We start from the raw sequence: 72089 nt of genomic DNA on the forward strand, positions 1-72089 counted from the left end.
ACAGGCTGCCCAGAGAGGTTGTGGAGTCTCCTTCTCTGGAGATCTTCAAAACCCGCTTGGACGCAGTCCTGTGCCACGTGCTCTAAGTGACCCTGCGTGTGCAGAGGGGTTGGACTAGATGACCTCTAGAGGTCCCTTCCAACCTTAGGCATTCTATGATTCTATGTTCTATACTCCTAGATTATAACCAACGGACTCAAGAGAACAGTGAACCAAGTCTCATGCTTACCTGTAAGTGAAAAGTGAGGCATACTCGATTTTTGAAGATCAAAGATGTTTCAGAGCCCTTAAAACTGCTCATCCACACTGGCAGCTAGAACACGACTAAAGACAGTACAGTCCCACACACTCCAGAAAAATAAACAATCAAGTAGCACAAAGCAGGAATCTATACAAACAGTCTGAGTTTTCTGTCACATCTGAAGTAATCCACACAGGAAAGTGCTCACTAAGAAATCTAAATTCTACAGCATATCCACAAGAAAAAGGCTTCTAGTCTCACACAGTTAACCAATTTATGAAATTAAAACTTTTTTTTCAATCTATGTGTCACTCAAGAACCCCGCTGTAGAATCATAAACATTACCTGTGAACAGCCTATCCATTTCCAGTCAGTTTATAGCATCAGTGTAGCTCAAGGCAGCTTTCTCTTCTACAGCAGTCTTTCAGGTTTTCCAAGACACTTTTCTTCTGAGCAGCACACCACCATCAAGTCCTATAGAAAGACAAATTATGAGGCCCTCTTTGATTTTATAGTGAAAAACTTTCTATTTTGGGCATAGAGTTAAAAGGAATATTTGCCACCATTTCTATAGAAAAAAAAATGATATCTTAAGCTTTCTGCCTAAAAAGATTCTATTCAAATAAGTTTTATGTTGCAATACTTAGTAGCAGTATTTTTTTTAAGTGACAAAAACAACTTTATTGGATAACAAGTTGTTAAACTAATTACTTACCCAACAATACATAATGGATTCAGAAACTTTTATTTATTTTTCTTCTAACTGTTCAGGCAAGGTATTATTAAATAAGGAACTGTATTAAATGCAAACAGGGAGTAACCTGCTTGTTGTTATTCTTTCTTCAGACAGAAAAGACTTCAGTAGAACACATACAACAATCCTAATAATGCTAAACATATAACCTTAAAACAGCTGTAAATATTGTGTCAGAAAATCCTTCAAAACATAGCTGTAACTTTGCAGCATATTCACTTCTGTTTTTTACTTTGTCTCCTCTCTCTGAAAAGTAACAAGCTTATTAAGTTACACTTAGTCTCCTTGTTTGTGTGTGTGCTTTTGATTTGCTAACCTAAAGGCTATCGAAAGCAGGCATTTTAAAACCTAAAATTAAAGTTAGAAATTCTACTCCTATCATACTGGAGAGTCACTTACATTTGCTTCTTTTTAAAGTAATTTCCTTATTCTTTGAACTAGTGCTATTTTTACTATGAAAACAACATGCCTTGATTTTTAAAAAAATCTTAACAACAGCAAAAGCCAAACTTTAAGCAACAAAAACTCTCATCAAACTTATTTTAAAGAAATACCTTTCATAACTATATTAATTTAAAAACAGAAGATATATTTTGATATTCACAGAACAAAAATACTCCACCTTCAAACCTACATTACAAAAATGAAAGGAAAAAAAAAATTCCCTGTTGACTCTTTATAAATGCATTCTAATTTAAGGTTGATGGGTACAAGCTGATGCTGTAGTGTTTCACACAGCTGTAAGGAATTATGAAAGAGTGGCTTCCAACCAGCCGTAAAGCATATAAGCTGCTGGGCTACCTCAGAATGTCATAGTTGTTCTAGGTACTTTAGGGTGAGGTGAATTTTTGGTTTTTATTTTTTTTCTATAAATTTTTATATTTATATGAAATTTTTTTGGAGGGATAATATTTTCTCTCTTACATTTGAGACTATAAGGAAAGAACTAAAAATGGTGTTTTACAGTTAAATGTTTTTAGTAAGCACTGAATTATTTTAGGGTGAGAAAAAAAGGTTCAATGTAAATCTCTTTTTTTTTTTTTTTTTTTTACTGTATTAGTCAATTTTTTTCATTTTCCTTTCTGTAACATTTAAATATATGGATTTGTTAAATGCGTATGCTAAGTATCGACTTTTTTACTGTTGTAAAATGTTGTAATCGATGTAGGTAATAATGCTTAGATTTTATTTGCAACTGTATGCTGTTATTTAAGTGAAGAGGTTGAGTTAACTTCAGAATTAGTTACAACTTAGATGAGGGTTTTGCGTTAGTGGTGCTAAGGTTGTATCTAAGCTTTGTACTTATGACTTTTTTGGAGGTGAGTAGAAGTGAAATACTATTTTTAGCATGTGAGAGTTTTGAGTTTAGTCAGAGCAGCTTGCTTCTGTGGTGTTACTTACTTCCAAACATGGTGGGAAACTGCAGTAGGACAGAATGCTCACAAATAATAGTACAATTCTTAAAATCATATTTGTTTTAGAAATGAGCTTATAACTGTTTTGCTACTTATAGTCATGGTAGACTTATTTCTGAAGTTATCAAGCATTTTTTTTAAAAGAAGTTTTAACAATTTTTTTCTTTGTCAATAACTCCCAAAGATTAAAAAAGAATCGAAAATTAAATCAGTTTTTGTAGTATCTTGTGAATGTCACTTGAGAATTGTCTGAATGATGGGCTATAAAAATACCTTGTTATACATCATAGAACTTTTAACTGTTCTATTATCCATTTTCTGGTATGGCTTTTATCTTATAGCTGAGCTAGCTGTACATTATTCTAGAAGAAACCTCCTTCAGGAAATAGTATGTAGAAAATGAAATATTTGGGGTGGCTTGTAGAATAAATGTAGTAAATAAAATATCTGCTCATTTATTTATTTATTTATTTGTTAGGAACTACTCTCTATAAAAATATCATTGCAAAACTTGTTTTTTCCACTGCACTGTATATATGTGGAAGTATTTGAGGCCAACGGAGAAGGTTGTACACCTGGAGTTCTACAGGAGTGCAGTCTCACAAATTGTCTGTGAAGTACTGATCTTTTTCTTTGAATGTTTAGAAGTCTTTTTTCTGGTATTACCTTGTTTTCCCCTGTGTTCTTGATTTCAAAGAGTTAAAGTATTTTTTGAGCATACTTATCAATTTTGGTGAAAACTTCAAGATAGCCCAGAAAAAAGTGGATATATGATAAGCAAAAAATCATAAATGCCTGTTCTTGTCATGGATGGGACAGGGGAAACCTTCAAATTGAAGAGATTAAGCTTTTTGTTGAGTATTAAGTAGGAATAATTTAATTCCATCTTTAGTATTTCTGCTACTGTAAACTGCAATATGTCAAAAAAAATCCCTTGTGTTTGGAAAGTACATCCCTTGGATCTATTTTCTAATAAATTACAACAAGGTGGTTGTACTCAGAAGTCAGTTCATTATCAATAATGAATGTTTCATTAGACAGTGAATGAGATAAGGTACTTTAATACAGTATAACTGTTTTTTAAGTAAAATAGGCTCCCTTGAAGGCAGAACCCTGAGTGAATGATGTACATAAAATAACCATTTTATGCAAAGACAATATATTGTTGAACGCCTAGTTGATTAAAATTGTTGGTGGGTAAACAAAAAGGAATTTGACAAAATGACAGACAAATATTAAAGCTGATGAAGGAACCCTTCAGTTGCATGTTCAGTGTGAAACTACAAGGACCAGCAACTCCTTACCCAGAGTAACAAATGCAAGTTGTTTCTGGCAAGTCATGTTCTTGTATTTTATCTACAGCATGTTTTCACTCTTCCATTGGAGTGTAATAAATAGGTAAGGAAATGATTTCCTTGGTCTTGCAGGATTTTAAACAGCACATGCACTAATGGACTAAGGCTGCAGGGCCATCTGTTCTAATACCTTGTCTCCTGCTGGTCCTGGCTCCTCATGCCTAAATTGCACTGCCAAAATAGAGAATGTCTGACAGCTTTCCTTTTCCCAGGGAAAGTTCTCTCATGTGTCAGTTTGAGACATGAGTATCAATGGCTGAGGGGCATGGGGGCTGACAGAAACTGGCTTGGCTTCTTGGAGTGTTCCTGTTTTGCAGGGTGGATTTCTTGGGTGATAGGGCTGAGAACCAAATTACATCCTGAAAAGCATCAGTCCTCATTCAAATGAGCTGGGAATGTAAGTACTGAGGATATTCTGTTATTAAGTCATTTAGGACCAAAGACTTAGAAGTAAAAGATGCACCTCACTTGGGCTTCAAAATTCTTCCTAAGCAATAGGTGGATTGTACTTGCCATAGAGTGCACACACACTTCCAGCTGTTTAAAGCCTCTGTTCTGAGCAGGTGATGAGTATGTAGAGCCACAGGTGAATGAGGTAGCTGAGCTGCCTTTCCATTATCTTCCTCTTTGGATCTTCTCTAACCAAAAACAAAATGCTCTCAATTGATGATGCCTCCAACTTTGTTTTCCTGCATGAAGCACGGAGGTGGGTGCTCCCCTGCAGCAGCCCCCACCACGGGGTGGGCAGGGGGGAGCGTGGCTGGACCTCCCTCTGCTCCTCCTTCTCTCCCCACCCCTCGCCCTGCCTCTCCTCGCACTCGCTGCCTGCCGGGCTGCCATCGGGGTGGTGCCGGGAGAATCGGCTCGCTCTGCCGCGCCTCAGGGATGTGCTGAGAAAGGGGCAGCTCCCCTCGGGCGTCTCCTCCGCGCTCCGCCCTGCTGTAGAGCCTCCTCGAGAAGGGTCCGAGCCGGCGGTAAGTGGCGGTAGGGGGCGAGGGGCGCCCGCCTCGGCGTGGATCCCCTGCGGGGCGGCGGCGGCTCCCCGGGATAGGGGAGAGGCAGCCGCTAGCGGTTCCTTGGGCTCTTGTAATGCCTCGGGTTGGGTTTTGATATTATGCATGACGGATGCTCATAGCGGTGGAGAGGCTCTTCCACCTTGTCCCGCCAGTGTTAGCAGGCGCTTGCTGGTCACGTCGCCCTTCCCTCCGCCTTGCTGGGTGCCCGCGTGTGTGCAACACGCCCAGGGTCATGTCGTCCTGCCCGCTCCCTCTTCCCCGCTGCAGATGCCTCCATGCATGGTCACGCCGCCTATCCTTCCTTCCCTCTCTGTGGGTGCCTATATATAGAGTAATATATATGGCGGTGCCGCCTACCTCCGTAGGTGCACGCGTACCTACTGCTCCCGACTGTGGGCGGGTGCGACCGTTGGGCGCGTGCCCGTTGGGCGACGGTTGGGTTCGAAACAGGCGGCGAGCGGGAGGGTCGCGCGGGCTGGGGCGCCGCACGGAGTGCGGGCAGGTGCAGTTTGAGCTGGGATGGACGAGAAGGGCGCTGGGCTGCTTTCCCCCCGGGGGGGACGGGGAGCGTGGGCTGTTTTGGTGAAGCCCAAATAGCTCCCTGCTTCACAAGGCTCGTGGCAAGTTAGTAGAAGGCTGCGGTAGCAGCCCAGATGCTTTCTTAGACATCCATTCCTCCCACTCAGCCTTCACCATGGAGGAGGAAATAACAGGCACGGATTCTTCTTTTTGCGGGGGTAGAGAAAGAGGAGAAAAAAGGCTATTGATAACTGACTTGTTGAAGAGAATGTGACTTCTTAGTTTTAGCTGTTATTTAAAATGGAGTGCTGAGTTGCACATCTGTTGCAGGACTCATTTGCTAGCTTTACTGCTTTAAAAATTGCATGTTGCTTTTTAAGTGAAATCACACTCCTGATGCATGCAAATAACACGCTAGGAAAGTGCAATTGCCAGAAGAGTGACACTGCCTGTGCACAAAATGTTGGATTATGGAGAGAAATGCAGTATTTCCTATCTTCTTTAGTCCTTTTGGGTTAAAACCGCAGTTTCTCTTAACAATAGCAAGTGAATATTTGTCACTTGGAAGGTTTTTTGTTTGTTTTAGGTTGGCAGTGTTTCTGAGGATGGCTTTCTTCCTCTGCATGAAGATATGTGGAGTGTCATCCAATCACAGGACTGAATCTGGCAGTCAGTGTATGACTAGAACTTCACTTTGAAGGCAATGGTGCCTTGGAAGAGGCAGTAAAAGCACTTCTCATATCAATGAATTTGTCTCCTACTAGTGCCTGTTTCATCACTAGCCTCTTCATAGGTTTCAGCAAGCCTTTCTTGGCCTGTGAGAGCATTGCTCTTGTGCAGTTTCATTATATGTATGGCAGCATGCAAGAGAAGATGAAGGTGCCTGAGCTGCGGCACTCCTTGGATTTAGTTGTTGAACAGTTGCACCTGAAATGGGCACATTAATACAGAAATGTAGATGAAAGCTACAAAATACCTGGGTATAAATGCTGCATATTGAACTTTTAAAATCAACTGGGTTCCAATCAGTTTGAACAAAAGCTTCTTTTTCTCAAAGCAAAGAACATTTCTTGAAGCATTTTACTTTTTTCTTTCCAGAGCTCTGTGAAGACCTTCAGCCATGGATGTGTTCATGAAAGGGCTTTCCAAGGCCAAGGAGGGAGTTGTAGCAGCTGCAGAGAAAACCAAGCAGGGTGTGGCAGAAGCAGCAGGGAAGACGAAAGAGGGTGTCCTCTATGTGGGTAGGTGGGCAGCGGAGATCACGCAGCTAGTGTGGTGTTCCTGCATGTTCATACTTGTTGGAAAAAAAGGAAAGCTGTGTTTGCAAAGCTACTCTTGAACTACCAAAAAAAAAAAAAAAAAGGCACTCAGAAGAATCTTGGAGAACAAACAAGAGGAGCTAAGCTCTCCTGGGTGTACTTTCTTTCAAGCTGAACGTTGGTTTTAAGCTGTTGTGTTGTGCTGGCTCTGTATTACTACACTGTGGAGCCATATATGTAATATTATGCAGAACAACACAGGAGAATAGCTGGCACTATTCAACTCTGCTATGCTAAGGTTGCAGAGTAAATGATAGAAAAGCTAAAATGGAAAGAAGCTTCATAGAATCCTATATAACCTCTGGGTTTTAAGTAGCTTTAGGAGAAGAAGCTTGAGGGGTTATTTCAGGATTGGATCGTAAACCACACTGACAGCTTTGTTTTGGAATAAAATGAAATGGAAGGATTTTCTGTTTTTCCTCACTTTAAGGTCCTCAGCAGCAATATTGTGTGGCAATATCATCTTGTCTTTAGAGATTACAATCATAATAAACAAAACTTTACATCCTTAGCAGCTTCTTCCATGCTTCATTAAGGAAGAGCTACAACAGCTGAGATAAGGTAACAAGGTAACTGTGGGGAAAATGGGGGAAGACTTGAATGACTTAAGTAGGCCACACAATCACTTTGCACAGAGACAGGGATGGTGGTCTGTATAAATTCAGATCAGTATTTTAAATGCAAGATCATATTCTTTATTTAGTATCACAATTAGAGGGTTATCTTGCAAATGCTGCTATGAAAAATTCAGACAAGGATGTCAAGATTATGAATAAATGATTGCCTTAAAACCACGTAAGGATCTGCCTCTCTTGTTCATCAAATAAAGTTGGTCTATAAAAGAATAAGGAAAAGAATCTTTTTGGTAGTCTATTCTTTTTGATGACTACAGCAGGTGACTTCTATAATCAATGTTTTGTATTGAGGGAGATGTAGGCAGATTTTGATGAATTTAGGGTTGAAAATGGAAACTTATTTCAAAAGGGTCACCGAGATCTCAAATTTCCAAGTCTTTTGGGGTTTCCTTTTGCCATGTAGGCTAACACCAAGCTGTACCAAACAATTTCTGCTCCAGATCAATTGCTCTATTGGTTTCAAATATGCCTTTCTCCTGTTGAGCCACAGCAAAACTTAGTGCTCCTGCCAACAAAAATGGAAGTTTTTTGACAACTAATTACAAGAGGAGTATTTTCAATGAATTTAGATATTAGTTTCTAGTATCAAAGTAGCTGTTGCTATTCACAGGTATAACATATTTAATAATCCACTTAGCTATGGGGATAGGGTTTTCCAATTTTATTTCATTTTTATTTCATTTTCTTGTGGTTCCTAACCATGCTTCTAGGGTCATGGATTCTACATTCAGGGTTTCTAGGATTATTGTTAGAAACCTATACTGCCTGGTGAATTAATTTTTGTACCTGAGGGAAGAAACACTGCATTGCATTTTCTTTTTCCTCGCTCTCTATAGTTGGATTTTTCAGACAGAAGTTTGTTTCAGATTCAGGTTCTGCCATGAAAGTTACCTACCTCTTGCAAAAGATGGTACCAAAAGTGGGGCTGTGATGAACCTGTTCATAATTTTCAGTCTCAGCAGTCAATCACCTCCATGATACTCAGCCTCCGTTGTTAGGAAGGATTAATGAGATGTTGTATCTCTGGCCTAGCTGCCCTGGTTCTTAGTTTCTCAATCTAATTAGTGGAATTAAAGTACTGAGTTCAACCTTTCTATCCAGCTTGTGGTTAGATATTTTAAATTATATGGAATTATAACTTATGATGTAGAAGTTGTAATTAACAAGCTATTGCTTGGAGTGTAATGTTATTGTAATGATTTCTCTCTTTTTTTTTTTTTTCCTTGGCATGAGAGGATGCACATGACTCAAAGAGAATGGGAGGATTAATGGAGTGTTTTTTCTCCATGATAAAATCTGTTATTTTCTCCTACAGTCTCTTTGCTGCTTTTTAGTATGTAAGACACTGTTCAATATCCTCTATAGTGTATTTAGTGTATTATAGTGTATTTAGGTTTCCAGCTTTTTCTTCAGTCCTTCTACTGAGACAACTCAGTGCAGGTCAGCTTAAGCCAATGGCTCTGACTTCAGAAAGACAAGCTTAGCATCAGGACATTTTTCTAATATATGAAGAAATGGTGTGGTTGTGGATTAGGAGAGAGGCCTGAGCTTTAGCAGTCTAGAATCATACATGCTATAACATTTAGAAATGGGTTGGTTTCTATGTGTCCTTCAAGAGCTGTGGGTGTGAAGCAGTAATCAAATGAGTTGCAGTCCTTACTCCCACTCACTTTGAAACTAGGAGCTAACAGCAACAGTGTGGTTCTCCTCAGTATAGTGCTGATAGCATGCAAGAGTGTCTTTGAGCCCTTTGCGGTTACCAGAGAGCTAAAGGTTTTGCCCTGTTGATGCTTGAGTTGATTTTCAATGGGCCAAAAGAAAACTTCTGAGTAAATAACTTCCATTCTATTATACTAAAGCAGAAAGGGACAGTTTATCAAGAGAGAACTGGATAGCAGAAGAACTGTTCACTGCTTCTTGTGCTTTGCTGGCACCTCATCAGAATAGCACAACCTTGAACTATTTGGCAAAGTAAATTGCCAAATATTGCCTCTGTTACAATCTCATTTCATAAGGCTTCCTTTTCTTTGGTAAGAGAAAGGCCAGTGGAACAGTCAAGGCATTGAAGGTCCATCTGGTGGGATAATGGGCTTTAGAAGTTCTTTTTGAACATCTACTTGCTACCAAGTGCAAGTATCTTCCCCAGGTGCCAATTTCTCCTTTCTCCAATTTGGGCTTATGTTTCTGGTTTTCAACTAACTCTTAGTAAGTGACTTGTTTTTTTAGGCAGAACTTGCTTGGTATATTCTATACATCCCTGAAAAGGCCCTGAAATTAGTCTGCTGCCAACTTGGTGATATGCAAAACAGTTTTATTGAATGATAATGCTGGTGAGAATGAAATGAAGAATGTTTATTTTTTTGGTGATTGCACAAAGGAAGTTTCATATTTTGGTCTTCCCTTTTCTGTATTATACATTGGAAAAAGTAGCATTACGTGTATGCATGTGCTACACTTGTTCCTCCATCACTTAAGCAGTGTCAGGTCTTTGATCATTCTTGCTCCGATTTCTTTATTTCCTACTGTTAAGCATGCTACAATGAGCAAGACTGTTGTGATGTTTGAGGTGTTAGAAGCATGAATGATAACATGCCAAATACTGACTGGCATCTAGACAAAAAATGGTGTGTGAAGAATTACATTTTACGGTTAAAAAAAAGTCACCCTATCTCTGGCAGACCAGGGCAAGATGATGAACTAAGAGGCTTAAACTGTGCTTCTGTAAGGCTTAATTGCACATTGTTAGCTTCATAGTTGACAGATGAGTACAAATCCCTGAAACAGAGCCAAATTATAGAACTCTGACAGTAGCTCTGGTGGTGGGGGGGAAAGGACATAAGATGGCTTTCAAAAGCAGTATGTGTTGATTGTCATATTGCTGAAGATGCTAGAGATGGATCCCCTTTCATGCAAGGTGCTAAAAAAAAGTCATTTTTACATAGGTGTTCCAGAAATTCACTTGTTCCTTAAGGTGAAAAGATTGCCTTGCTCAAATTTAGCTCAGATCCAGCATTATGGCTCAGCTGAATACAAATTCTAGGTTTGTCTGTACAGAGGCCTTGCACAGTCTGTACATGCTTGTGACAAGAAGGATAGTAAGGAGGCCTTGGGTTTGACCCCAGTGGCATTTTCATGTTGAAGTATGATCTAATGCTTAATGCTTCTTTCTGACTATTTTAAATCTAACCCTGGCTAACATTTCTACAAGCTCTCAATAATTGTAACCAATGCCTTCTCTCTATTTTCTGTAGTTTCAATGATATTTGTTGATCCTTGCAAGCTGAGATCTGAGTAGTTAGATTTGTAAGGATCTTTTGGAGACTTGCTCCCATCTTGGAAAAATGCATGCTTGAGTCTTTTCAGATGCTAGCGATACCATGGCTGCCATGCAGAATCATCCCCTTATGTGGGGTGCTTATCAATGGCAAGAAAGAAGTACATGGAAAACAAATATAACAGAAGCTTTTCCTGTATCATAATAGTTGTGTTTCTGTAGTTGATACACTTGGGCATTTCTTTTTATTGATGGTTTTGTCCTTTTCGTTAGTTTTTCTTCAGTGACATATTTCTTTAGACTATTAATATTATTCCCAAAGTGATTGTATCTGACTGCTCTTCATTAGTCATTTAGTCTTCACCATCATTTCATCTTCACCAGGAATATATTGGCAATCTACCATTATCTCCTTTCTAACACTTTTTTTTTATTTGCTTAGGTTCCAGGACCAAGGAAGGGGTTGTTCATGGTGTCACAACAGGTAAGAAAATTCATGTTACTTGAACTGCTTTCTAAGGTCTGTGGTTAATTTGTTACAACATATATGTTTTTGAGAGTATGTCATTTTGTGAAGGATGGAAACCCTCTGGTTGAAATGAATTGAGACAAAACAACACTTGCTCTGTCAAGCCAAATAGTTTGTTCTTAAGATGAAATATTTAAATTTCATGTAGTTACTGATGTGAGGTGTTTTTTAGCCATGTTTCAGATGCAATCAAGTTACTGATGTGAGTTGAGACTAATGAAACCAGATAGCTAAAAAGAAAGGAATAGCCTGTATTAAGTCTAGTACTAAGTCAAGGGTTTTCATGTTTTGTTCTTTTTTGTCAAAGGTAAAATATTACATGCTGGCATTTTATAAATCACTCAGCATAAAATTTAATTCTGTCTTGATTTTTTTCTGCTACAAAGAACTTGAAGCCTATAGAAATGAAAAGACTGGTTCTTGTGGTCGTTTGTCCTTGTGAGCTGAGGAAGGAAAATGGGGTATAGAGAAGGGAGTGTGGCAAAGAAATTCTTCTGAAGGAAGAAAGGGGAAGGCCAAGTGTTAAGAGACTTGGATATATGTCAGGCAAATTCCCATCTGATGAGTTGGGGTCTCAGCAAAGCTAGTTAGATAAGGGTGGTGCTAGTGGAAGAGGCAGAGGTTATTGCCAGAAAAGGAGGGGGGGGGAAAAAAAAAGTGGGCAAATAATGCAGGAGTCTCTTGATATAGCAGTGATAGAGATGATAGAAAGGATTTTTCTTCTATAATACTTGCATTTAAGGTGAAAGACAATGTCAGCAACTCCTTCACACTCAATTCTTTTAGGTAACCCACAGTGAAACTGTGATGCAAGATGGAGTTTGACCTATTCAGTCCCTCTAGGCTCACAGTGCAGCTACTGCTGTACCTATGGCCTCTGAGGCTATACCTGAACTCCCATTACAACTTACCATCTCTAGTATGATTAAGCATAGCTGTGGCAGTGGAGAAATTCATATGAACTGAACACTCAACTGATATATTGTTGGTGGCTTCTTCATCCTTGCCTGAGGTATGCTTGTAACAATTCTTAAGTTTCGTAATTTCACATAATGTGTTTACTGCAGCCACAGACATGCTGTGACTGCAGTATGGATATACCCTTCAATTTCTCTATTACTAGAAGAGTGTTGTGACTCCAGTCTCACAAGATCAGGTTGGGTGGCAAGATAAAAGGCAAGTAACTTCTTGGAAGAAATAAATTAGTGCCTTTTTTGTATTTTTTGTAGGAATTTCAATTCCACTTAGGAGGATTTTAAATTGGTATATTAGAAGTGCATAATCTCTCAGTGGCAATAGCACTTTCCAAACTTGAAATTAATGCCATGCATATGGTTTCCCATTAGTACTTCTATACTGAAATGAACCTGTACGTAAACTTTTTTTTGCAAGGATCATTTTGGGAATGAACTGAAATCAGTAATCAACAATGCAGAGTGACTGGTAAATAGAAAAACGGATTTACTTGATCTCTATGTAGTGCAGGAAAACCTCAGCTGACCTCCGTGCACTGAATAGAATATGTAATTTTCTCCTGTAGAATATAGGGATGCTAGAGATGTGAGAAAATGCTTGATCAAGAAATGTAGGGTATTTTTCCCTGAGAAGTCAGAAAATAAATTGGGGGCAGGGAGAGATGGCAAGGGTGGGAGCTTTTTTTATGTTCCTGCTTTGTATATGATCTCCTTCATCTGTGCTCAGATGAGCCAACTTGGTAAAGACAAACAAATGCAGGTAGACTTGCTTGGCAGTACTGAATATCATACCCCAAATATGCCAAAGGTATTTTTAGCAGTAAAACTGAGCAGGACATGTGATGTTTCTCCATAATTTAGTTTTAGGCTTTACAAATGCATGTTCTTGTTATAAGGCTTGTAATCACAGCTTGCTGGACCTGAATTATGAAATAATACAAATATCTGTGCTGTAGGCAGTGGAAATAAGATCTGAGACACGCATATATATATGTATACATATATACAGTATACATACAAATGTGAAACAGCACTGGATAGCACTAGCAGCTTTTTTGTAACACATTAATTAGACTACAATGCAAAATGAGATCTCACTTATCTTTTGTAAGTAAAATTGTCAGAAAGGAGTTGATGGTTTTAGGCAGAACAGAGGTAGCTCATCACCCCTTCCTTGAAATGGGTGACAAAATGAAATGAATGAAGCTAATGGGAGTTGTGCCACAATTTGTTTCTGGGCTATTAAAGTCAAATGGTGGCAGCTGAAAGAAAAAGTGGATAGAAGATGATATGCAAGTTGCCATGTGGCAGTGAGAAGAGGGGAATGAAGTACAGAGAGCATAGTTTCAAAATGGATCAGGATGGGCTTAAATTATGTAAGAATAGAGAAACTGCTCTAATATACTTCGAAAAAAAGATGCAAGTCGATGAAGAGTTCTGTTTGAAGCAGAGGCAGTTAAAAAAAAGGGGGGGGTTCACTGTAGTGATGTCATGAGATAATGTGAGGATCCTCTAAAATGCTAGTTAAGCTTGTCTTAAAAATCAAATCCTTTTTAATAAATGCCTTTGCATTTGTGACAGGCCTACCTATCTCCTTTCATAGGAACAAGAGTGAGTTTATTTTTTTTATGCCCTGGGATATTGATTTCATGTGAAACCTCTGAGATAATCAGATGCCTCATGAAGAAAGATCATTTTAGAGATTGGGGATGGTCACATATGAACCAAAATCACAGACAAAACGTGTTTCTGACTGTGCATGTCCATGGCATGCATGCTTTACAGCCTTGGCCTATGTAAGCATCTCCTTTTGTTACTGTTCAGATGATGCTTGGTGGAGGCAAACCAAACCACATTTGGAGTGCAGTGAGGTGAAGGAATGATGACTACTCATCTTGAGGAAAAAGAAGAATTGTGAGCTCTATTTTGAGGAGGAGAGATAAAGCTATTCTTCCTGAATATTCTGGATGTTCTGTTTTCAGACAGGGACCTGGACAGGACATCTGGGATGTTCTAATGAAGTGACATGAGAGACTTCAATGTAACTAAGCCTGAAGGTTGCATGTTTTGGGTGGAAGCTCATTACTGTGCTTTGCAGTTTAGTCTGCATTAGTGTCAAAACGTACTAAGATGATTGTCTACCAAACAGCTTTCAAAAGCCTCAGCCTTTGTTCAAAAGACAAAAAGTTCAAAGCTTTTCCTGGGAAGGTTGAATGGGTGTATATCCACTCTTTTTTCTTTCTTTTACTCTCTCCCCCCTATGTTCAACTTACAAGGTCTTGCTAGCTTTGCTATTTTTGAGTGACTTGTGTTTTAAAATCTTTCGGTGAATGGCTTCAGCAACTGACATGCGTCCAAGTGCTGAACAATTAGGTATGCTTTGCTTTCAGTGGCTTTCCCAACCCACAGAGACTAGACTGAGGAGTTTCTTTATAACATGACACGATTGTACTAGGTTTATTGTAATTCATAAGAAAGTGGTATACATAAGTGTCAGGTCATGACAGGTCCTTCTCATGAGCAGCAAGTCTTGTTTGCTGGTCTTAAATGCTATTGCTTTGCCCATTTGACTTGTTTGCCAGCCTAATTAACCAGTCTGGTGTTGGAGTTACAAGCATGTATTTAATTTTTCTTGCTCATTTCCCAAAGATAAGCATCCAGAAATGTACAGCTGATGACTTAGTATTTACTATTTCCTATTAACTAAAGTAAAACATGAATTTGCATAAAGTATCAGGACACAGAAGCCTTCCATCCATATTCAGCCACGTTTTTCTGAAGTTGAATGAAAATAGTCTCAACAATCAGAAACCATAGTGAGCTTTTCCTTTAATTCTTTAATTTCATCCTTCTTGCTTTTCTATAAGTTCTTGGTCTCCTTGCATTGTTATTCCTGCTATTGTCTTTACTCAATCATGTAGCTTCCAATTAACAGCTGAACACAAGAGCCCATAGTTCATTAGATCTTTTTAAATCAGTGCAGACGATCTTTTTGTCAAAAATAAATATATAAGGTATATACTTTTTGAGTTATCATTTCATTCTGGATATTTTCATTATCCATAGATAACATGTTTTTACCCAGAGTTTGTTTGAATATTGAAAGTAACAAGCTGTCATTTGGAATTGTTCCAGAAGTTTTAATGGTAATGCCTTACATGATACAGTACAGTTAAACTGGGAGAAGAAAGCTTCAAGAGCAGTAACTTGCAGAACGCTGTAGTACTAGAACTCACATTTAAGTTAGTGTTAGTGTGATCACTGTATGCTGTATCAAGACAGCTTGCTGAGGTTTGGCACCAGCCACCTAGCCATAGCACTGCAGAGTCTGTAGAAGCTGGTTTTACTGTCTCAGCCTGGTGATGCAAGGCAGGCATCAGTTTAAAGACATAATGATTTAAGACCAGTTAAACAACCTGGTGCTCTGATTTGATTAGTTGTTATCAATCAACTACATTCTAAATTGATTTCTCTTCATGCACTTACTGCTTTTTCCTTTTTACTACTCACTGTAAACAATCCAGAACCTATCATCAGAAAACAATCACTAGGGTTCATAACATAGTGGAAGAATTACAGTTTATTTACAGAACCAATCTGGTAATAACTTAGTATTTACATGGACTTACAGATAGGAAAGAGGACTTTACCTTACCACCAAAAGAATGCACGTCTGAATTTACACTGTATAGTTTGATTTGCTCTCCAGGTATGTCACTGGAAAGCTGATTTGATATCAAGAGATAAGTTGCTATGAAATAGCTATGAAATAGCATTCTAGGCTCATTATTTTCAGCATCTTCAGATATCTAGAAAATGTTCTGATGAAGTGTGTATATATGGATATGCTTGTAAACTCGGCCCTAAGTTTGATTTAAGGCTAACTTCGAAATGTGTGATGTTTTCACTCAGAATAATATGTAAATCTGTTTGGCAGAGCCAATGTGGTGTAGAAGAGCTGTAATTTTTTTAAGACGGGAGTTGTTGCTTGGATGCCATGCTTCTCTTCTGCAGAGAAGGGCTAGCTTGCCTTCTTTCAAGGTTGAAGCCCTTTGAGACTTATCCCTTGAACACAGTTTTCCTTAAGAAGATAGCTTTCTAGGGACTGAGTGGTCTAGGATCGTGGCTGTCAGGGTCAGAAATTACTGCCAGTTTGCCTGGAGAAAAACTTGGCATTGCCTTCTGTAGTCACTGTACAGTGCCAGATAGAACACTTAACCATCTTGTACACACAGAAGCAAGCTCATGCTTGAGGAAATGCTCAACATATTCAGTTTTTGTGAACTAGTTAAACGTATTTCCTAAAGGACAACAGTTGTTAAAAACTATTTTTAGTTCAGCTTAAAATAACTTTCTGAGTGACAACTGACTGTGAAATTAACTGAAATGAACTATATTACAGTAATGAGATTTTCAGAAGTGTCCTGGCTACGTTGTTGTTCGTACTGAAGTACCTCTAAATATGCTGCTTAGGTTGCCAGTTTTGAAAGGTATTTTGCTATTGTGTCAGTAACAGCACTAACAGCCTGTTTCTTAGCTGTTTGTTTACATGTATTAAGACTTCTCTTTCTCAGATTACTCTAGAGAAAGCAGACTTCAGAAAATTTCCACAGGGGGACCTGCAGTCACTGGATAGGTGGTCATTAGGTGGTCATACTTGCCATGATGACAATGCTAGTGTAGTTATAATGTGGCTGTAATAGTAACACTAGTCATCAGGTGTTTTATTACAGTGCTCAATGTGGGAGGCTTTTGAAGAGCAGTGTCTTATTTAGATGACTAAATGACAGTTCAAGTTTTCTGCACATCTTGCTCTTTAAGGCATGAAGTCATCTGATCTTTCTTAGTGATTTCACTACTGTGCAAGCTGCTTGCAGAGAAGAGCCTATGAGAATGAATGAGCAGAAAGAGTCGTGTAATACTCCGAAAGGCAGAACAGCAACCACTGATACTTATGTAGGCTAAATGAGTTGTAGTCTCCCTGGGGCTTTGAAGTCAGTTCTTAATCTAGTTTGCCTTGGCATCTTATGTTCATTCAGTCTTTCTGTGGATTAGTGTGTTATAGATGGAAACAGCAGCAGGGAAGGTGGTGGGGAAGAATGCACAGAATCAGATTAAAAAGTTGTATTAGGCTCTGGTTGAGAAGCAGTAGCTCAGTTTATGAATCAAATATGTTCCAAGTAGTAGAATAATTAATTGTTTTTGGTTCAGATGTAAGAAATGGTGTCTTCCATTCCCCATAATATATGGCAAATGTGTTCAATGGACTATACGTTTCTGAACAGAGCTATATTGAATGCAAGTGCTATACATTATACATTGGTTGGTGCACAATGAGGGCCCTTAAGCAATGGCTTTTTCCCCCACAGAGCAACTAGATATGAATGAAAACAGAAAATGTCATCTTCAAGCAAAAATTGAGCCACCAATAAGCTGCTCTTGAAAATACGTATGTTACTGTGCCAGTATTAACAGGTTGACAGTATAATCTCTTATGATCCACTTGGGGTATACAAGGCATAAAGGCTCCACAGTGTTTCATGATACCACGCTGTCAATTAAATTCTGAAGTTTCCAAACACCTTAGTAGCTTACAGCTCCCAAAGTGGTAATGTATCTATGTTTTCTTCTCAGTGGCGGTAATGTATCTATGTTTTCTTCTCAGTGGCAGAGAAAACTAAAGAGCAAGTATCTAATGTTGGAGGAGCTGTGGTGACGGGGGTGACAGCAGTGGCCCAGAAGACGGTGGAAGGAGCTGGGAACATTGCAGCAGCTACTGGCTTGGTGAAGAAGGATCAGCTGGCTAAGCAGGTGTGTTGATGATATTTTCTAGCTGCAATAAACCATTTTTGTGGCCTCTCTGGACTGAGTGGGAGATAAGAGTGTATTTTTTGGACCTATCAGTGGTATTTATGTGGGATGGTCTCTTATGCCAAGCAAATGAATAATAAACCCCTGTTTATTGTCTGGTTTCTGAGTGGCCTGCAGTATTTGGAAATGTAAGTAGGATTATGCATGTAACTTCTGGCTCTGAGAGGTCTAATATCATTTTAGTGTGCTCTAGGGATGCCTTGGAACTTCGCTGCCTCTAGTGAGAAGCAGCATCTATAAGACACCTTAGCAGTTGAATGTGAATAACAGTGTTTTGCGAATACTCAGTTCTGAAATAGAACACACTGGAACTGGAAGACTAAACAGCTGAATGTGAGGTTTCATGAGAATTTGTATCCTCCACAGACGAGGAGCAGAAGGGTTCATGTATCAATCCAGTCCCTACTTGGACACTTGCATGGCTAGACTTTGAAAAAGGGTGAATCTAAAATTAAGACATAAGAGCAAATTTCCTGTGTTTGATGGATATAATTACCTTAATTAAAATCTGCCTCTGAACTATGTTGAACTCTACTTAGGAAATTCTGCTGTAGCATATATAAAAATAAATGTACGTATCGTGATTTTAGTACAGAGGTGAAGTTCTAGTGTGCCATACAAGGAGTTACTACATCTTCATCGTTGGCATGCAGCGGTCATATTTCCATTATGTTAGGGAGAAGTAGCTGGTAGAAATAATATTTTCTCACAGGTGTATGCTAGTGTTCAGAGATGAGGCAAACAGTTTTGTGCTGTTTGACGTAAGAATGCTTTCATGTTAGAAAAATAATGGTATCAAGAATAGCGATACAGACCCAAAAATGGCTGTCGTACTGATTCTTGCTTTCTGAGCTGTTCAGTAGTGTATTTTTTCCATGTAGTATCTAGCGTAATGTTAAAATTTAATCGTTTGAAAAGATCTCTTTATCCTGATCTGTAACTGAAGTGTATTTCTTTCTGACCCCCAAAATCCTGCTGGCACTTTGGAGAAGTGGTATTACATTGTGAATAAGCTTTTGTTCCACTGCAGCTGGTTGGTCTTGAAACCATTTTACAAATGGTTTTGTTCTTTCAAAGCTGTATTCAGCAGGAGAGAAGAGTTAGTACTTCATTCTTTAAATTCAGATAGAAAGAAAACGTTGCTTTTCCCGTGTCTATAACCTTGTTGTATAAGCTGTAGCACAGTCTTAAGAATTCGATTAACTAGGGAATTGCTAGAGGTTATGAGTATGGACGTAATGTCTGAAGAGATGCCTATTTCCACCCTTGGTAGGAGAATTAAGGAGTTTTTACCTGTTATGCTATTTGTTAGTTGACATCACAAGGGCCTCACACACCCTAGCAGAAAACAAGACAGTAAGTGTGAGAGAATTGCCATGAGGCTTGAAATCTTATTTCTTGGTGAAATAAGACAGTTGACCCAAGGACCCGGTTGGAAGAGCTTTTGTGAGAAAGGCAAGCCTTGAAATTTTAAGACTTCAGTGTGATAACTAAAAAAAACCTACCTTTCTACTGTCTGGTCTTGAGACTTTTCTGTAATGCAGGTCAGCTGAGGAAAGGCACAATAATGTTACGATTGTCCTTTCATTTACTTGGTTGCTCTTTACTGTTTATGGCCTGAAATAAGATTACAGTAGAGAACAGATAAGCCTATTTAATGTATGTAAACAATGTTCCTAGCAAACCTGTGAATCAACCAGGCATCTGTGTTTGAAAAAATAAGTAATGCTAGTTCTTTGCTATGGTGCAAGGCAGAAAGTAGTTTTTTTGGAATATTTAACATGGGCTTGATAAGTTCTGGCAGTGATGCTCATGCTCAGTGTGGGGGCACTTAAAGCAGTGTTGGGTGCTTTTGGACAACTTGTGTTCTGTGCTGTCCTGTGAGATAGCTGGCAGAGAAAAAAGTCTTTGGGGAAGCCTTGCTTAGGAGGTGTTAGAAGAAACCTAACAGTAGGGCTGCTTTCATAGGAGCTTCTGAGCATCCTTTAGATTGTACTTGCTCTAAACTTCTCTTTAAAGCAAAGGACATAAAGTGCACAACTTGATGGGGTTACTTTTTCCCTTTTCCTGCTTTATATCTTGCTGCATGTATCATGTGAACGACTGCTGCAAAAGAAAGCATGACTACCAGGGAATATTGATGCTTGCATGTTTTCTAAATGCTTATTTAGATTCTAAACACTTACTTAGAGAGCATATGAATGAAAGGCAAGATCCCATGTTAGAGAATCTCCATCGATGACCAGTTGAGGGTGGAAGACCTTTGTAGCACAGAGCAGAGTGGCGCAGCGGAAGCGTGCTGGGCCCATAACCCAGAGGTCGATGGATCGAAACCATCCTCTGCTAGTTTTTAGGGTCCAGTGCTGTTCAATTTATTCATCAACGACCTGGATGAAGGCACAGAGTGCTCTCTCAGCAAGTTTGCTGATGATACAAAGCTGGGAGGAGTAGCTGATACCCCTGAGGGCTGCGCTGCCATCCAGAGGGACCTGGACAGACTGGACAACTGGGCGGTGAAAAATCTCATGCAATTCAACAAGGCCAAGTGCAAGGTCCTGCACCTGGGGAGGAATAACCCCAGACACCAGTACAGGCTGGGGACCGACCCTGTGGAGAGCAGCTCTGCGGAGAAAGACCTGGGTGTCATGGTGGACGACAAGTTGACCATGAGGCAGCAGTGTGCCCTCGTGGCCAAGAAGGCCAATGGGATCCTAGGGTGCATTAAGAAGAGTGTCTCCAGCAGGTCGAGGGAGGTGATCCTGCCCCTCTACTCAGCCCTGGTGAGGCCACATCTGGAGTATTGTGTCCAGTTCTGGGCTCCACAGTACAAGAGGGATGTGGAGCTGCTGGAGAGAGCCCAGCGCAGGGCTACAAGGATGATCAGGGGCCTGGAACATCTGCCCTATGAGGAGAGGCTGAGGGAGCTGGGCCTGTTCAGCCTGGAGAAGAGAAGGCTGAGAGGGGATCTAATCAGTGTCTATAAGTACCTCAAGGGAGGGAGTGAGGAGGATGGTGCTGACCTCTCTTCCCTGGTGGCCACTGACAGAACTAGAGGTAATGGCCAGAAACTAAAGCATCAGAAGTTCCACAGGAACTTAAGGATAACTTTTTTTTAACAGTGAGGGTGACAGAGCACTGGAACAGGCTGCCCAGAGAGGTTGTGGAGTCTCCTTCTCTGGAGATCTTCAAAACCCACTTGGACGCAGTCCTGTGCCACGTGCTCTAGGTGACCCTGCGTGTGCAGAGGGGTTGGACTAGATGATCTCTAGAGGTTCCTTCCAACCTTAAGCATTCTATGATTCTATGAATCATGGATTATGTTAAAATAAAGCATTTATGAGCTGTTTCTTGACACAGCAGTTAGACTGTAATCAGAAGAAACAAGTCAGTTATCTGGATTGATTCACTTTGGAGCTGATCTTAGTGGGGATGGATCTCTTTGAGTCTTAAAATATCATTATCTTACTTTAAACTAGCTTTTCATAATGGTTTGAATATCCTAAAGATATCCATCTCCCTAAGTAGGACAGAGATGCTCAAGATCCGAGTCTGCTTTCCTTGTTTAGTCAATACACTTGTTGAGGGCAGTGAATCTTTTAGTATGGGTGCGTGGAGAAACTTGCCTGGCTTGTATAGAGATGTAAATTTTGCCTAGATTTGTGAGAAAGCATTATGTTCCCCTATGGGCATATGGTTGTGGAATCCAAGTGTGTGTTTTTTTTTTTTTCAAACTTAATATTAGATTTTGAAGCTCCTTAATTTGGTTTTCCCTGAGGCATTTTGTTTTTCTTCTCCATGTAGAGAAGCCCTACATATTGGATGCAGGTGCAGAAGCATATAGTGATATTGGATTATAGCACTGTAAAAAAGCATGTAAGATTTACTGAAGTAGTTTTATCTGCATGCAATTTTATTTGGTGGAATATATTGTTTAGGCCAGAGGAAAGAGGCTGATATATAGGATGAGTGTGGAGGTGACCAATCATTGGACAGAAAATAAAAACCCTAGCAGGAAATTGCATGTCTTCCTCCTACCTTTCCTTTGTACTGTTGCAAGATCTTTTACTTAGCTCTAGGATAAACTGCTCTTTCAGGTATGCTACTTTATATCATACCCCTCAAACATCATTACCTTAAAATATCTAAAGCTAGCCTGAGCAATGCAGAGGTGAGTATGTATAGCAAGCAATACTGTTGACTAAGGGACAGGTAGCATAAAATGCCTGATTCAATATGGTGTTAGAATTCCAGCTGTTATTGGTCAGAGCCCTGGAGATGGTTGAACTGCAGTCTGTCTTTAGCCCTTGGATATGCCTTTTCTGTTAAGGTGCATAATGCCAATATCTTTTCTTAAAGGGCACAAGAGCAGTATTTAAAGGAAGCCATGTTCTGAAAGCAGTGTCTAAACATGCATTTCAATGCAGTGACATCTGTGACTCAACCACAATTTACTTGACAACTTGTATTTTACCTAAATGCCTTGGAATTTACTGTTCTTCATTAATGCAAGAACAAATTAGTTTAATCTAAAGGTCTCATGAGCTTTCTGGGTTTCCTGCTGATTTTCCTGCTGTTAGATAACACTTGATTAGTGATATTTGAAGTTGATATTCAGTATTGCTCACCATAAAATATTATTTAAGAGCAAAAGAATTAGTTCAGGTAGCTCTTCAGTTGCTTCATGTCGCTCTTCCCAGGTATTACAATTTTGGTTTTGACTCTGGACAAATAATGGAGCTCACAACCTTAAGCTGTATGTGTTCTTCGATGTTTAAAAAAAAAAAAAAAAAAAACTTGTTTTTTATTAGTCTTTTTAATTAGCTACACAATGAACGTGTTCTGGGCTATGAAGTGTTCTTGTATTCATGACAAACTGCTTGAGGTTGGCAATGGAGATAGTCGAATGCTCTCACGACAAGATATATGTATATCTCCTATAAATAGGAGAACAGCTTTTAATTTCTTTAACATGGGAGAGGCAAGAGACCTCCCCCTGCTGTCCAGCCTTTTACAGGGAGACTGACTTGTGCTTATATGTTGCAGGGTTTTTTTCTTTGGACACCTTGTCTTTTTCCTGTTAGGGTCTTTGCTTTAATTTCTTTTCCACCCCCTACGTCTTGTACTCGATTTCTGCTCTACCTTGATATGCCCTGTAGGCATATGCCCCGGCTGCTATGGTTGTGTCTCTTCTACTCCCTGAAAGTATAGGGATTGTTATATAGGTCTGTCAAGCTCAGGTGGCACCAGTCCTGTTAGAATGTTCCCTCTTTCCTATCTGTCTGTGGGATTTCATGCAGTGTTCCCAGAGATGTATCTTTTTCCCTGCTGTAAATAGAGTTGCCAAAAGCAAGTTAATATTCAGGAATAGGCTGCCTGCTGAGAGGAATATGTTTTAGTTCATTTGGGGATGATTCATATTCATGCCAACTATTTCTGTCCTTGCCTGCTGTTGCATGAAAGAAGGGAAATGGCTTCATGTAACCTGTAATAGTTGTGTAGACTTGAGTTGTGTGAAAACACAGGGATAGATTTTATAAGCTCACAGACAACACTGTTATAATAATGGTCTCCTGAGTGTCTTCTGCTATAATGTTTCAGTGGTCTTTCTCTGCCAATCAAGATTAAGTGGTTAAGCTTAGTTCAGCTAACTCAGGAAGGCAAGCATCTTAATTGTGATTTATTGTCCATTTGCAAATCATCTTCAGAGGACTTGTGAAGATATCCGGTACCTTTGTCTGATACTGTAGCAAGCTGATGGATTCTTTAGGTAGCTATGACAGGTTGCAGCAGTTCAGCGAAAGCACTGCAGCATGAGTATGCCTGGCAGTTGCAATTGAGCAGATACTGCAGTGGAATGTGGCTCACTCAACAGGCCTGAGCAGAAAATTCAAGTCCTGGATTGCTGTGATGATGAGAGTAACCAGCTTGGAAATGGTTCAGAACTAGAATGTGGAGGTAGTATTTCTCAGTGGATAAATATATAATACTGCTTTTAGACTTTTGGTCCAATGGTATCTCTTAAAAATAAATGAGCTGTAGGTTAAAGGAGGGAATGGAGGACTGAAGACAGAAGGCGGAATACTTATATTGGAATTTCCAAATTGGGAGCTATGTTGTAGTTATTGCTATGAATATGAAAGCAGTTGGTATGAGGACTAGTGATAATCACTAAATACCATATAATATATACCCCATGGTTATTTTAATTGCAAGTGAAACTTTTCAAAATATCTTTTTTTATTAATAGATAAATCTATGCTTAGCCTATTGGTAACTGAGGCATCTCTGAAGCTACTGGTGCTTGACTAAGAGAATATGACCTGTTTTCAGTAACTAAATACTCTTAAACTCTCAATTGCCTGCAGCTGTACTAACTTCCTCTAAGGGATAGACTTAAGTGGTGTATGTAAGGTTTATGGATAGTCACTTTTCAATTTTTAAATGCCTACTTCAAATTTTTTCTTTTAATAGGTTCTGTGATAGATCTAAACATTGCTGTTAGTTACTGGAGAAAGCAACACTGAGTATCTCATGCATCTGTAAATGTAGAACTGTTCTTTGTTTTGGCAAATACAAAATGTTCTCCAAAGAAACACAGGAGGTATGGAATCCTCCAAAATTCAAAATGGCTTTATGTTCTTTAAGAGTGGAACAAAGGCATAATACTAGATTCTGAACTGTATATATTCACTGCCCTCCAAGCTTCTGGTGTTAAGATTTCACAGGATGGTGTGCTTATCCTTAGCACATACTCAGGAGATTGGCCAGCTTTGAATCAGATCTGTCAAACTGTCAGCATAAGCCAAGGATACAGCTAATGAAGAAATTTTCTTGCCCCCCTTAGTAGACTAGCAACTAAGAAGAGAAACTGTCTGGGTTTTTCAGGCATGCATAAAAAAGTTTGTGCCCTCCAAGAGGGCTACTTGATATCTTTGCCACATCCTGCTCCATCCTGTGTGAAAGGGACATCACCTGGAGCAGCTGAGGCTCTGCTAATAACTCATCAACTGTGGGAGTTTCCTCTCTGGGGCTTTGGAACAGAGTGAAGGCTTGAGGTTTTCTTAGCTGCCTCTCTATCTCTGAAATGTAATCGTGCATTTGAGGTACTAGACCTATATAGAATCCCAGTTTGGAAGAGGCGGACTTAAGCGCTTACTTGAACCCAAATCTTAAATATTTCAGGAGAGTCATAGTATTTTCCAATTTGTATCCCTGTATAGTTTATAGATTATATTGGGCACATGAAACAGGCGAATACTGATGAATATAGTTATGGCACTTAAAATAGATTATACTCTGGCATCGAACACTGCAATTAACACTCAGATATGTAAAACACTCAACAGTCATGTAAAAATTGCCTTCTAAGATGCTTCTTTAAACCCTGTCTGGCTTAGATTATGCATTGTGTCGCTCACCCTGAACAAATGCTGTTTTTGAAATTCCTAGTAGTGTTTTTTTATGTTTGGATTGCTGTTAATTTGTGCAGGCAGTGTTTGATATTACAGGTCCCTCAAGATATAATTGACAGAGTTCAGATAGGAGTACTGTATGTAAATGATTTGGTAGAGAAAGATCAGAGATCAAATGGAGCTAGAGGCTACCTTTTTTTTGAGAAAAAAATTAACAGGTCAAGAGAAGTCACTGGGAAGGTGCTAAGTGTTTTGCACTGATATCCACACTGAAAGGATTTCTCCCTTCCCCTTTTTTTCTTAAACATATCTGAAGTGCCTTTACTGTGTTTGAAAGTGTTTGGTGGCTAGATGACCTTGTCCACAGCATAGTGAGACACTACTGCCCCATTGTAAGTGTCTTAGCACCAGAGGGTACTTTAACTTTTAGATGAAAGGAGATGGGGGAGATCAGTGATTTTTGCCATGTGGCAAAAAGGTTGTTAGCCCAACCACAGACAGGCTTAGTCTGGTAGTTTCACTTCTGTCAGTTGCTGTTTCCTCTTGTCAACTTAGAACCCGAACTAGTTCTTGAAAATGAGGATAAGGTTTCTTTAAACATGGTATTTCAAATAAATTTGTGCTTACTTTAAAAAAAAAAAAAAAAAAAAAAAAACACCTTAATAGCTCTTCTAGAAGCTTTAAGGGAGGGAATATATTCAAATAGAGCTTGTGGTCATCAGCTAAATGCTTCCTTCGTAGCTTATTTTGGGAAAGGGTGGTGTACTGATCCTTCACAGGAAAGTGGACATATTTAGCAACACTTCTTTATACCTCCTACATGCCTTATGTGCATCTGAGATGAGGCTTTTAAGTTCCTTGGTTTTCTTTGCAGTTTTTTTCTTAGGACTTTCTTGCAGGTGTGCACTCTGTATTATGGTTGTGAGAAATTCTGTAAATGCCTGCTGTTGTCCAAAGTGAGAAATAAAGGAAATATACTGTGAAATAGATTCAAAAGCAACATGCAAGTGTACTTTGCTTTTAAGTGGTAAACCTCTTGGCAACAGTGAAGAGGAGCATAGTGTAGTAGTTTGCTTCATCTTTTTATGGGTTCTTTGATCTTGAACTCAGTTTAATTTTCTCTAGCCTTTGTGGGCTGCATAATAGGGGGTGATGCAACTAATCTGATCCTTTCACTGGACTTGTGAAGGAGAATCAAGAGCAATTCAGGTGGTTATGCAGACTGAGACGGAGACAGGGAGGACTAGAGGTCATACTGGAAATAAAGATGAGATAATGTAGCTGGTTAAGATGCCGACAGTGACGCCATCTCCACAAATTATTGTGCAGTAACCCAGACGGAGAAGGGCACTGCTACTTAAAGCTTCATGCTAAAGAACACCTTCACTTGTACAATCAGCCAGAAAACCTGTTTTGATTGGGGTAAACACTTAATTCACCCTGTGTTTATTAGCCCTGAAAATAGCCTTGAAAGCTGCTGATGCACCTTGTTTCAGCTAGAAAGTCTCGTTATGGTGGCAGTATACTTCGTGATAATGGCAACACAAAGCCATGTATATAACTAGCGATGCTTTAGGTTACAGTAGTATCAGTGAAAGGAAAACAATGCTATTTGGCAGCTGGTTTTGGTAACACTCGTGCTGCTTCTCCCTAAAGCTCTGAAATCTGAATATCTTGAGCAGTTCCACTGCTGTCTTTGGCAATAGCTTACATCAAGTGGCAGGGTAAGGTGTCAAAAGCTGTGTGTTGTGTAGCTGGAGATCTGAGGTCATTGACATTGAAGTCATGCCTGTTTCTGAGGTAACCTCAGGGTCAACCCTTAATGGAAAGCTCCAAATGAATGACAGCAACTGACAGTTTGCAAAGGCAGCCTGAAGGTGAACCCTCTAACTCTTATTAAAATAGCAGAGTATTTAACACCAAGATAGAATGGAAGGCAGCAGCTTAGCCTCTTGGCTTTGAAACTTTGCAAATACATGTATTCAAGCTGTTTAGTTTATTCTTTCCAGGGAGAAGTTAGAAGGAAAGTCTCACAGTTATGTGTCAGGTACACATCACATGTTAAAACTCCCGTGTGAATCTATCAAAATAATAATTACAGTAGTGGGTGCTGTTGAATGTTTCTTGCTTCTCTAGAAGAAGAGAGGAGAGGAACATGTACAGAAGATATAGGACCTTCTTAGAGTTGTCTGTGGAATAAAAATGCTTCAAATATTGTTTTAATTCTGAATTGCATCTAACACCTTTAGGAGACAAGAGAACTTTGTTCCTTTTGTTTTGCAAGTACTTTGCTGGCACAGAAATGTCCCTCCAGAAATCTGTTCTTGTTCCCAGGCTCAGGAGAAAGGAGGAGGAAGGACTCAGTCTCTATTACTGTCTGCAACACACTCACCTTTCTCATATACCTGTCTGCTTATCTCTTACCATCAAAACAGTACCTCTGAATAAGTGCCAGAAGTCTTGCTGCCTTCAATTGAGTATTTCAGCCTGATTCTTGCTGCTGTTGCACACATTCATCATTCTGTTTGATCTTACATGGGAAGGGGTTGCATTTCAAATTCTAGTTGTATAACCAGTTTGCATCAATCCTAATACTGATCCCATTGGGAGCTGTGGGAGACTTATTTGGAGCAGAATTTGCCAGTGTTGACTACTTCTGAATATCACCACCTTAATACTTAAAACTGATGTTCTGCATGTTCTGGCTTTGTTCAGCAGGCACGGCTTAGTGGTGGCTTTTTATGGATTCAAATTCAGTTAAGAATTTACCTGAGAAGACTTGGACAGTATCTATTATGTTATATCCTCTCTTTCCTGCCCAAAGCAGATTGTGAGCTATTTGAACCCAATCTGAATCACAGCCCAAGTGTTGCTGGATTCTGTGTGGCTTACATTTCTGTAGCTCAACTAACTAGCAGGCAGAAGAAGTGGGAGAAGACAAGTTGTTTTGGGGTCACCCTGAGTCTGCTTCCAAGCTGCTATCATCTGCTCTGCTGTAATTTCTTTAGCTGTCCAAAGATTATAGATATGTCCATCATTAGTAAATACAAATCTTAATAGGATGGGAGCGACTGTCCATCACTGGACAGGATGCTGCCACTCGAAATCAGCGAAGTATAGAGAATCAAAGTGCTGCTGCCTCATCCCTGTTTACTGTTTCAGGAGTGTTTCTATTGACCAATTTGTAACCACTACCTACCCTGGAACTTTCACTTCTTCCTTTTAATGCCTTCAACATGTATTATATACTATGCTTGATAGGTCTGCAGAAAGTTGTTTTCCTCTTAATTCTGTTTCTTTCTGCCTAAATAATAAATCATAATAGAATCTGAAGTTAATTGTGTACAGACTGCACAATTACAAGCAGAATTGATCAGTTGAAGAATAATCTGTTTAACTGTGAGCCAAGGCAACTGGGTATATGAATGAACCTGGTCTGATGCCTTCCTGCTTTTCTAAAAAAAATTTTCTTCCGATTCAATTTTAAAAGGTACATTACGCTATTTTACACTAATATTCAGTTATTTAAATCCATCAAAATCAAATTGGCTTGCCTAGGTGCAAACAAGTGTGTTACTTGAAGCCAGTGTCGATGTAAGATGTAATCTGGCTAGAAATATATTTATTAGTAGTCATGATCCATGAGAAGTAACGTTCAGGCTGACTTAGATGCTCTTGTTTACCTGTAGCTAAGTATCTTACACCTAAGGAGGAAAAACACCTAGGTTAGCCTCTTAAGAAGAATTTGTAAAAGGAGGGAAACTTTTAATTGATTTCTGCTCTAGAAGGAAGGAAACTTGAAATTTCTTTTTTGGCATGCACTGTGTTCTGCTTGCAAGACTCAATCATTTCCATGTGGCTTTTAAATTGAAGAATTTAATGCTACTGTATGTAATGTTTAAGTAGTATACTGAAGGGCAACACTATCATCTAATTCCAGACTATAGGGGTTGAGGAAGTTGATTGGTTGCTGATTCTCTTGTTCTCCAGATCTCTTTTGGAAGGGGTGGGAAGGAATTTGGCTCATCCTCAGACATTGTGACATGTCTTAAATACTAAACTACTTGTTGATCACTGGCTCCTCTGTTGGAAGAATAAACTGAACTCTGATAAAATGTCATCCTGCATGTGCCATGGTTTACAGAGACTGACTTGAGAAATGGAGGCAACAGTGTGAAATTATGCTTTGTCTTTGTGTAGGAGCTTGCTTCCTTGCAATGAGGCTTAACACAGATTTCCCTGTTCATCTCAGGGTGGGTAATTACCAAAAAATGTTTGGAGGGACTGCTAGTAGGATCCAAGTTGGAAATGCCTAGGAGTGTGACTGATGGTAGGAGAGTTCAGCTGTGGAACTCAGACGGAGACTGCTTCAGGACAACATGAAAGCACTGGAAGCACACCAACAACTCATGGATTAATGTGCTCTCTGGAGTAGCATGGGGACACCCTGAGACATGCATCTGTCAGTGGGTTATGCATGAGAAAACAGTGCTCACTTAAACTGTGCTTGTTGCTTGACTGCATGCTTCTTCGCTTTGTTCAGGAATGCTAAATAAGGTTAACTGCTTTAGTAACTTGCTATTAACCTAGGATTGTTAGGATAAGATTCTTTTGTTCTTCAGTGCCTTGCTAGTGCTGCTGTCAGCAAGGCAGCTGAACTGCAGGCAGCAGGGTTGCTTATGCAGTAGATATTTCAGCATTTAATTGGTATTTGCAGGAAAATCAAGGAAAAGTGAATAGACAGGATGATAGTATAAAACGTAGATGATATACACAGACATGCCTATATGTTCAGTGGACCAAATGCATCCGATAGAATTACCAGTGCTGGAGTGTTCTTTTTATATTACTGATCTTCAATAGCAAGTTCTTAATCAGGTCTCAAGTTTGAGTGGCTGCGCTTCAGTGTATCGTTTTGTTACATGAAGTCTGTTCTTGGACCAATGCTTCCCTGTGGAATTGTTGCCGGTCTGGGTTATCTTCAGAACAATTCAGAAGTTTCTGCCCAGCTTTTATTACTAGAACAATTTTTGCTCCAGATGCATAGTATTCAAACTTCTGTTCATTATCTCAACCATTATATGCATGAGAAATGAGTCACTGTCCTTGACAAATGCAAAAAGTGTCTTTTACACTATGGAGTAATTAGAAATAGGTCCCTAAAGGCTGAGAATAAACAGGATATGTACTTTCTGGGATTCAAGTGTGACATAATTTTTTGGTTGATACTCCTAGGTGTTTTAAGTGTCTTCTACTTCTCTGCAAGAGGTCAGCATTAGCCATCTGGGCAAGAGCTACCTTTCACAGCTGAAGCCATCACCTGAGCAGCTGAAAGCGCGCGTGCAGCTGAAAACAGCAACTAATGTATTTCCAATACAAGAGCAATGATAGTCTGTTTAAAGTGATTACTCAATCCTGTTGTGAGATTCCTTCTGTTGAAGGAGGGATTTTTGAGCCTATAGACTGTCATTCCAGAAGATAAAATTATCTTTCTTCAACCCTATGTCTTGAAGATCAGTAGAGGTTGACAATACAGGTTACATAAATCCATTATGAGGACCAAGAAGCTAGCAAAGACTGTGGTATGGTGGCAACAGCATCAAGGAGACAATCTTCACCTACTTCTGGTTTTATTTCAGGGTTTTCTAAGGTTCTTTGATGTGAAGTGACATTCAGGGTGAGTCCAAATGGTAGGACAGAAAAGGCAGGAACAACATTCTTCACCAAACCTGAACAGAAAAGCTTGAGTTACATTTGGTGTATGCAAGTTCTGCTTTATTCAGGATTGCTTGGCCTTGTTAGTATTTAATTATGCAATATAAACACTTTTAGATTATTTGGAGATTGAGTACCTGAGATTCTGACCTTTTGATGCATGGCCAGATTTCTAACTTGATATTTTACTGCACTTGATCAGCAGTACTGATGTAATTGTGATACGAGTAAAAAGATTAGGAAATACAGGAGCAGGGAATAGGATGTTCCTGTCAGAGTAGAATGATTTGGCTCTTTAGGTCTGAATGTGAAATGCTCAGCCAGGCACTGCAAAGAATTGCTTGGCAATAAAAGCAGCGCAAGTGTGAACAGTGTTGCTGCTGAGATCATCCAGGTTATAACCATGTGTTTCACTGAAGTAATATTTTTGTCAGTGTGCACTTACTCTATTGTATGTGCGGTGATCAGCAGGGGTGCCTACTGCCCTTAACTTTCTCCTTTCTGAAAGACCAGCACACTTCCTGCTCTGTACACAATTTTGAACTTTGTACCTTGGCTGCATTAGCTGTAAGACCAATCCATGTGGCGAATGAATCCCTTCAGCCCTAGTGTGTTTGGGGAGGAGGATGCCTTATAGCCTAATGCTAAGCAGTTGGCCATGTGCTTCTCTTTCCATACGTACAATCCTTGGCCAGATCCACCAAAAGCACATTCCATATCACAAGGACTGTGTGCTGAACAGCCATGGAGCTTCCCCCAAGCATACAATAAATTGAAATAAATGCTTGCAAGTAGAACATGGCTTTGTTAGTCCTGACTAGTGAGAAGCCCTTTACTCTGTCACTCTATCCTAAAGAGTATTGTGTAGATGGATGGAGAAATTCAATAGATGACATGTTGCAGGTGTATGTGCATTTTGTATTTTGTGTAGAAAAACTGTACTGTATAGCTCGTTAGACTAGGTGACTCAAACATTTAGGATAACAAATAATCACTTCTCATCTTCTCTGAAGAAAGTGAAGATCATTTCAAAGAAATTAGAAGCCAAATGTCACTTTTAATCTCTAGAACAAGTGCTTCCATCCTGTTGGAAATGTGAGGGAAGAAGCTTGGATTTCACTCACTCATTGGGGATTAGGAGAATACAGTCTGTATTAATTAGTACAGTTAGTAATGTTGATGTCAAAGGTGGAAAGCTGAGCTGGCTAATTATGGAATGTGTAATGGGTGTTTAAGTATCAATTTGCTCCTTCAGTATTGATTTAAGCACCTACTGGTAGAGTATAGATGGCTTATTAGAATATTCTTTGAGAGTCTACATGTCCAAGGACCAAAAAAGCTTCCATGCTAAAACCCACTGCAGATATTTTCAGCATAAGGGTACAGCATAATCCAGGAACGTGCTGCAGGATACTCAAGTTGGAGGTGAAAATATGCAAGGTCTGTTGCAGAGGAAGACTTAACAGTTTGGGGAAGGCCTCAGTTGGGCATCAGTGTCATGTTCCTCCATAACAAGACTTTCCATCATTTCAGCACTCCCAAAGCATTTTATAAAGAGTCGGCAGTTTGCAAATGCTAAAAGAAATGGTGATGCCAGCTGCCATGCACAGCCCAACCCCCCTGAATTGCTCAGCCTCTTCAAGTTAAGTTCTCTACTTCTTATTTGAGTGATGACTGTTTGTCTTGAGCTTTTTCAAGACTAAGTTGATTACAATGGCAAGAAAACAAAGCCTGGTAGTATTTTCTTTGTTTCAACTTAGATGTTTCCAATAGTAAGGCAATCAAGTCACTCAGACTTAAAACACTTATCAGGTACTTTTAGACTCAAAACTGCACCTTTTGATATTGCTGGTACAGTGTTTAGAGATAGGCTACATCCCAGAATGACCTACTGTTTGGGTAAGCTTCTCAATTATAACCACTGAAACTGTTTTCTGTGGCATGATTTTTTTTCCATGAATTTTGGAGAAAATGTTTTGGCTTTGTATACTGTGACCTGAGCAAGAAGTCATCCCTTGGTGAAGCTATGATTCCCTATGGTCTGCTGTTGAACATGTGAAATACAATCTGATAATTGACCGACTAAGAGCTCAGCTCTTCCAGTCACTTTTTATCTTTTTTTTGATGTTAGTTTTCTGTTTTAATTTGCACCTACCAAAAAATCATAAAGTAATAAAATGGTAGACAGAAATCCTACATTTTACTGTGGGGAATTTGATCGCTAGTGATGTCTTCTTGGTGTCATAGGCTTTGGCTAATCTGTTCACCTTTTTTCTAAAGAGATCTTCTCCTGTAGCACATTTTCTAAAGGTTAGATCAAAAGTATTGAGTTATGTAAAAAGAGTGAAACTTGAGCTGGTAGGAGTTGAAGTGATATGTGAGCAGATCTTAATTACTGTGAACTTGCCATTTGTTCAAAAAATATTTGCCTGTTGTGGCCTGTTGATTGCTCTGACTTGATTTATGGTTTGCCACTTGTACTGTGCATTTGGTCTGTAGCTGCCTGGTAATGCTCTTGCTGTCTGACTGGGTGTCTCCTATGCTCGCAGCCTTATGGAAAGGACTGTACAAATATTTCAGCAAATATGTAGCTGCACTGTATTTGCAATATTTTTTCATATGCATGATAATAGAATGTAAATAAAAATGGTGAATGCAATGGCAATGGTTATAAAGAACTGTATTTACACAAGCATTCTGGAATATGTTCTGATGGATTAGTGTCGTAATACCTTGTACTGGACACTAAGACAAGTGCAAAGTTTTTGAATCCCTTTTCAAAGCATCCTTGAGATGGAAGTTTATTAGGGGCTTGTGTATGATAGGCTGCCTGTATTTTTTTATGCCTTTTTAAAGAAAAACATCTCTTGATGTGGAACTCATTATAATCCCAAGCAAGTTGCACACAGCTTGGACGGTTGTAAGAATGCCCTGGTGAAATAATTTGAAAGTCTATTCTGTTTTAACAGTAAACAATGTCTTGATATTAAGAAATTTATTAGGCTGACCTTTAAACTGTTGTTTTTGGGTTTCACAATTAGCCTGAAGTGAAGAGGGGAGGTAGCATTTCTGAGCATTCTAGTCCTTCTGCTGTTCGGAATAAACAGCTGTTGATTCCATTGCATTTAGTTTGCATTTTCAGAATTTGTTATCAAGTGCTAGAAACAATTTAAATGGAACTTAAGCACCAGTACAGATGTAGCTTCTGATATTCCACAATTTCTGCACTTAGAGCTTTTGAGATTGTTCTGATATGGAATCTTGAGATTGCTTCTACACTTGTGTTCCTGTCCAGTTGCTGGAATTAACAATTAATTTGGCTTAACTAGCCTTTGCAGATTAGTATGCTGTTTTTTCTCAGATAATTAAGGAAGTTTTTTAAAGACAACTTTAATCGGACACCTTTTAACTGAAACCTATCTTTTTCCAATTTTTTTGGTCTTTAAAACCTTGTTTTTATCCAATTCACTTTGAATCAATTTTTCAGTTAAGACTGAGCTACAGCACTAGCTACTTTATTAAATCCAAGCATTAATTCCACAATGCCCCCTTAATCCAGTATTTTTGCAGTCCTGTTGAAGAATCTTGTCAGGCAAGATGTGCTCTCTAGAGCCTCGCATGGTATTGCTCATGATTCTGTTTCCCTTGAGGCTTGGGATTTTCCAAAGTGTATAATATTGGCCTAAATCTTTCCTGTGCAGTCAGTGGGTGATTTGCTGATCATTTGAGAGCAGCTCCAGACCTAGGTGGAAAGGCTCTCAAATGCCCACTCTACCTGTTTACTTCCAAAAGTGCCAGAGTACTGTGTGGTTTAGTGTGTGGTTTAGTGTGTGTCTTTTTTCCCAGTGATGATTATTTTAGAGCACTTGAAGGTCTCATTAAGTATTTGCTAATAATTTTGTCAGAAGACTAATAGGGTTTTCAGCATAACCACAGCATTTTACTGCTTTCTGTTTTCAGAAACTTTGTTCACTATTATTTGTAGTTCTGTAGCAAAGGTAGTTGCAAATATGTCGTGTGTTTCTGAACTTCAAAAGAAAAACTAGAATGAGTAAATGTACCTCATCTTGCAAAACAAATCTGGCTTTCATAAAGAAAACAGAAGCAGGGAAAATGAGCTTTTTCACTGACAAATGTGACATACTTTTAGGCACTTTCTTGTTCTCATTAAAAAAAGAGAAAGGGAGATTTTTCTTACTGCAGAAAACCAAAGAAAATAACATCACCCCCAAAACCTAGCACTGAAGGGTGTATGCGGGTTTGTCGTGATTATTTTACTCATTTTCTTGTCGTGACTGGAAGGAAGGTTGTTTTTCAATGTGATGCTCTTACTGTCTCTCAGATTGTGAAAGTGGAATAACATAACCCACTTTGGCTTTTATGATGTGATTGTCTCCCATCATCTGCAGGTGTTCTGCTCAGTGCAGTGGGAACCAATTCCCCACAGTCAAGAAAGTGGTTTGAAAGTTTACTTGCACCTAATATAATTCTCAATATTTTCGGGAAATAGATGCTTAAATTGCTAGGTATCCTGTTGTGCTTTACGACTGATTATTTCTGTTTTGTTCTCACCAGCAGTAAGTGATGGCATCTTAGTGTTAAAAATGAAGACACTGGTCAGTGTAACTGAGTGAGCAATAATTAGAACTTCACCTTCAAGACATCCCATTTGAGCTTAGAGTGCCTTAAAGTAGCTTTCTGAGAAGCCTCCAGCTTGGTTCCTCAGCATGTTACTAGAAACTGCTCCTAAATGAACACAGACTTGGCCAAAAGGTCCAACAAAAAGAATTCCTCAGGCGGGTGCTGAAAATGCACCCACACTCCACACAAATGCATACTATAAATAAGTGACATACTCCCACTGGGACAAAAGTAGTTGAGGAGGGGAAAAAAAAAAAAAAAAAAAAGGGAGAGAGAATTCAAATGTCATCTTTGTTAGCATGGAATGTGTAGAAACCTTTCCTGAAACAGAGCATTAAGCTCAATGTGAATACAGAAGTAGGGCATGCTAAGACATTTGAAAAACAGAATCTCTGAATCCTGCATTATGCAGTATGTTGTTGGGAATGCTATTTCTTGATATTTGTACAACATGCTGTTCCAAGAAGTACAGTGCAACCCTGAAATTGCTTTTTTAGGAAGAGAATGAAATATGATAATTGGTTTCATTTCTCTGAGCCCTTGAGAAACTTGAGCATTCTATTGCTGTTTTCAAAACAAATGTGGTAAAGCATAATTGAGAGAAAACAGGGGAAACTTAAGCAATTTTTTTAAGTCTCTAGTTCCATTTACTTAAATGACAAAAGATTTATATTTGGGAAGATCCTGAGATGGGCTGTACGCTATGTTTGCTTATTAATTTTTCAGTATGTTTACTGAAACTTGTTTCACTTCACGGTAGAAATATGTGCTGATTCATAACTGGGTGCTAAGGATATATTAAGGATTCTGACTAAGAAAAAGAATCAGAAGATATAGGTAGAATGGTGGGGGGGAGTTCCATGGAAAATAAAAATGAAACTACCATCTGTCAGCATTTTTTCTCAGGTATTTGTCCTGCTGGAAGTGGCCAGGAATGAATTTTACCACCAGGATCTGGGACTGCACTTTGTACCAATGTAAGATGGATATTAATGATCCAAATGGGGCATCAGTGGCCTCATGAAGCTCTGTCATAGAGCTTGGCTTTGACAGCATGCCTGCTTATTCTCCAGAAGTGGAGCACACACATTACTGAGTGATGCTCTTAGCTGCGCGTTGAGGAGTTTGCTTCTCATTTTTTCTCTAGGAAGAGAAAATAATCCTACTTGGTCATTCAAGAAGCAGAGAATCTGAACAGTGCTGTAGCACTCTTGCCACATGATTAAGGGGAATGAACAGAGGTAATAGTGCCCTGGATTACAGATAGCACTACCTGCAGTGAGAGACTAAAGCAAAGTAATTGGTGGACAATGTCTGGGCAGCAGGGGGGCAATGAGCATTGGAGGTTGTAACCTACACTATATAATGAGGAGAAGGTGCTGAAACAGCTCTATGGGAGCTGTGGCTAAGATTGGGTTGGGAGCTGCATACAGCCAGCAAGTACTCTGTGCTACTCCAAAGGAGGACAGTATGCGGAAGTGCCCAGCAAAGTATGAGTTGCAACAGGCCAAAGCAGGGACAGGTTATGAAGTGATCAGCAAAAAGGCAACTTCCACTGAAAACATATTTGGGTAAATCTCTTCTAACTTGGGGATTATATTCCTTTTCCCAGCTGAGGCAAAGCACAGGTAGACTGCCTTCGCAAAAGACAAGGTTTTAAGACCTTAGAAAGTCATCTTCAGTTGATTTCAAGTTCATAAACATCGGAAACAGTCTACAAGCAGAGCAACTGAGAATGGGATATCTTTAGGAAAATTGGAGTTGTCAACAGTAACAATAGTTATTCTCCTTTTGGGACAAAGGCAGAAATGTGGGCAAGAAGGCATGATAGCCTGCCTCTCTCCATTTTTCTCATGGCATCATGGGAAGAAGCATGCAGACTTCACTGAGGGGTGACCAACTTCCAAAGTCTGCTCCCATATTTCAATGGAGGCTGTTTCTGTTACTTGCTTCTGTTACTGCATTGTAAACAAATACTGAGCAATTTCTCTGAGTTGTTCCTCTTGTGGAAATGAGGAGAATAGTTTTTGCTTAAGGGTTATTCTAAGAAACGGAGGAGAAGTCAAAGTTGTGGACATAGGAAGTGAAGCTTCTGGTAGGTCCTTCCAGGAGAAGTTGTAAATGAAATGGCTATTTCTGTACTGAAAAATGACTGAAATCCTTTCCATGAAAAGATATCTTAAGATGAGTGCTCACTCCTAGATGAAATGAATTTTAATGTTTTGGCTTAAAATGCATGGTATACATTTTGAGCTGTCTTGAATTTGAATCACTGGATAGAGACCACTCCAGAAGGAGAAGGAAATGCCCTGCTCTATCATAAATGCATTAAATCACTCTAAGGCAGTGAAACCCATTTTAGAAACATCTACAGACCTCATACTAACATTTCTGGCTTGCCTATACAAAATTGCAAGTACCTGATGTGCTGTTCTTACAAGTAGCTTCAAGATGGATAGAGGTTGAAAACTAAATACCTCCAGTACAATGTACAGAGCATTCAGAACATGAAATATTCTGTGAAAAGGGGTGCTCTTAAAGGTGGCATGTAGACTGTTTGATCTTGTTTTAACTATACTGCAAAGGTAGAATAACTCTTTCTAAAATCAACCATGTGCAAGACAGATTAATGCTGGATGTTTTATGCTCTGTGATCTATTTGCCAGATGACTGAATGAATATGGAGTGCTGAAAAACTGTCTCTAACAGTAACTGTGGGGCTCATGAGTAGCAGAGCTGTAACCATAATGGTAATATTATAAAAGAAATATATTGAAGAATTAAATGCTGGCGATGGGGGGAGGAGGAGTGCAATCAACAAATGCTTATGAAGATGTCTTGTTAGCTTTGGCTTTTTTTTTTTTGTTTCCTTATTGATTCTAGGTTCTTGGGGGAGATCTCTACTCATTTAGTTCACAGGAATAACTCCTATCAGAAACCTTAAAGAAACAGAGCAATCAAAAAAAAGGATTTAATAGTTTTATCCAGGGTTTCTACCAAAAGACATTTCCTTTCCTTATACCATAGAAGTTGTATTAATAATGACATTTTACAAGTTTACTGCTTCTTTTATATTGATTATTGCATTGTAGTATCCTAAGGTTGTTTCCTTCATACCTGTGCATATTGTTGAATTGTGTTTTGCTGTTACGTTGTTTATATCTAGGTACTGGATAACAAAAATGGATAATATGGTCTTCTGTATTTAAATAATTATTTAAATGAAAAGCATCATATCCAAAAGAAATAAAAATCAATACACACTTATAATTTGAACAGTTTTATAGAAATGCTAGGACAAAGTTCCCTTTTAAAGAAAGAGGCCAGAGGCATAGGCGAAAAAATGGATACTTTTCTCTTTAGTGTAAGTGTTGCTGGGAAATGGCATTATAGTATCTCTAATAGTTTCCAATTTACAGGCAGGAAAAACAGGACCACTGGCTTGCTGTTGGCCTCAGTAAATGTTACCACTGAGACACGAGACCGTAATTTTATGGCAGAGACTCGAGCTTTTTTGCTGTCCTCTTTCTCTAGCTGTTAACTACTTGCAGTCTCTGGCAGTCTTGTGGTTTTCAGATCCGATTTTCAGACGGGGATAAATTTGATATTCTTTGAGGAAGAGTTTCCTAGAAGATGCTCTGTTTGGGCTAAATAAACTTTAATTTGGCCAGAAGAATTTCTTAAAAAGCAATTCTGTTTTCTTCCCTGGTAAAATGACATGTAATGGATAAGTTATAAGAGTATACCTGTCTAATATTCAAACAATTCTGTTATACTGTATATATAACTTGATGGCAAAACATATACTTGGCAACATCTAGCATCACAAGTAGATTTGGTCAAGAATTTCCTAGTGCCAGTGTATTTCATATTTTTGGTTCATTTTTTTTTCTCATGCCATTGTAACTTATGGGGTTGATACTTTAAGCTTAAGTTGATATATCAACTGTTTTAATCGTTATTTTAATACTGCTCTTGTAGTCATTTCACTTCCTAATGCGGAGGAAAAAAAAAATCCACCCCCGTGACACCTAAGGAATCTTTGTGAAACAACCGATAACGAAAGTGACAGTGTTAATAGTTGTAAAATAGGCTGAAGCTTGGAACCATGCTGTGGTTGAAAAACATAAAATCAAGTAGGTAATCCACTTTGTTAAAAATGGGTGAGAAATGGATTTTGGCAGGTATTGGAGTCTCTGCAGTGAAAAATACAGGGAAGCAGTGAATAATAGAGGGAAGTAGCTTTATAGGAAACCTTCAAACATTGTGAAGTACTGTTTTCTTAGCTACACTGGGGGGGAAAAAAAGAAAAGTCTATTATAATCAACTTCTGAAGTCACATGAAAAGAAATCCATGGCTCAGATTCTGCAAGGAACTAGAGCATCAATCCCATGAGGAAAGACTGAGCAAGCTGGGCCTGTTTAGCCTGGAAAAGAGAAGATTGAGAGGAGATCTGATCAACATGTACAAGCACCTGAGGGAGGATGGGGCCAAACTCTTCTCGGTGGCAGTCAGTGACAGGACAAGGGGTAATGGGAGCAAGTTGAAACATAGGAAGCTTAATCTCCATCTGCAGAAGAATTTCTTTACTTGAGGGTGACAAAGCCCTGCAACAGGCTGCCTGGAGAGGTTGTGGAGTCTCCTTCTCTGGAGATCTTCAAAACCCGCCTGCATGCCACCCTGTGCCACGTGCTCTAGGTGCCCCTGCTGGAGCAGGGGGGTTGGACTAGATGATCTCTAGAGGTCCCTTCCAACCTTAACCATTTTGTGAGAAGAAAGGGTTTAAGTATCAAAATATCCTTGAGTGTCTGAGGCTGTTTTTTATTTTTCGTGATGTAGACATGTTGCTCACAGGACTGTTGTTGGCATAGGCACAGTGAAAACTACTAGATGCCTTGGATACTATGTAATGGGAGAAAGGAAAGACTTGCTAGTTGTGTGTTTTTTCTTTTGTTTTTTTCCTTTCCTCCTTCCTTTTGTCCTTACTCCCATGCCCAGCAAGGAATTTAAACACTGTCAAGAAGCTTGGAACTGCTTCAGCAAAGTCTAAATTACCTAGTGTTAGGGGAGCTTCCTAGTTTTCAGGTCTGGGGTAGCCTGGCTCCACTATAGTATGGACAAGAGGGTGCCTTAGTCCTCACTGTGCCCTTGTTTCTGTGCAGAGAAAAACAACTTTTGTCTTTATTGAGGTAAGAGTGAGTTGACTAAGCACAGTATGAATGACACATTTGCCTTCTAGCTGAGTACAAGGTATGCTTATTCTCTTTTGTCCTGAAATAGCAACTGATGACTTTTGCCCCCAACATAAACACTCTGCAGAAGTCTCCATATCGGCTTTGTAAGCTAGCAAAAGAGGAAAACTTTGGAGAACTGGAGAAAGATTGCTTGAATATGATGATGAGATCTACTTATGTTGCTAACCTTTCATAAGAAAGATAGGAAGTTGAGTTCCACTCAACTTGGAAAACTCCTTGGATCAGGAGAATTAGCACCGCGTCACCTCAAGCAGCACATGGCTGAAAATATAATTGTTTTGAACAATGCTTTTTCCATGGGCTACTTGAATTAGTTCTTTTTTTCTCTTTATGATCCTCTTATTTTTGGTGTTCTTTCAAGACTATTTGCACCAGATATCTAGGCTTGTGCGTATTTCTTCCTTAGCACATATGGCACCAAAATGTCTTCTAAATTGAGGGAAAGTACTTTGATTTCTGACTGTAATACATATTGTTAGTAATACAGGCCTTATGTGAGTCAGACATTAGTCACAGCATTTTACACTTCCAAAGATACAGGCTGTAATTTAGCTTGGCAAGAAGTAACTGATTGCACGTAGTACAGCATATACTATCAAGCAAGGACTTAAGTCTTGTTACAATCCTGAGCTCCAGGGCTGAGGTTTTGATCAGAACCTGTCCCAGGCTGTGACACTGTGTGGTGCTCTGTGCACCTCCTGAGTGCCAGGACAATTTGAGGCTCATGGAGCTGTTCTCCCTATGGGAATCCAAATCACCCACGAGCCAGCTCAGCTGTGCTGCCTGATGGGCATGGGAGCCGCTCTGGTGATGCTCCCCTCCTTTGCTTGCCTAACCTGGGCTGTGTTGGCACTCCTGAAGCACAGGGCTTCCTGTGCTTCTCATTAACGGCACTGTACTGTTAGACAGCGATGGGGGCATGTTTTTTTTAAGAGTAGCAAAACTACACTTCACTTAAATTGTGCAAAGCAGCTGAATAGCAATTAATCCTGTTTAATGTGGAGTTTGCAGGGAAGCCAGAACTCTCACAGCTTTAATCTTGATGCTAATGCAGTCTATTTTGATGAGCAGGAAATGACGCTTAGGATAGATGTGCTTTAGTGTTCAGGCACTGTCTAATTTCCAAAGGTGAAGAGTTGAGTTTAATTCCATCAAGAGTTATATCAATATAAAAATGGGACCTCTGTGGTCATAGATAAGGTCAGATGTCCAAGACTCAAATGGATCTCAAAACCACTTATTTTTTGGTAGCCTAACATGAATGGCTTAAATGAAAATAGTATTACAGGTTTACCAGTCCAAACCTGTTCAAAATATCTCGCTGATAATAAATCAGATTAAGTCTGAGTTCTTAAAAAGTAACAAATAGAAGGTTTAAGATGCCTTTTTGAGCCTTTGACTCTTTGGCAATAGTTATCATTCACATCACATGGGTTACTTTTTTTTTTTTTTTTTTCTTTCAAGTAAGGCACAAATGTGTAATTTTGATTGTAAGAGCTGAGATGATAAAAACACCTAATATCATGAGGACAATGACTAATGTTGACAGTGCTGGTAATACTGATACTTATTAGAGGTGAGCAGATGGTGTTTTGTCTTTTTTCCTTTTCAGTGCTTTGCTTATACTGCATCATTAATGTAGCCCCTTGAAGAGCTGTTACCTGAGTTTCAGTTTGTTTTCTATTCAAAAAAAAAAAAAATTTCAAAGCAGCAATTGTTATGGTCACTTCTGTTAAAGTCACAGCACAAGACTTCAAGTGTCACTTCATGCATATCAAGATTCGTTTGCACTTTGAAGGCATTGGCTTATACCAGCAGTGAGCATTTTATTTTAACTCCTCCCCTCAAGATTTCCTCAAGTAATGAAAATTGTAAGTGAACATGGAAAATATTGACTTAAACTATGGTAGCCCCTGGGATGATTTGGCTATGTCAGGCTGCAGAGCTCACCACATGTCAAATGGTTCTTAAGCAGTCTGCAAGCAGGGGGGTGGTGGGAGGGCCTGGCTGCTGTTTCCTGCTGTGCAGCTCTTGCAAAGCAAGCCTCAGAGCACTGTGAATTTTGCAGGTGTCAAAGCAGGCTCTTTGCTAACAGTCCTGTTACCTTGGGAGAAAGCAGTTGACCTTTAATGATGAATGGCGAAGGAAAGGAATGTTGCGGGAGAAGTGCTGTCAGACACATGCAATCCTAATTCTGCCAAAAGCAGGGTTACCTTTTTCATTGAATGTATGGAAAGCTTAACAGATTCTGTGCATATGTGAATGTTTCATTAGGTGTATGTGGAGCTGCTTATACATAAAAGGCTGGAATATAACTAGTCCTGGTACCTGACCTGGTTTTACCAGTTACCAGAACTGATAAAACTAAATGAGCAACAAATGTCAAAATAGCTTTTAAGAGTACAAAAGGTTTAGTTGAAACAACTTTGTCAGGATAGTCCATACGGGCAAAGGAGTTATGTTGTAAGAGTTACTGTTGGTTTAGACATATCAGTAATGACTGACTGGTGTTATAATCCCAATGTATGTATCACTATTGCAAGAAAACTTCTTGGTGGAAAATGAACTTGAGATTTCTGTATGGTGTGTTCACTGCCAAGCTCGGCATCTAGAGTTAATTACTTTGTTTAACCCAACTTCTAAAGAGCAGTTTTGCAATTAGTTAACTGCAATTACAGGCTACTGAGCAATATCAACAGTACCATTTCTGCAAGAAGTATATTGCAGAAAGGGGTCAAGAGTTATCTTCGTGAAACTGTAAAGCTAGAGCTGTTTTGGTAAGTATCCCACTATCATAAAAGCACTTAAACAGCTACTGGACAGCTGTCTGAACAGATTTCAAATCTCATGGTCAATTAAAATGTAGAGCCTGGGTAACGGAGCAGACACAAGCTCCCCCGCTGTGAATCACTGAGATGGTAGGGAGTGTGAGCAGTGCTTGCACTCAGGCAGTCTTCAACTGCCTGGCCAGTGTGAGGAAGCTGTGGCATGAAAACAAGGCTGATGCTTGGAGGAGTTTTTGGTGCTTCTTTCAAGACTGGCTAAGTGCACCTCTGGTGCCATGGGCTGGGATCTTTGTGTGCCTTGCCACGGGACTGTTCCTACCAACAGGACTGTGCTGACTGACAAATGCCAGTGGGGGCTGATGTTTGTGGATTGCTCAAATCCACACTGATTTTGGAGATTGTTCCCCAAACTGAGAAGTAGCTCAGTGTGAACCATGACTGTGAGCCCCTTCCTGGGCCAGGCAGAAGATTAGCTGCAACTATGAGAGCAGGCAGCAAATGGCTGCTGGGCTTGGGAACTGTGATCCTAAAAGGCCTAACACACACAGAATAATTTTTTTTTTTTTTTAAAAAGAAACAAATATATTTCAGGCAGAAAAGGCCTGCAAGGCATGAGCTCAGCTGTGCTAGAGACTTGGCAGTTGTGGCCTCACCCCTCTGCTGTGTTCAAGTCTGAGGTTGTTGTCTGACAGCAAAATGTATCACTGCATGTTGCATGAATCAAGTAGGTTATTTTCTGTGCCCAGACACTTCTATGCCAGAAGAGTAAGCAGGCAAGCAACAGGGAGTCATGAAAAGCAGGGATATACATGCAAGACATTTGATTTTGGCTCGCTGAGGAATACGGCTGCTTATCCTGCAGGAAGAAATGAAGAATAGTAGTTCCAGGGCGCAGGTGCTAAAAAAAGCTACCCACATATCTTTCCTGTCTCAATTGCCCTGTAGGGTTTTGTGGATTGACTGTGGCAGCCAGCCTCAGGAAACACACTTTCCCCTTTTTGTATAGCATGAGCCATGCATCAGGATTTGTGCCTTTGACTTGGCTGAAGCAAACTTGGCTGGAGCTGAATTTAACCAGTGCTGTCAGAGGTGGCATTTGGCTAATAAATAGTGATATGAGATTCTCACTTGACATCTAGGTTTGATGGTATGATTTTTTTTTTTTTTTTTTTTGACTCAAGGTCACTTAACCCCATCTGTCTTGCATGTCATACCACAGGAAGGTAGTCCCTAATTTAAACCTTCCTAGTTACTTATTGCAAGGTGGCACTGGAGTTGACAAGTGATTTGATAGTGTAAAGCTATCTGATAAAGTTGCACATATTCTGCGTTGACTGTATTAACAGGAGCAAACCCACAGCTCTGAGTGTTAATGAAGACCAGAAATATGCGAGCAAATTTTTGTGCACTCAAATATTTTCTGCAATTCAACTTCACATTCTGGAACAGATGCTCAATGACACCTCTTTTTCCCTGTCTGAGGTCCTGGCCTGTTATTCTATGAAATGTTGCTCATCCCTTCCCCTTTCTGAACAGTTGTGCATAAATATATATATATATAATAATATATATATAACAATATATATATATATTTTTTCCTAGGGATATATATAGTCTGGAACTTCCAAGGCAATTGTTAGGACTGTAAAAGCTTGTTTTTTCCACCTGGAAGTGGAAACTGTCACATTCAAAGGAGGGGGCAGGAGGGGAGAGGGAAAGAGAAGAAAAAAAGAAATAATTATTGCTTTAAAGGAGATCTAAAACTATCATTTAAAAGTAGTTATGATGGAGTTGCACCAGAAGGTAAAAATAAGGAATGGTTAGTATTCCACATGAGCCCCAAATTTAATATCCAAATGATTGGTTTAGCAACAGGTAGTGCAAAAGGATGCTATGTTGCTGCACTGCCACTGTTTCCAGAGTAAAGCCCAGGGAATGATTAACAGCAGCACTGTGATCCCTCCCACACTGGCAGAATGAGTGCTGGTCCTTATTTAGGATCTTTCACATAATTTAAGTTCTATTATTTGATGCAAGTTATTCTGCATCGACATGGCAGATGATAGCTAGCTGCACAGTAAGAAAAATACTACTTTGGATTAAATTCTATCCATTATATTCATTAATATGGACTTTTTTGTTAATGGAATTCCTGAGATTTGTGTCCTTTTCCATGGCATGTTCTCTTCTAAAAACTAGCTAATAAATGTAGCTATCTGTACCACCAACTCCATCAGCTACTGCAAAACTGCTGGCTTTGCAGTGGAGCCAATGAGATCATTCAGAATTCAGCTTCTAGCAGAATTACCTGTCCACACAATCCAGTCAAACAAAGTATTGAGGCCTAATTAGGCCCATCTCAGGTCTTCAGTTTTCTGTATTCTGAGAGGTTTCTCACTTGACTTCATTTGTGGCAAGAATTGATCTCTCACTGAAATTGTATTACTGTTTTATGCTGTAATTCTTACCTTGACGTGAACAATCAGAGCTGTATAGAAACCTCTTTGAAGAGATTTGTAACCTTACTGAGTTTCACATTTAGGGTTGTTATGACTTGAGATCAATTACCCTTTTGGTAGATACACAGTGATCCATCATGAGTTCTCATGTCAATGGGATTGATGTGCACACACTAAACATGTGGTCCTGAATACTTAAATATCTATTTTTAAGGATGTGATAAGTGAAAGAGCTCTTTTAGCCCTGACCTGTGACTGACATAGTCTTATGCTACTACGTCTGAGCTTTAATCACTATCTTATATTACACGCTGACAGTAAAAAGTTAGAAGGGAAAATGATTCTTATATTCTGTGTGGTAAAGGCTGTTGGGTGCTCAGCATGACTGATAAGGATTTTAGAAGTCTTAGAAGAGACTATTGCATTGACAATGGCTTGACAAAGACTTTTATCAGTTGTGCTTGATTTGATGATACTTGTTCACTTTGGCCTCTGTGAAACCAGTTTTAACATAGAGTATGAGGCCAAATTACTTGTGGTTAAAGTTAATAAAAGTGGTTTGCCAAAAGAGAGGTGGGAAGTAATATCTAAGACATAATAGAAATTAAAAATAGCTTAAGGAAAGAGCTGCACATCATAGAAAATGATTTACATATATGTTATGAAGGAGGATCTTGTTAGCTGAAAGAGTTGTGTTAGGGATAGTAGGGCTAATAGTTCTTTTATGGATGATTGCTGGCACCAGACCAAAGCTTGGAGGCTGCTCTGTAGCCAGAGCCAAGAGAAGATTGATGGAGGGACTGATGTGATTCTGGGGCTGCAGGAGAAGGGACTTAGGAGCGGCAGTGCCCGACTCTGGCCGGGGTCCTGGCTGTTTCCTACTCATTTCCGTGTGTATGCTGAAACTAGTTGCTGCAGGCTATGCAGGCTGACTCCTTCTCTACTGCTCCCAACAACCTTCAAATAAATGTTGTCTGCCTGCTGAGAATATATCAAAAATATTTAGAGAGAGAAAGCCTCTCCTTGGAAGAAAGTGATTTATAGTATACTGCGACTACTGTTTGGTTTAGGTTTTTCATTCACTTGAACAAACTAGTCAACACTTGTATTCTCTGGAAAATCTAGGTTAGGCTTGGATGCACTATTAATTCTTTATGTGGCTGTGCAGGACCATAGGCGTATGCTAGCAGGGATGGCTTTAGCATTCATGCAGTTGAACAACTCGAATGTAGTATTTGCTCTCATAACAAATATCAGCAAATGCCCAATACTGGGTTAAAAAGGGCAATTGACAGATATTTCTGTCAAGTTAAGTTGCTGTTGAGGCAATAGGCCATGAATTCTTTCCCTGTTTATGTTTGTAAGGCTGCAACCTAAATGATTCATAGTAGGGGTTCTGAGGTTTTGAGCCTTTGAACACTGGCAGAGCCCCGTGTGTTCTGCATGATTAGTGAGGAGTCTGAACTGTGTTTCATAATGCAGATGAGTCATTAGCATTTTCATACAAGCTAACAAGCATGGGAAAGCATCAGTGCGGGAGGATGACAGAGCTGTTGCTTCTTAAATTGCCAACTAAAGAGAGACTGACCAACAGGTGCAGTGAAATCAGACTCCTCTTAGGGTTTTAACTGCAGCCTTTCATTTACAGCCAGATATCCTCATGATATGTGATTAATGTTATGATGAAATACCATCACATATACTTCGCTAGGGTTAACATGCTGAAGTGCTTTCATGTATTGGTGCCAGCAGGACTTGCTTGCATCCTGTGCCTTTGAGAAAGGCAGTGTTAATTTAATATTCATTCAATGAGTTGAGCCTATCTCATCACTCTTTGCCATGCATTTAAAAAGCAAAATGGTCCAAGTAATGAAAATCTATTTCACAGTAGCCCCCATGATGCATGCATTCTGTACATACAGATTGTATAGCCCATGAGGTTATAAACCCTATTTTCCATCAATACTAATTCTTTTCATTTCCACCTTTTTTCATTTGAGTTTAGGAGAAATTACATTTTCTTGTTTGGAGAAACTGGCAAATGGTTATGTGTTGTTAAGGTGTGAAGGGACTGGTAGATATGAAACTAGTTAAGCAATCAAGGGAAATAACATTGTCAAAACCCTTTTCCCAACTGCAACTGTTTAACACCAGAATGTTGAATGATCCCACTCCCCTTATATGATCTTAAAATAACAAGATAAAAATGAGTCTGAAGTCTAATATTTGTAAAATGTAAGAGGCAAATGGTTAGGATCCTCCCACTTGCTCAGGCATTGTAGTGATTGCAGTCAAATTACAATGCTTACACCAACTAACTCAGTTGGGAAATCGGAGCATCACCCATACAACACAAAGCACTGGAGTGTTTCTTTTTTTGCCTGAGGTGATCAGCAGCCCTGTATAAGAAGTAACTTCAGTGCTGAGGATTTCTGTTTATCAAGTGAATCTTTAGATTGCAGGAACATTGTCTCATTACTGTGTCCTGAAATTTTTCTTTGACTTGTATTAATTTTTTGTGGGTTTTGGAACATTATTGGAGAAGGCTTTGCATGACTGTTCTTTTCCGTGAACCTTCATGCTCTTCTTGTATAGAGGGTACAGCAGAAGAACTGTTTAGTCAGTAATTTGTATAATTACAGATGGAGAAATACCGAGTTCGTTTATCTTAATGGATCAAAAATTTTGGCATCAGCTTTCAAATAGCCTGTATCTTATGTTAAGTGCTATTTTTTGGCTATTTCAAGTTCCTAAAAGCTGGTTCTTGATTCACTATTGAGAGCATTAAGACCAGGCTAACTACTTAAGCAGATGCAAGTGCATAAGGGATTTAAAATGGTGTTAGTGATACTGCCATTGCCTAGATAATTCTTAGCAGATGGCAACTAAACCAAAGGAGAAGAAAAAAAAAAAAACTCTTGTTATTGCCTGCTCTTTTACAGAGATGATGCTAATACTTAATAGGAACCACCATTTTCAGTAGTGTGTTCTATCACTGAATCTGCTTGTTGAACAGCACTTATGAAATAACATAAGGCCAGTTAGTATGATTGTTCAATCACTGCAAAAACTACCTTACTTCCCCAGCACCCAGTGAAGCACTCTTGTGACTGGGAGGCACAAACATTTATCATTGATCATCCAATGATAACTGAAACAAAATTGAAATGATACAGAAATCATAATGGAAAGGTGATCACATAACTTACTCCTAAGTGCCATTTATAGAGCTTTGTATGGTAAATCCATTTACTTTTAGCCTTGTGTTCATATAGCTGTTCTGTACTTGGCCCACTGTTACAATGGTATTTGCACCTCAGTTGGGTGCCCTCCTGATTAGTTTGATATTGCTTGAGCATTTGCAAATACTTGGGCTGATACCTGCAAGTGAGTTGTTTTTGTTCAATTCTGCATTAGTGATTTTCAAGGTCTAGCCGTATCACAGCCCTGAGTTAAGAGTTGATTACCCATTCATTCTTGTAATAGATTTCTACCTGTCATTTAAAATTTGGGGAGCTATTGTGGTTAACAAGAAAGGAGCAGAAAGTGTCGTTCTAACAATTAGAAAAAAATTGTTTTTATTTGATCATTTAGAGTTTTAATTTCAAGTGTTTTGAATTTTATGAATAGTAAGGCTGCAGTAACAATTCATTTTGAAAGCTCTGTCTATAGATAAGCAGATCAAGAAACCACATTAGTAAGGTTGTTTTCCTATTTTAGACATTGATACTTGGCCTGCTTTTCCTGATGGCTTCCCAAGCAATGTCTTTGGCCTATTGGACTCTGTTTCAGATACAAAGATGTTGCATCTTCACTTCAGTTATACTGATAGCTTTTATGTAGCTTTCATAAAAAAGGAGATAAAATATGAGGTAGCAGATGCTCAACAGGGTAGGGAACTGTATTACAGGGTTAACTTATGAAACACAAGGATTATGTACCTTTTCTGTTGTAGTTTGATATTTGGCCATTTATTATGATAACTATGTGGGTTACTGAGCCATGTTGTGAAGTGGTCCTTCTTGGTTCTTCCAAGTTCTTAAAGAAAATATTGAACAATATTGAACTAAGGATCTTCGTGGAACTGCAGTTGATAGATTTCCATTTTGAGAAGGAACTGCTTGAACAATTGCTTGAACAATGAAATGTTTTTGATCCATAAGTAATATGTTATGAATAAGTAGTTATGAATAAATATTGGACTCTATTATTCTAGCTCGTTCAGCAGAATGTCAAGTGAGACTCATCAAAATCTTTAGTAAAACAGAAATCTAACATCCCCAAGGAGAGTTATATTGATACAAGAGAACAGGTGTGTCTTGATATGACTTGTTACTGGTTTTTGGCTTGGACCCATTTCCCTATTTTCTCTTGTTAGTTTCCAACAGATGTTTGGATTTTTCTCAAGCACCTGCACTTAGTTGGCTTGTCTGTCATACTGTCCACACTGTCTCCACACTGTCCAACTCCACACTGTCTTTTTTGTAAAGACAAGCACAAGTTGTCCTTCCAAAATACCAGTTCCTAATCCATCTCTCATAAATTATCAGATATTACTTTCTGCAAACACCCTTGTCTATATAAGCCTGAGGGGTCTCCTGCAGTGATATGAAATACAGTCCTATGGAGTGCAAAGCAGTTCAAGGACTTCTGGCTGAATTTTCTTTATAACATATGTTGTTCTGAGTAAGGAAACATATATTGTATATAGAATGGGAAGGAAACCAGAGAGGACTACTCATGGTCTGTAATCTTCCTTCCCACTGTCTTGAAGGAAAAAACAAAAAGGCCTAAAGCAAAGCCTCAGTGGTGGCACTAATTGCAGGATAAGCAGGTTGTAGGAAAATCAGACATATCTGCCTCAGCTTTCACTGTACTGAGGACTCAACTGAGTGCCTCCAAAATCTGTGCAACTTTTACAAACCAAGAATGATCTGGACCCTAATCACAAGTCTTTATTATGCTTTTCTCTCCTTAAAACTGAAAAAGTCTAGGGCTTTCTTGCAGCTATGATCAGTGCCCCTTGATTTGGCTATTAATTAGCATGTATCACTTGTGCTACTTTGTAAATAAAAAATACTTCTGTCTTTGTAAATGGTGATCTCGAGGTTTTTTTCCTTCCACTAACTGTGGAGTTTTCTGTGTCATCACAGATTTAGAAACTGAGGGTGATGTAGCTGAGATTGCTCTGTGTTCTGCGTGTGTTGACATGGCTTACCAATGGTACACTGATTCAACCCTGAGGCAAGCTGTTATTTTAAGCCACCTGCAATTAATGTATCTCCAGCACTTTAGAACTCATCTGGCTTCCTGACCTGGGAGAGGGGGAGGTTCTCAGTATAAAATCATTAATATTTATTACTAAATAAATAGCAGCAACTCTAACTGGGTTACTTGGGCATCTCCAACTATAATTTTACCAGCCCCATTAATGTAAAACAAAGCTCTGCTTCTGAGGAAGCTCAAGAAAACATTACTCTTTTTTACCCTGAACGGAGTTCAGTCTCATCAGTTTAAGTAATACTATTAGAAGAGGAATCCTAAAGGATGGAAATATAAATAGTATACACATTCTACATGCTCCAACTTATTTTTCTAGGAATTTACAGCAGTTTGTAAGCCCATGTAAACAACAAGCATTTAATGCATCCACTTCTGAACCCCAAGATGAGCCTTAGCTACAGGCACTTAGGCAGTCTCTGCACTTAGTCCTTTTTGAATAGGCATCAGTCTTTCTTCTTCTTGACTTTTTCTATCATTACCAACTGAAGGGCATAAAACTGACTCAAAATGCAGCCTGCAGCATTTGGAGATCCTGTGCTAGCTTTTCACTGGAATTGTGCTATTGCTCTGGCATTTCTTTAATTAAATGTCTCTTCTGCTTTGCTTAAACTCTGTTTACAGAGAAGAGGAGCAGTGTAGTCCTACTTATTAATGTTCTGCCTACACTAGGCCTGGGAACTGCCACTGTTGTCCACACTGAGGTTGTATGCAACTGTGATGTTTTCTTGTGATTTTCTTAAGTGTTTAGCTTGTGGATAACAATGAGTTTACTATTTTGCAGTTAGTGCACAAGTCAGCCTCTTGCCTACATTTCACCCTATGACCAGGATAAAATCACTAGGTTGCTGTTAAGCATTTGTCATTCACAACATGAGCTTCTGGTCATGTACTGGGGGAGAAACATTGACTATTGCACCTTTACTGTGTCAACTGACCTGACAACTGGCAGCTATATTCAGTCAGCTCCATATATTGAATGCATCAGGACAAAAACAAATGAATTGAGACCATTTTTGGCACTTTTGTGTGTTGGAAATTTGATGTTTTGCTTGAGGAATTTTGCTTTTATCGGGAAAGTTGGGCTTTGTGGTGAAAGCACCAATAAATGCTAAGTTATAAAATAGAACAATTCAGTTTAGCTCAAGCATCCAGTACCCGAAGTATACTGAGATCTGGAGGAGACAAATACAAGCTTTCTTTCCAGAAAGAAATCTGAATCCCCCTGGCCCACCAAACTGCTGTTCAGCATGTTGCAAGGGATGAATTTAGACAGTGTGCACAACAGCTTCCCTGGAGATGCACAGAAGGTAATCTCAGCATTTGTAAGTGTTGCCTAATAAGCACTAAAAGTTTCTGAAATTCTCTCTTACAGAATGCATAATACTAAAATGGAATGGGCTTAGACTGGAGGGATATTTAAGTTATCAGTCCACCAGTACATGGTAATATCACTCCTGGATGTTATTTCTTACATTTTTATTTCTACCTGAAGCCTCTGTGTGTGTACCAAGTGCATGGAATGCTTTTTCGGGAGTCTCCAAGATCTTCCCAAAAGAGAAGTGAGAGTTATGTGTAAATGAAGCTTGTTAAAATCCTGTAAAATCTTATAAAAGAGTTGATCTTTCCTAGTTTAGTGCCTTCTCTGTAGTGCCTTTTCTCTTGGTTCACAACCGCTCAATTGCAATAGTCAATAACAATTAGCCTGGTAACCCATGTGAGGTAGCCAATACTCAGTTTATAATCATCTCCTTGGTTGACATTAGTTATAGCTTCTCATCTTGCATTAATTTGTTAGGTGTTGCGGCAACTTCCACCATATTTTTATGTAATTAATGACTGGGACTATGCAAGTCTGATAATCACCAAGCTTTTTTTTGTGCTACTACCACTCCTCGCTGTTGTGTACAGCTGAGAAAGGTGCTGTGGTGTGCACTGCTCTCACTGTCGAGACTTGCTCCCTAGAATTTGGGGTTGAGGGGCATAAGGCTGGAGAATGCCACCCTAAAAGATCCTGTTTCCCTGTAGGTATGGACAGGCATTGCTAAAACTTATCTGTCGTGTTCGAGAATCAGAGGTCAAGTGGAAGTTTTCTTTTTTTTTTTGTCCCTATAACAGTTTATTAAATGACTTGTAAATACACAGCGGGAGGGGGAGAGGGTGCTCTCACTGTAAACCTAATGCTCTCTGGGCAAAATCTTATTGCATCTCCAAGCTTTATGTATGACTTTTCAGGTTTGCTGGTACAAAGCTCTTCCTCTGGGCTTGCCCTTCTGTGTAGTTTAAAAACAGAGGTGGCAGATTCAAGAGAATTTGTGCCAAAGAAAATTCGTCTTTCATAATATAACAAGAATTGCTCTACGAGGTGGTATTATCCTTCTCTAACTGAATGAGGATATGGAATTATTGATCATGGGAAAGCAAAATCTCATTTCTTTGCTTTAAAGGAAGTAAATTATGATAGAAAGCATACTCCAGTTGGCTCTGTATTATTGGAGATGGTTGTTTACTTCTCTGAAGTCCTGACTTTACAGGTACAGTATATGAGGCAAAAAACTGCTATGAAAAATGCTATTACATCTGCCATATTTTTATAAGTAACAAATGTGACCTTGAGTAATATCATTCTTACCTGAGCTGCGGTAGTATTAAAACAAGAGGTAATGTTTGAGCTGCTGTTTGCCACAGGGTAAAGGTAAAAAGCCATTCCCAGATAGGTTCCCTGGTGGTTTGGTATGGCTTACATTTTCCTTTATAGGATGTTGCTAGTGTTGTTGATTATTTTATTTAAAACTAAAGAAATTTAAATCTTCAATTTGGGGTTGGAATTTGCTAAGGGAATTTGGAATGATGATTTCAGCCCTCTTACACATTGTGTGTACATACTTCTGATGAATCTGTGATGAAGCTTCCCAGCAAACAGTGAACATTATAAAAAGATGCTAGTAGCTTTGTTCATGACTGTCCTTTCACTTTTAAAAATTCTCTATCACATATCCCATAGAGGAGCACAGAATGTTAATTTAGAGGAGGAATGTGTGTAGAGGACATGAGTAAATTGTGACCAAAAAACTATATTCTTCTTTCCTAAGAGACATCTATATCTGATTGAGGTTTTGGTCTCAGTAGGAAAAAAAAAAATGTGCCAGGAAAGCTGCTGACTGGTACTCCCCTCTGTCATTCTGGCGTAGGATACTAGTTTCAAGTAACAGCAAGACAGAATTCACATTATGGAAATAAATTCTGCACACTATAGGCTTTAGAGTATGCAAGTGCCAAAAAAGAGGTTACTGAACCAAGGATAAAAAAGGGATTCGTATTTGGCAGATGAAGAGGCAATCTGTGCATGGGGAGATGGAACAGAGGGGCAAGTAAGGACAGACCATAACAAACGATCTGGTTAGGGTAGAGTTAGTGCCTGGCAAAGGTTGAACAGCAGAAAAATGAGACTATAAAGGAATATTGAAAAGAGTAAAACAACAAAAGGAGGGAAAGGAATATCTGAATCAAGATGGAAGCCTGTGCTGAAAGCTATTTATGAGGGGTTGGGATAGAAGGGTAGGGGAAGCGGAAGAGACTTTATTGTTCAAAGTCATGTCTGAAGTTGGACAATATGCAGGGTGAAAAAATATGTAAAACTGAGCATCTGAGAGTGAGCTAAGCGAGGCCCATGTCCTTTACACTGTTTGTAGTGTTGACATTGTAGCATTCTCAGTATTGCTGGGCACGTATGGGGTCTACGATGTACAAAGTGATTATATGAAAAAGAGAGTAGGACGAAAACTAAAAGGCTTGAGAGGAGGAAGAATGAAGAACAGACTGAGGGACTCATTACTGTTATCATTTTTTGGTCAATTTCTCTTAAGTTTTCAACTTCAGATGGAAGTTTCAAATATAGTTGGATAAATCTCAATATATCTTTTAGGTTGCTTGTAGCATTTGAAGTGTATTTCCCATTTCCAGTAATTTGCAGAGATTTATAAAGATAATTAATATACTCCAAATGGCTCCATTACATTCCAGAGCATTATGGAAATCATATCATATGGAGATTTTCTATGTATTCCCACCCAACCTCCACCCTTGTTGAGGAGTGCTGGGATGTTAGCTGTTAAGCTACTTCTCATGACACTGAAGATTAATGTGCCCATCTTTTCATTTCACTTCCCCTGGTGTTCATTCCACATAGTTGCTTGTCATAGCAGTAAATTTTTAGCTCTAGTTCTCCCACAGTGGGAACTTTACTTGTTCAGGAGCTGATGCCCACTTCTGGTACTTGATTTTAAATTAAAGACAGTCATCAAGAATCATTGGAGGAGGAGGCTGAGTGTAGTTGGGAGATAGAAAACAGATGCCACCTGCTTTGCATATTAACTTCCACTTTATGTTGAACTAGCAGAGATGACTCTCAGGTTTAACTGCTACTTCCTCCTTTTTATCTATATCCTAAAACTATGGCATGACTGTAAATCCCAATTTTTAAAGAATTGCCTCAATCTGTTTTTGTGCCTTATTTAATTTCTATCTAGCATGTATGTTTCAGTGAAGTTCTTCCTGAGTTCCTGTATTTGCTTGAGTTACTAGTAGATTTCTTTTGGCTGTCACTGGCTTAAATCGACGTAGCTACAATAGCTGCACTGAGCTAACAGGGACTGTTTCTATATCAATTTGCTAATAATTTAGGACTATTTTCAGCAGTCTTTGCTCAGGCCACTTTGTTTGAAACCCACCCTGTGAAAGGGTCAAGTTCTAAAGCAAGTAGTGATTTATGACAACAGCATTGGTATTGATTGTTACCACATTGTTTTTGCTTTCATGTAATGAGACTTCTCTGTCTAGTAAAACAGAACCTAATGAAGCAACCTATTTGAACATTTTTGAGGAAAAGAGTCTTTCAGAGCAAATGATAAAGCAAGGAGTTAGCCTGTCACTTTTCTCCCTCTTTTAATTGTAGAATGAAGATGGTATCCTGCAGGAAGGCATGGTGAATAATACAGGTGTTGCTGTGGATCCTGAGAACGAGGCGTATGAAATGCCTCCCGAGGTAAAGCTGTTGGGTGTTTTCTGTGAGTGATCCAGGCACGAGAGCAGCTGCCTGCCTGAGTGATGTTACCATGCTGCATGGAGGAAGTCCCTGGTGGGAGCTGGGAGGATGGTTTTGTGCCTCAACACAGCTGGGCACAGACAGGATGGGTGCTGTAAGCAGCAAGGAAATAAGAGAAATGCGGTCTGTTTGATCAGGGTCGCCCAGAGGTGGGAAATGTAAAATCCGTTACTCTTTGTGTATATAAGGATATTTAATGAGCTAATATTATGTGCATTTTGGAAACACTAGTCTCAATTTCTGAGTAATTCACAGAAAGTTTGCACCTTTTACTTAACAGGGAATATAGGTAAGAGCTAATCTGTGTAGATTCTTTTAATAGCTGGCAATTTAATGTGTTCCTTAGCATCAAGTTTTTTCAAGTACGGCAATCCATGATTATACCCTTTGGTTAATGCAATTATGGGAAGAAATTACTTGATGGTTTTTCGTGAATAAATACTTATCCCACGATGTAAAATATTACCCATGCATTGTAGTCTCTGACATTGTGGTAACTGAAGTGGCAGGTATACAGCAGTACAAATTAGGTTGAAAATAAGAGGCATAAAAGACAGGCCATAATCTTAAATGCATGCTTGACTATTAACACATTCAGTCTCACTGAAATTAATGGGGCTGTTCATGTGCATCAAGTTACACATCTGATTATTTAAATGTGTTTATCTGGAGCACCTGGTATACTGTTCAGCTCAAAAGTGGTACCTTCTCTCTAAACGAACGGCTGTGCATGGTGTCACTGAACTCCTGGCAATATCAATGGGACCAAAAGAGATCTGTGTATAACTGAATGAGTTGGAGAAGATTCTGTAGGGATACAAATAATATGCCTGAAGTTGATTTGTTAGCAATTCAGTACAGAAATCATGTTTACCTGTCTCAAGTGATTGAATAAGCCATTAGAGGTATGGAAAGTTTCACAATGGATCCTTTTAAGACAGTTTTCCAACCTGATCCTTCAAAAATATGTTCATGTAATTAATTGTAAACAGACCTTTGCTATAATATATTCAGATATTCGTGATCCTTATAGCTGAAGCACATGCCTAAGTTTTACTGCATCCAGGATTATGTATAATGACTCGCTTCCCCAGACTGCTTAAATGGAACGTTAAAAAAAAAAAAAAAAAAAAGGAAAAGAAAAGAAGTTCAAGGACTGCTTATGTGTATTACACATATAGCTGCTTTGCATGCCTCCCCACGCCCTCCTCTGGTCCATTATTCCTGCTGGCAATTATCCACAAATTCATTGCTGTGAGTCATTTCAGTAGCTGGCACAGAAACTGAACGGCATGTTAACTACGGTGAAAGCCTAATTCTTCTACAAATATCGTAGCTTCAAAGATGCATTATCTGGAGAACCTAAGAAAATAATAAAAAATGCAAGATTCTGATCATAGGAAAATGGGTGATATTTTGTCACTGAATACACTAGGAGTAAATAAGAACTGAAAGTAGCATGTATTTATCTACAGTATTATTAGCACTGATTTTTGCTCTCCTTATTAGGAAGAGTATCAAGATTATGAACCTGAAGCATGAGAATCCTTTCTTCCTTTGTATCTCCTGAAATCTACTAACAAAGATGTCACATCCTGTACAAGTGCTGAGTTCCAATGTGCCCAGTCGTAAAATTTTTTTACAGTTTTTACAGTGTATTTTGAAGTCTTCCATCAGCAATGATTGGAGTATCTGTGACTGCATCCACTTTATTTTCAGCATTTCCCTCCTGCTGAAATGAAAGCTGGTTGACAAGGCCATTGTTGTGCTGTGGATATTGTGGCTTCAAGTTTAAAAGTTAAGAAAATATTAAATAAAAACACCTAAGTGTCTACTGCTTATTTCTACTTCTGTACATGTTTTGTTGAGAAATTGTTAGTGATTTGGTATTGTTTATGATGAAGGATATTGTTTCCTATGATTATTCTTTCTGTGCAGAAATGACTTATTGTGAGAGCTTTATATATGTCTATGTATTATATATAAATATATAAGTATTTGAGCATGAACTATGCACATATAAATATTAACTGTTGAAATTTATTGTTTTGTGGTGCATTTTATTAACTTGTGTCTGTAAATAATGGTGTTCAACTGGGGTAAATAAAAAGTAACCCATTAAAAATGAACTTATAAATTAGTGATGATTTATAATACCATATTTTCTTTCCAAGAACACAGGTGTATATAACTCAGGCCATGTTGCTTCCAGGGAAGGAACCAGGACAACAACCAAAAAAAAGCCTAGTTTATACCAAAAGCTGCATGAAGGATTAGTACATCAACACTAGTTCCTCAGCTTGAATAAACTGTTAAGGAAAATAGATGTATTGGTAGAGCTAATAAATGTTCAGTAGTAAAGAAAACCTAAGACTTAATGAATTCAGTAATAACAGATGCAGCAGATTATGAGGAAATTGTAAGGCTCCTAGAAGAATTAGTTTCAAGTTGATTAAAATATAGGGATATGGGGGTACCAGTGTGATAGATCAACTGCATTGAATGTCTAATATAAAGTCTCATTTATTTAGAAAAATAAGTCCACTGCTTGTTTTTAGAGAGTGTAATATTGGTTTATTATTATCTGGAACTTTTACCATACTACAAAATGATTCAAACATAAAGAGAAAATTTTATTTCTCATGTTTTATCATCTGCAATTCATTTTGGGTAAAATGCTGCCTCTAACCTGAATGATTTAGTACTGTTTTAAGGGCTTTCTGTCCATAATTGCAGGTAGCCTTTGGGCTATTTCATTGCATTTCCTGCTGTGTGCTAGCACTGAAGTGTGAGCTGCTCATGTCAGAACTGTTAGATGCTGAAGCTGAGCTAGACAGGAATTGCTGGATTCAGAAGTGAAACGTGTCTGCTGTGGACATACTGCTGTAAAAATACTGCTCTGCTAATGTTTGCTTCAGCAGTTCCAGCCAGGAGGGAGTATACCTAGAGCTCTCTTCCTTAGGAGTCCAGCTTTCAAATCAAACTGAAAACCATCATCTGTCCTCATATTATAATGAGTTAATAATGAGTCTCACTGCATCCCAGGCCTCCAGGGAAAACACAACTGTGGCTTTTTTTCCATTTTGACAGTCCGATAATGGCTCCTAATTAAACATACTGTAATACTGTTTTTATTATTGTAAATCGTAGTGTTAATACTTGTTGAGTGTTTTTAGTATAATGACTTTGAAGTTATTGTGGGTGTCAAAGGGATTTGGTGAGAAATGCTCTCCTCCTCTCACTGAAGACTTGGTTCCCATAAGACATTAGTAAGACAGTTAAGGTGAAATTGTCATCCTAAAACTCCAGGGAAAAAAAAACCCTTGATGGCTATCCGTAAGAAGTGCCTATTGTACTTTTTACGTCATGTGCCTTCTTGTTGATTAGAACATTATTACTCATTAAACATCTGCGTGTTTCCCCTACTGCTAATGCAGAAGTCATTCCCGATATGTTCTCTGCAAACCAAATTATCTGATACTCCTTGACCTCACTTAGTGGCTTTCACTATTAATGGAAAAGATGCTAGTATTGGTCATCATAGATTATCCTTCTGCTGGGATGAGTTTGGGGTTTGTACAGCATTTGTTTTCACATAACCCATCTTCTGAGTTTTGGTACCAAAAAAAAAAAGTTACCTTTAGTGTCTCCATGTTGTATTTTAATCGAAAATATTTCAAAGCAGACATAAACAACCTTTCTCCAGCCTGCTTGACATTTAGTGTTTAACTCAGGAGGTTTCTCTTACCTAAAAAAAGTCTAGCAGATGGAGAAACAGCGGGTGGAATCTTAGATGAGTCTGCTAGAAGGTAGAAAACAAGATGGGAAACTAGGTCAGAAGAGACTTTTGTGTTGGAAGAAATGTTTTGCAAATGTTTCCCCCAGTGGAGTTTTCAAGTAGGTTTTGGATATGTTAATACTTGCATCTATACAGGCCATAGTTTTGAACTGCCTGGTCCATCTGTATGGTATGTTTCTGTGAAAAAGGTGGAAGTTTAAGATGGATGATTGTGCTCATTTGAGCTGTGTACAGGAGATTCCTCTATTCCTCTGTAAGAGGCAAAAGGGCCCCTGTGTTTCTGACTAATCTAAGAGATTTAGCAAGGAGAATGTGTGCCCAGGGACCTCCTTGACTACTTTGCTGTTCTTTACTCAGCATCTCTTGCTATTTTTTTGATCTCTATTCATTTATATATTCAGACAGCACTATGTTTTTCTCTGTCCCCACTGCTAAGGGTCATTTTCACCAGGGATTCTTACTCTTAGTGTTGTTTCTAATATCATTTGATGAAGTCTGGTCTAGAAATCAAGGATTTACTCTTTGACCCTCACTGAATTGAGGAAAGACTATAGTTTGTGTCCTTCTGCTACTCCTATGATTTTTGTATCCTAACATATGGCAAGAGGGACGAACAACGCAAAAGTAGTGAAGCACAGAGGCTGTATTTTGTTGCAGAAAAGCACTGTGTCTGCTTAAGGAAGACGGAGGAGCAAGTCAGAGAAGCAAGAATGGATGCCAAAGCCTAAGCAAGAAATCTGGCCTTTGATCTGCTCTGTCCTGACTCCCTCCCCTAGAAATTTTTTGTTTCAGTGACTAATGATATTAAAAAAAAAAAAAAAAAGCATGGTTTTACAATGCTCCAAGGGCACTTCCAGTAAATTCCAAATAGCGTCGCTTTACTTGGTACAAAGCAGAATTCCCTTGCGTTCTGAGGAGACCTAGCTTTTCTCAAGTGAAATGGCCTTTTCTGTTTTTCTGAAGTTCTCCACATAAAATTGTGATTGACGAAGAGGTTGTTCTAAATGCATAAATATCATGCCAAGTGTGAAGGATTATTTTAGCTGTCTGCTTTATCGAAAACAGAATTCTACAGTGCACATCTGAAGGAGATCAGCCACTCTTCCACACACATCTATTGTGTGATCCCTAGTTTTTTTTAATATGGATTTCAGTTGTCAAATTCTTTAAGGATTTATAAAAATATGAGAGATGGTAAGATAGCATTGTGCTGATTCAGCCACATAACCCATTCTCCAAACCCCCCAAAATTTTTACAAGGAACGGTGATAAGAAAAGACACTGCTGCTGAGGGGAACAGAATGAACCTGCTAATGAGGAAAATCTAAAGGCCGATAATTTAAAATGCTGCATTAGCTTGCTAAAAATAAATGAATCTGTTATCTCAGTTGACTAAGTGACAAGGGTAATTGGCAAAGAGAGGTGACAGCTGCTCCCATGAAACACTTTGCATCTAGGGTAACTAACTGCATTGTGCTGGAATTTTGTAACAAAGCTTACACTTTAAAAAAAAAAAAAAAAAAAAAAAAGCCCTTCCCATTTATTCAACTTCCTCACTCCAAAATTCATTCTTGGTCCAGAATTACAGCAAAGCAGAGAGATAGTCTGTTTGAATAACTCCTCTTAGATGTGAAATAAATGAAGTTGAATTCAAAGGCTTTCATTTTCTTTTCCATTCTCAGCTTTATGAAACCTCAACAAATTCCAGTTCGATAATTCCAGTGTGCAACTCTGAATAAGAATTGCTGTGCACTAAAAGGATAGATCCTCATTAATGCATTTCACGGACAGATTTTTTTTTTTCCTTAAGTAAGTAGTTATTTAATGTCTGCATGTTTATAATCTGGTTTATTGTTGACTGCACCTGATGGAGAGCTGCAGGGAACTCTGTTTAAAGAATGCCTGAAGAAATGAAAGGAGTCTTCGGAAGCTGTATTGTAGCATCTCTTTTCAAGTGTCCTACATTTTGGAATGTGCCTAAAATATGAGTTTACGTATCTTTATGGAAATCATCATGGATAATGCTGTAGATTCTTTTCTGTTTGCCCATGCTGTTTCTTGGGTGCTTTTCGAAGCTCCTTTAGAGAAGCATTTTTTTAAAAGTATGCTTTTAGATATGTAAATAAATAAATGTATATATAAGGGAGGGATACTGTGCACATGTGCATGCACATGTATGTACTGGCATTACTATCACGTACATCTGCGTTGGAATTGTAATAATGGCCTTCCTTAGAGGGGAGGAGATCATCTCAAGTTCAAGGAGCGCATTTTTAAGGGCATTTAATATCAGCACTGGGTAATGTATCGAAAAGATATCTCGACTTCACCAAGCCTTTTGACACCGTCCCTCACAACATCCTCCTGGGCAAGCTCCGGAAGTGTGGGATAGATGAGTGGACAGTGAGGTGGATTAGGAACTGGCTGGATGGCAGGGCCCAGAGAGTGGTGATCAGCGGTGCAGAGTCTAGTTGGAGGCCTGTAGCTAGCGGGGTCCCCCAGGTATCAGTCCTTGGTCCAGTCCTGTTCAATTTATTCATCAATGACCTGGATGAAGGCACAGAGTGCTCCCTCAGCAAGTTTGCTGATGACACGAAACTGGGAGGAGTAGCCGATACCCCAGAGGGCTGCGCTGCCATCCAGAGGGACCTGGGCAGACTGGACAACTGGGCGGTGAAAAACCTCATGCAATTCAACAAGGCCAAGTGCAAGGTCCTGCATCTGGGGAGGAATAACCCCAGACACCAGTACAGGCTGGGGACCTGGAGAGCAGCTCTGCAGAGAGGGACCTGGATGTCATGGTGGATGACAAGTTGACCATGAGGCAGCAGTGTGCCCTCGTGGCCAAGAAGGCCAATGGAATCCTGGGGTGCATTAAGAAGAGCGTCTCCAGCAGGTCGAGGGAGGTGATCCTGCCCCTCTACTCAGCCCTGGTGAGGCCGCATCTGGAGTATTGTGTCCAGTTCTGGGCTCCACAGTACAAGAGGGATGTGGAGCTGCTGGAGAGAGTCCAGCGCAGGGCCACAAGGATGATCAGGGGCCTGGAACATCTGCCCTATGAGGAGAGGCTGAGGGAGCTGGGCCTGTTCAGCCTGGAGAAGAGAAGGCTGAGAGGGGATCTAATCAGTGTCTATAAGTACCTCAAGAGAGGGAGTGCAGAGGACGGGGATGGTCTCTTTTCACTGGTGGCCACTGATAGGACTAGAGGAAATGGCCGGAAACTGAAACACCAAAAATTCCATAGGAACTTAAGGAAAAATTTCTTGACAGTGAGGGTGACAGAGCACTGGAACAGGCTGCCCAGAGAGGTTGTGGAGTCTCCTTCTCTGGAGATCTTCAAAACCCGCTTGGATGCAGTCCTGTGCCACGTGCTCTAGGTGTCCCTGCGTATGCAGGGTGGTTGGACTAGATGATCTCTAGAGGTCCCTTCCAACCCTAAGCATTCTATGATTCTAAGATTCTCCATTCTAGTCTTGCAGTTAGTGGGCCAAGTCTTCATCAGGAGAACGTTGCAGATAACTACACAAACTCCAGAGTAGCTGATGCTCGCAGAAGTGCAGAGTTACCACTGTCGTTCTGTCCATACACTCACTATAGTGAAATTGGCTATCTTAATAAAAATGCATTGTTGCTGTTATGCTTCTAGACTAGGTACTCTTGATACAGCTCTATCAGTCAAGAGCTGAATTTATTCATGCCCCATTGCCCATTGTGCTTAGTGCTCTTCAAGGGCCTAAACATGCTTCTAACAGTGCCAGCTCCACCTGACTAAACATGATAATAAAAGCACCCTACCTAGATCTCTGCCTCTACCTAACTACTCTCCTTTATGAAGAGGTAAGCTGTTAGTGCTTAAACAGAGGGAAATATTTTCAAGTTGAAAATGCATTTGACTAGATAAGTATTAGCCGAGCACTTGTGTTCCAGCTCTGTCATTTTGCTCACAGTTTGCACTGAATCTACCCCAGAATTTCTGCCATGATTGAAAGGGCACCTATGAGAGTATTAGCTTGACTGCAAGGCAGCTCTTGCAGGTGTTGGCTGGCTAACACAAGTCAGTTTTGATGGAATCAACTTTGTATAGGAGTATGGGTAGATCTGAAAAGAAACCTGAGGACTCTGAAAGGAACTGGCAGAGGACTAGAGTGAAAAGGAGTTGGCTGCGAGAGGATTGCCTTTCAACAAGATTGCCTTGACCATGTCGATGAGAATCTCCTGTCTGTTTTTCCCTTTAATTACTTTGTCTTGTCTTAAATGTTACCAAATTAATGGAGAAAGGTCACTGTTTTACAACTGTTTACCGTTTAGCAGATATTACTGAGATGTCAGGATAATACTGTTAAATTGAAAGTTTGTGAGCCAAATATGTTCCCTCTAGAGGCCCTTTTGAAAACTCTATGAGGATACTGGTGGAGTTTGTTCAGAATTCAGCACTCTCAACCCCTGCAGGCCACTTAAATTCTTCATAAGCTGCTCTCTGACTTCCTGCCAGCTTGCTAATTACTGCTGCTAAATACAAAGCAGAAGTACTGCCATATAAAATTGTTTGTGTTTAGTAAATTGTAAAGAATGTTGGCACGTTTAACATGAATTGCTTCTGCGTGCCCAGCGCCCGTTGCTGAGTATCTAAAGGCAGATCTTTCTCCACCTGACTGACAGGGACATAGTTTCTGGGAAAGGTGCTCACTGAGGTGAGATTTACCTCATGTCATCAGGGAGGCAAAGAGGGAAAGCACACATGGAGAAGAGCATGCAGCTGCCCTGTTTCTAAAAGTGGATATGCTTCCTAGAAATCTGAGGGGCACAGCAGTTCTGCTGTTTCTTCAGTACTTGCACAGCTAGTGCATCTGACTGACGTTTGCCTTCTGCTTACGTCTACGGTGGGGTTGAAGGTTTGCCACTGGAAAATTAAAATGAAAGTGCAGACCCTGCAATGCGGTCCTCTCATCTCAGTGGATGCATAGGAAGGGTAGCCTTGGTAATGTTAGATAGAAAGAAAACTTTAATTCACATCTACTGATTGTTTCTAGTGTCATTGTAGGAAAGTCACCCAGCTATTTTTCCAGCTCGGTGTAAAACAGAAATAGTCATACTCTTCACAGATCAGACCTCCACAGAGGTGTTACTGCTAATTCTGAGGCTAAGCTGATGCCTTTGACAACTATGGACCCAACACAGTAGATAGAAATGCAGAACTGGGAATTTTCTAGCTAATTTCTATAGTTGGGTTTATTTTGTTTACTGCTTCAGATGTCTTTGTCCTTTATCAGAACTGAACAGCTACCCTAACTGGAAGGAAAACACAAAATCAGGAAGTTAAATCACAGCCTGATGTCAAGGCAACTGAGCCTGAAAATGCCAAGGAATGAGACAATGGACTGTCAAGCAGGTATTGCCGTAAGTTATCCTAACCATACTGCTCACAGAAGGCTGACTTCAAAAAGGTAAATATTTTCTTGAATATAACTACTAACTTTCTTGATTATAATTTACAGCTAATAAGAGCAATTATCATTCTGCTGGTGACAAAAATCAAAAAATCTTTTCATTCAGTTGCTTAATTGAAACTGAGAACTAAGAATGACTTCAGATGAATGTAAAATGGGGGACTTGACTAATATTCTCACTAAGTAAATTGCAATGGGAGTGTTTAATTTACTCATATGAATTTGAACAGCATCAGCTTGCATGTGAAAAATGGTTCCAGAAAATTAATGCAAGCTGGATTTTTATAGTCAGTGCTTCCAACCTCCCAGCTGTACAGGCATGCCATGTTCTGGCTCTTTATATTAAGCTGAGACCTGGATTGCTACTGTAAAGGCCCCTGGCCTCTTCAGCTAGCTCTTCAGCTACCTCTTCAGCTAGCTCTTCAGATGGCTAGGAAAGCCATCTCTCATCAAGGCTCTGATCAGGTCCAAGCTCAGTAATTGGGTGAGCAAGATTCATTTGGACTCTGGTACTGCTGTCTGAGTGTTAGGAATATTGTGCATCCTTCCTAGCCTTTTTGTTTTTTCTTCCATGGTGGATTATTTTATGGATCATGTAATTTTCCAGAGTATGGGAAGAAGTTCACTTAGACATGAATGTTATTTTCCAACACTGTCCCCAAAGCACTCCTGCCACAGAAATGATGCCTTTTTATCTTTTAATGTCTGTCCTTACCTTTTGCTGATCTTTTTCTTCTCAGTTAAAATCAAAAATGTGTTCACTATTCTAAGGTCATAACCTGCCACATCCCTTGTTCCTGGTGGAATCTCTTTAGAGTCATGATATTTAAAAAAGCACAGGGCCAGGATAACTGTTCAAAAAAAATGAACTTTGTTTTTTTTTTTTTTTTTACTTCACCTAATACTTCCACAATAAATGCTTATGAAAGTATTTATTTTGTGGGTATATTTCTGATTGAGTAGGTAGCTTGGACATCTAAAGACAAATGGAACAGCATAGCTAAAGAACAGGAAGCAGCATTTTTATGGCTTCTTCATAATTTCCTTTCTGAATTATTGATTCTAGTTACATCTCACAGGACAGTGAGTTTGGGCTTGTTGAGCCAAGAGGGAACCTGGGAATGAGAGGTCTAGGTAAGAATCAGGTGAGAATAGGCACTAGGGAAGCAATGTTCCTTTTCAACAATAGGGAGAGTTAAACATCAGGTGACCTCAAAGTCCACATTTAATTATTCTGCTTACTGTGCTCTAAGTTTATTTTCATGCCTGTATATCTGATTTCCTCCTCCACAGATGATTTTGTGGGCATCTTAAAGTTGTTTATAACCTGCTCTGCACACTACTTGCCTATCCAAAATTCCTAAAAGAAGCCATACATTCTTAGTGTCACTGAGAACATCCTGACTTGAGATTTCTGCCTTCCTCTTTGCAGAAGTGCAGCACACTTATTCTCTCCCAAAGTGATTGCTACAAACTTTGTGTGTGTGTGCAAGGCTTTATCTCTCAGTTGAGACCAGATTACTGAAGTACAGAGAGCGCTATCAGTTATCCAAGTTCACACAGTGCTAGACCTTCACTGCCACTTTTAATGATACTGGCTGCAAGAAAATCAGTATTTGTGACTGTATTGTACAGTTTACCAGCAAACTCATTGGTAACATATTTCTATTTTCTGATGAGATGGTAAATTCCCTTGACAGGATCACAGCTTAATTCAGATCTTACTTTCACAGCAATCATATATTTATTAAATCCCAGGCGTTCCAGGTATTAGTATTGTCTGTGTTAGCAGAGCATCCCCAGGTCTCAGACATGATTGGGGCAGGAGATTTACAATGTCAGGTTGCAGAAACAGATCTGACAAAGTGTAAATGGTTTTGCTGATATTTACAAAGCTGAAAGGAAGACAAGTTGTTTTTGTGACTTTTTAGAATATTTGGCATGCAGGCAGTGTCATGCAAATAAGCAACACCATTGCAAGGAAAAACAGTGAAATTCTGTTTTAAATACCATCAGTTCTCCTGTCACCTCAAATTACCTGGGCCTGAGTGTCAGGGAGACGTTTTTTCAAACAAATTGAAAAAATAGCTAGATTATAGACCCACCTGCTGAAGACTGTGTACTGACCCTTGAATAGTGTTTTGGAAGCCTAAACTTTTCACACACATTTGCCTACCTTGTGTTTTGTGTTATTAAAGGTGACTGAAGAGTAAGTAAACTTGAGAGTAACTCTGGCGCTTGAGCATGAAATAACAGGGTGTTCTGCTCTCACTGTGCTCATCTTTGTGTTAGGATGTCACAGCAAGACCAGCGTCAGACATGTTCCCTATTGTAAATAATGAAAGTGCCTTACCTCTTGAATGCAGGAACTGGAGTCCTCAGAAGGGTACCTGTGACTCATTGCTGAAGCAGTGCTGTTGGAGAAAAGAAAAATAAAAGTATTCTCAATCTGCAGTGCAGACAACAAGCAAAGATTCATTTCAGGGCGCCCCAATGGCATATACACGTTATTTAAGAACCAATAATCTAACCTATTAGTGCAAGTCTTGGAATGTGTGGAGTACAAGTGCTAATGATCAGTGGTATTTAATAATCTGCCTGAATAATCAGCTTTTGAAGATTTCTCTCATGCTTTTTATAGCTAATGAAAAGTTTGCTATGCTCCCTTAAGTGGCTTGAGCATAGGGCAGAAAACTGCACTGATTAAAATGATGATTAAAAATGCATGTGGCTGTACTAGTCCTGAATAAACACTGTGTCAACCCTTTGAAATATGAGCTGTATTTTATTATGATATCGTTTAAGTTTATAAATTGGAAGGTTTCAAAGCAAAAGGGAAATCTACAGTTACATTTCCAAAAATTAGGAACTTAGGAACTTCAGCTTTTTCTGCTAAACAAGTTTTTGGCAAATTCACTCTGCTCCATCAGGGGCTCAAGTTTGGATGAGAACTTGTAAATATTTTCATGTCGCTTGGAGCACCGCAGAATCTACCACAAGCTTTCCACTATTTCCATTATCTGTACTAGCAACTGGACAGAAATATCATAGGCTGATCTTTCACCTGCAGCCATTTCTGATTCTGTAATTTGTTGTCCTGATTATTTTAAATGAGTCATCTCCCACCTTTGAGACTAACAGTACCACCCTGATTGTGGAGTGTCTTGAAAAGCAACCTCACCTTTTGGGCTCTAAATCTGAATATACTTTTAAAAGTCAACAAAAAATGGACCTTTTCTCCCACCCTTTTTAATCACTACTTGTCATTTAAGCCACGAAAGGAGGATCTGAGAAACAGAGAATCAAATTAGATGAGACTATTTTGAAGTAATGATTCATTAAATTATAGCATTGCAGTTCATGCTTAAATTAATCTAGTGATAAAATGGTGCTAAATTAATTGTTAGCAGATCAGATTCTCAATGGAAACAAAGCATCACATTTGAGTTCTGCTTATTCATCACGCTCTCACTGCTCCTTCTCCTGCTCCATGTTTCCCGCTCTCTTTGAGACATATCCGTATGCAGTCTGAAATGCCAAGGGAAGTTGAAGAACTTGATCAACAAACTCCGGTGAATTTCCAGATTAAATCCTTAGATGATTTGCTGGTGGACACACGCAAATACAAGGACAGGGTTGCAAACAAATATAACCTTTTGTCTAAGCACGTTTCTGGGACTCTCTGTTACCACCCAAGACACCTTATCTGGGTACTTAAATAGGAGCCTATTTGTGGATAATGTGCACTTTTAAAAAATTGTTCTCAAATTTTTAGCCCTACGGTATATAAGGACAGAAGCCTCTGTGATGGAGACCACTGGTAAGATTTTGTTGTTTTGCTTTTCCATGTAGGAGGAGGTTACTCTTTCTGAAGCCTGCACAGTATTTCTGGGCAAATGCTCACCCTGAAAAGACTGCTCTCAATTTCTCTAAATTCCTGTTGATTAGAAGTTATGATCCTTTTGTTGCCTGTAGTTTGTAACTCAGATGAAAAACAACATCTGTTCAAATGGAAGAAGGCAGGCTTGCTCTATTTAAGTGTTTCTAAAACCACCCATTTAACTCTGCACTAAACGGATAAAAAGTTTTTATTAGTGAATTCATATTTCTTGAATCAGCTCTTGAATTCCACCGAACCCTGTCTCCGACATCGCACACGTGCACTGACTTACTTGACTGAAAAGTGCCATTTTAAAAGAAAAATAGGGTTTGCGGGGGCTGATTTGGAATCTTAGTTTTGATTTTTTTTTCCAAAGGGGAGGAAAAAAAATAGTGTCAGTTCTTCCACCCCCAACCTGAGAGAAAAAAAAAAAACCCTGTAGAAACCCTCCAACAGGGCAAGTCTACCCAGCAGTCCTTTCCACCCTAGAAGCCTCCTTTCCCTTGTCATTGCTTTCCCACCATCAACTTTGATTTTCTCAGCTTACCTGCTGTGAAGCACAAGGTCATCTCAGGTATTTTGGGAACTTCAGAATCTAGTGACCCTTGGCAGCATCCAGCTGTGGCTTCTAGGAAACAGCTGGCCCGCTCTTCCAGCAGCTAGCTAAAGGAGACAAAGGAGACATGTAGTGAGGATGGAGTGAAGCTGAGTAAGAGGAACAGAAAGGAAAAAGCGAGAGGAAGGTCTATTGCAAAGAAGGGAAGAATTGCAAGCAGAGGGATGTTCAACAATGTTTTTTGCATCTTTAGTTACCGGTGAGTGTTTTCTGTGCTGCATGTTTGAAACTGGCACTTTCACTTCAGAGGCACTGTGGCTACTCCTCTACTGGCTGTTTTAAAGCAGTAAAAGTAACAAAATCAGGCTGAGCTCAAATTGGTGACTCAGTGTCAAAATATACAGCAATTAGGCCATGTCATTCATTGCTAGTCTACCTGCTGTTTTTTTCATTTATTTAATATTTCTTTATTTGCGCATGGTGTGTCCAAATGATATTGCAAGTGATTAACTGCATGTGGAATTCTTGCAGCATGATCAACATCAGATTATATCATGCAGTGCTACAGCGAAAAGGCAAGTAAGAAAATTCAAGCCTGAGAAAGTAATAATTTATTGCACTAGATGAGTGCTGAGCAAGTCATGCTGTTGGCAGGTTCTGTCATGTAACTGCTCTAGCAAAGGTTTTCTTTTCAGGCTTTGTCTTTTGTGTTCTAGAGGCACTGCTCTTGAAGGCTGCATGAACAAATATTGTCTTGAAATTTTTTTGTTCATCTCTATCAAAAAAAGGCCTTGAAAAGGGACCCCTAAGCCTGAAAATTAGTAAATGTATGAATGTGTAGCAGGGCTTTTCTTTTTTCCTGTTATTTGGTCCCTTGATACTATCATCAGATGATGAACGTTAACAGCAGATATAGGGGACTGTAAAATATAGTCTTGATGCTCATAACTACCCAGTAAGTGAAAAAATATTTATACCAGTCAAGATTATTTTCCAAAAAGACTTGCATGATGGACAGGGTAATTGCTCAGTGCTAAGATTTGAAAACTTAGGTTAAGGAGAAACTTTGAGGTGCAGTCCCAGCTGAGCATTATATACTATATTTCATATTTTTCAGAAGGCAAGTGCTTTAAACATTTTCTCCAAGCAAAGATCTGAGCACAGTGCCTAGGAAGTTGATGCCTCCACTGGGGCAGACTCTGCATCTTCCAGCTGCTACAGGGACTTGTTTGTCAGTGAGATCATGGAAGGAAGCAAGAGAAATGGGAAGAGGCAAAGGTGAAGCCTGGTGAAAATGCTACAGAAAGTAGATTTGAGGCAGATAGAAGAGCTATAGTGAAATGAGTAGCAATAGAAAAACGAACACAGTATAAAAAGCTAGGGAACAGCAAGTAGAGGCTTGGAGAGCTCTTTCAACAGAATGAGGAGGGCAGAGACTTGACTGAAGAGGCTCCACAGTGGCAAGAAGGGAGCTTTTGGCATGTGCTGTGTGCTGCACATCAGGTAAGCTCAGAGATGACAGGGAGCCAGGTGGTAGCTGCGGAGGTGGGTTCTGGCACAAAGTCCCACGTATGAGGGATCACAGCAATGAGGGGTAGAACCGAAAGTCTTAGCTGTAAAGCTCCCCACCTTTTGAAAGTGCTCAGCCTATTTATTAAAAAGGGATATGTGGGAATTATCACTTTTACAGAGCTGTTAATAGCCTGTTTTCTTTTTTCTTTTTTTCAACATGTTCCAAGAAGACTTGTCTTGTTGCCAGCACCACCTTAATTGTCTCGAGAGGGAGTTATTTAAGGTAACAGCCACTGTATCAGACACAGACAATATTGCAGGCAATGCTACAGAAAATGAT

The 72089-nt window shown here is 39.3% G+C and overlaps 1 protein-coding gene and 1 non-coding gene across 2 annotated transcripts; both read left to right on the top strand.

Moving 5' to 3' along the window:
• Positions 1 to 6384: 6384 nt before the first annotated feature.
• Positions 6385 to 58387, top strand: SNCA (synuclein alpha). Its single transcript, XM_010223264.2, has 5 exons — positions 6385 to 6541; positions 10971 to 11012; positions 17697 to 17842; positions 56406 to 56495; positions 58065 to 58387. The coding sequence occupies exons 1-5, from the start codon at positions 6421 to 6423 to the stop codon at positions 58095 to 58097; spliced, it is 432 nt and encodes a 143-aa protein (XP_010221566.1). The 5' UTR covers positions 6385 to 6420; the 3' UTR covers positions 58098 to 58387.
• On the top strand, positions 20177 to 20248 carry TRNAM-CAU (transfer RNA methionine (anticodon CAU)). The gene has a single exon. It is a non-coding gene; the product is annotated as a tRNA-Met (tRNA).
• Positions 58388 to 72089: the final 13702 nt, after the last annotated feature.

The sequence above is a fragment of the Tinamus guttatus genome, unplaced genomic scaffold, assembly GCF_059628265.1.
Source record: "Tinamus guttatus ecotype Peru unplaced genomic scaffold, ASM5962826v1 Tinamus_guttatus_pri_ptg000140l, whole genome shotgun sequence".
Classification (NCBI taxonomy): Eukaryota; Metazoa; Chordata; class Aves; order Tinamiformes; family Tinamidae; genus Tinamus; species Tinamus guttatus.

What these genes read in the sequence shown, in the direction of transcription:
- SNCA (XM_010223264.2), top strand. Translation starts at nt 6,421, where the DNA reads ATGGATGTGTTCATGAAAGGGCTTTCCAAGGCCAAGGAGGGAGTTGTA. An exon ending in AGAGGGTGTCCTCTATGTGG is followed by an intron (nt 6,542 to 10,970) that starts GTAGGTGGGCAG and finishes TTATTTGCTTAG; the next exon opens with GTTCCAGGACCAAGGAAGGG. An exon ending in CGTATGAAATGCCTCCCGAG is followed by an intron (nt 56,496 to 58,064) that starts GTAAAGCTGTTG and finishes TCTCCTTATTAG; the next exon opens with GAAGAGTATCAAGATTATGA.